Raw genomic sequence first — 72,089 nt, forward strand, 5'->3', positions numbered from 1 at the left:
AAATGCACCCTTTCCCCGGGAATGTGAATCGTTCACATTTCAACATCCATCCACCATGACTGTCCCCACACTGAGAGAAGTCTTCAAACTGAATTGAGGGAAAAATCCCCCACAGCATTTCTCACTTTCTTCATATGATTTTATTTTATTCACACACTCCCAGACTCAGCGGACAAATTAACATTTGAATAGCTCCCTATAAAAGACCGGCGATGCACACGGTTGCGTCGTTGACGACACCACGCCGGCGCTTGTGTCCAGGCCATTTTGGTTTTTGAAGGCTTAGTTTGAAGGTCACTCATGCACTTTGCTTTTCACTCTTTCCTTTGATCCGTTCGTGCAGAGAAGCGCTGAACTGCAAAGCCGTCAACTGGGTCACACATGGTCGACTGATTTAATGCGTCATCTATGACTCATGGTTAAGTCCACTTTGTGTTTCACCCAAACCATAGTACTAAACCCGAACATATGGACGAGTTTCAAGATCAGTGATGCAGCAATTCAACCAGGCTGAGATTCGGGTTGTTGTTTCTTCTTCTTTTGCTGCTCCTAATCAGACCTTGATTCCACAAAGTCGACTGTTAGTGCGCTGGAGGTCTTGATACCCCCCCCCCCCCCCCCCGCCCCCACCCCTCTTGACAACTCACTGAGGTGTCGGTGGCGCGTCGAGCTTGTTTGATCGCTGCGACGGATACGGCGTCGTGTCGAACGCCGTGATGACTACTGAACACGACTCACCCGTTTGCACAGTCAAGCTGCCCCCCACCCCCCAACACACACAGACGCACACGCACACACACGGTAGCCTACAGTACATTCTATCGCCGTGTAAACGTCTCAGAGCGCGTGAGAGCAAGAGCGGGAGAGAGAAGAGAGCAAGAGCGAAAGAGAGAGAGGGAGATTATATAAAATAGGTGACCGGAGCGAGGCAGGACGGCATTAACCCAAGAAAGTGATCGCTGCCGTTCGTGGATACACGCGATTTAAGGTAATCTTTGTGTTCAAACATTCACGTATTGCGTAATCGCGAGGGAGGCGGATTGATGTAAATTGCTGATTTTTTAATTTTTATTTTAATATGTGACGTGTACATCTACTCTGTGTTTGCTTCGTTCCCCGTCGAGCTCCCGTCATTCCAACCGCTTGACACAAAACATAGGGAAGGACGATGCTCGAATGCGAATTTAATGTATCTGATGTGGAGTTGATGCTAACTTGTTCGGCAAACTGTTGCGTCTGTCCTCTGGAGCACCGCACCCCGACTTTTTGTGGGTGCAGTGTCTGCTCAAGTGAGGCAGCAAGAGAATTGAGATGAAGGGGACTTTGTTTCATGGGAATCTCTTTGGGCTTTACAAAAAAAAAATAATAAATAAATAAATAAATACATCGGATGTGGGACGGAAGAGGCTTTTGAAAGTGCATTTTAAACATCTCTATTTCAAATCATGTTGTAAAATATTACAGAATTTATCTCCAAATGCATACAAATGGAAGAGGTCAGCCTGCAGTGATAAACCTCAGTTCATAGGCACACCTAATGCGCTTTGCAGACTGTTTTTCTTTTTCATTACATGATGTAATTTTCCTGAGTCTCAAATTGCAGAGATAGTGTCGGGGAGATACACATCATAAAACGCTGCTGCAAGTAAATGGAACATCTGCACTGAAAAATAATCCAGATTAAAAATGTTATGGAAGGTTGATGAAATCGCACCGCGTCCGTGTGTTTTCGGAATTGTGTAACAGAACGCAATCTCATGAATAAACAAAAGAACATTGAAAATAATTAGGCTGCACACGAGGAGCGAGTTTAACAAATACGATAACTGGTTTATTTACTGTACAGTCAACCTCTTGGGACCGGCCCACAAATAGCCAAAAAATTGCCTATACTATAATTGACGCCCACTGATATGCATTGGGGGGGAAAAAATCGTAACAATTAAACGCCAAAATTTCTCCCCAAAACACTGACGTTAAAAATATTCAATGCACGGAAAATGTGAGTGTGCCGGGGGGAGATGTTGCAAGACGTTGCAAGACACAAACACAAACCAAATATCAACATGCACTGTGTTTCTCATCCTCCTGGAAAATACTTTTCTTTTTGAGTATGCTCGCTAACAGTATTACGTCCTCTTTGCTTTAAATGCAGCCGCATATATTGTATTATGTGCCTTCGTGTGTGTCTCCCTCAAGGATCCTCCTGGAGTCAGTGACCACAGACCGGCATATCAAATCCCCCTGTGCCGTGACGCATCCATTGTTCCAGCAGCACCGTTGGACTGTGTGCCAACGAAGGACCGAGACTAAATGTCTGTGACACTGCCAAATGCTGCAGCTCCTGCCAAGATTATGAAGTTGTAAGTAGGTTACTAGATCTGTCATTCTCGCACCTAATCCATGAAATGGCCTTCCTCTTTGATGAGAGACTGTAACGGAAGCAGGCATGGCAGTGCTGCTCTCCAGACTGCTCTGCCCCTTGAAGCAGGCGCAAATGCTGCTGCTGTGCTTGGGCATCGCCTATCTCATGGCAGGCAGCATCCTGCTCATGCAACACTCCAACGTCCGAGTAGCCCAGCCAAGCCTCCTCGCGTTTCCTCCCTTGCTGTCGCTTGCGGCACCTCCGACCACCCTTGGGACTGCAGGCTCGGGTGTGAGGGCACGCTCCAGATGGGCCGCAGTACACTTTCCATCTGGAGCTGCCGCCAAGTCGGAGCAACACTGGCCCGCCTCCCGAGGCCTGAGAGGCCAACACCTGCATCACCACTGGTTTCATGGTACATTCACGGAGAGTCCAGAGAATGCAGGTCCTGTTCGAAAGAAGCCCACCCATAAAGGTATCCATCCATCTACTCAACCACTCAGTATCACTTAGTTCTCCACTGACCTACCGACACAGTTTTACTCTAAGAAAGTCATACTCTGAAAAAAGAGTGGTTTTGTTCCCAGTCTAAACAGAGTAAAAATGATACTTGGAAGAGTGTCAAATAAGCATCCATTTTCTGATCCATTTATCCTCACAAGGGCCGTGGGGCGTGCTGGAGCCCATCCCAGCCGTCGTCAAGCAGTAGGCAGGGTACACACTGAACTGATTGCCTGCCGATCGCAGGGAACAGATAGACGAACAAACATCCATGCTCACACTCACACATAGGGACAATTTTTTGTGTTCAATCAGCCTGCCATGCATGTCTTTGGAATGTGGGAGGAAACCGGAGTACCCGGAGAAAACCCACACAGGCACAGGGAGAACATGCAAACTCCACACAGGAAGGCCGGAGCCAGAATTGAACCTCGCACCTCTGCACTGTGAGGCCAACGCACTCACCAGTCAACCACCGGGCCGCCGAGCGTCAAATAACCAGAATAAATTTTACTCAGAGGAGTGGATTAATTATACACCAAATGATTAAGATAAACGTTTATTTGACAAGGACAAACATACTTTGCTCACCCATGTTTTCCACTGATAAGAGTAGGGGGTCGAGCTTCCGGTACTGTCAATGAAGAGATTTGCTCCCTTTTGAAGATTTTCTCCTGATGTGGTGGCCGGGGGAGGCCATTGTACTTAAATATATTTAAATACAACTCAGTTAGAGGAATAAAAACACACTGTAAAAACTACTCTCCAAATGTTACCGTGTATTCGCCTATCCACATCTGACCAAATAAACCAATCCATTTTCTACCAATCCATTATCTAGTTTTATTGAGTGTCTACTTAGCAACCAAGCAACCCAACCACTCATTTACCTCACTCTCGCTCGCTGTCGATCCAAAATGTAGCCCTATTGACGGAAAGTGCATCTCTCTTGTTTCATCAAATGTGAAAAAAATCATGCAATGAAAAGGAAGACGCATGACATTTAAATATCATTGTGCTGCTGTCTGGAGCGAGACAGTGATTTTGCTCTGAAATATTATAAGATGGTTCGTTGTATGTTCTTGTTGAAATGTGTCCGACTGTGAAGATAGCCCGAGGCTGCGGTAATACAAGGGGGCTCACAGAACACCTTCACAGCAGTCTTTATTGTTCATTCATGAGCAGATAATCATGACCTGGGAATGTTTAGGATGCTTTTCGGATGCAGAGGCTTTCGATTTTTATTTATTTATTTTAGATTGTAGTCCTCACAGTGACATTTAAAATGATCCCCTCACAAGGTTCCGCTGTCAAGAAGCTGGTACTCAGGCTGTACCGTATATGTGCGATGCGTTTCATATGGAATTGCACGCTTTTATCTGACCTTAAATGTGCATCGATGTCCAATACTAAAACAGGCGGATTTGTACTAATCCTAAATAGCCTTAAATAATAGATATAATGCTTTACTTACACAACATAACTGTAAAAAAAGTCCTGTTTTATATTTTTTTTAAAAAGTAAGTTTTTAAAATTAACCCTTTCAGGCACAGTGGTTACTGCAGTGGACAGTTTATCATGATATCAGGTTACAAGTTATTTTTGGTGCATGAAAGGGTTAATTGGCAAAGAATACATTTAGCCTACTTATTTTCTTGCATGACATATTTTCCCAATTACTGTTCAGCCCGAGCCGGCACAATTAAATACCATCTTTAATTGATCTTTAATTGAAGATTTCTTTCCCTTGTCCATCAATGCTTTGAGCATTTTAGCTGAGATGACGAATCCTATGGAATTACCTCTAGTGGAACGTTTGCTCGCCCGGCTCATTCTTAAAAGCCTCCCACCGGAGCTCTGAAACCATTTTTGTTTTCAAGAGAGCAGACAATTACTGAGTCACTGAGGAGTAATACCGATGAAAAATGCCAAGGCCTGGAAAGAAATCAGTTTTAATAACTGCCACCTGGCAAAGGTTCTTATCAAAGAAGTGTAACTCGAACACAGCCTTTAATTACACAGATACATTGTGGCTTGTAGGTGAAGTCGCCTGAGGGATAAAACACAAGCCACTCCTATCGTGATATCACTTATAAACACAGACGGCAACAAGATATTTTCATTTGCCATGGGCAGGTAGGCGAGTACTTAACCCTTTCAGAGACAGCGGTTACTATAGTGGACAGGTTATCAGGTTACAGGTTATCATTATTGGTGCATGGATGGGTTAATTTGCAGTAATCTTTTGTTGATTACTTAGCCCGGGGGTCGGCAATCCGCGGCTCAAGAACCGCATGCGTCTCTTTACCGCCCCCCAGTGGCTCCCTGGACCTTTTTCAAAAATGTTTGAAAATGTAAAAAGATTTAATATGGTTTTGATAAGAGAACAAACATGACACAAACATTATTAACGTTTTCCGATACCGTAAAAATGTGTCGAATAAATATTAAATTTCAATATTTCGTCAACGAGGATTTGCGTTGTAGCCTGTGATACATTTCTATTTGCAGGGTAGGATGTCAGTCAGGGCACTGTTGTGAACACCCCCCCCCCCCCCTCCTCCCCAGCCATTCTTGGACAATTTATCGAGGGTACTTGCAAAGAATGGGAATCTGGCCAGCCGAGAGAAGCATTTTTAAATGGTACACGTGAGCTACGATAGTTAGCACGCAACGAAAGTGCATCCCGTGCCTCGTTCATCTCAGCGGCCATATTGGCTGTTGTTCATTACGGCATGAGTGTGTAAGTGTGTGCGTATGCCTGCGTGTGCGTAAACGGGTCGATCACGGGAGGTTTGTTGATCGAAAAGTAGATCTTCCGTCAAAAAGGTTTGGGCACTCCTCCTCTACAGGATGAACTGCAGGGGAAAACACATTTAATCACGAATGCTTTTATATTTCTAGCCAACTTAGTCATGCTGATAGTAGGCTAATGTCACTAATATAGATACATACAGCATGTGTTCATGACAAGGCTTTTAATTATTTGCGATATATATATATATATATCTCCCCAATATGGCTCTTTCATCAACATTTTGGGTTGCCAACCCCTGACTTAGCCAGTCAGACATGTTAATTTGAACAGATGTGTTAAATGAAACATATTTCTCTGTGGAATAAAAAAACTTCAGTATACACGTTGTAAAACTTGAATCAGAAAAGCAATACAAGACAGTCAAAGTGCAAAACGGACAATGTTAAAATGACATTGCTTATCATAACGTCCACAATCTCGGTCGGGCTTTAATGAAATAAGCTATTTCAATTTTCTAAAATAAAGGTTTATCATCTGATGACGTGCTATTTCAGCAATTGCTATTAGATTAAGTTAGTCAGTTCTGTCTTCTTGTCAGCAAATGCCAATTGCATGGAAATCATCCTGAAATATTACATTGAATTTGCTGAATGTTTGCGTTCATTCAGAAGGAAAAGGACGTTTAATTTACCACTGAAAAAAGTTGCCTTGCGTCATCTTTAACATTTTCACCCTGTAAAACATTCTGGAAAGATGACTACATTTTCACCATGTTTATTTACAAGTATGTATTTATTTTGTAATACATTGGTAAATATTTTTTGTAGCTTGTGTTCTTTGTGAAAGAACAAAAAAAGAAGAAGGCATCATTGGGTTCCTTGTAAGTCACTTTAAAAATCAAAATTAAAAGAATGCGATTTAAAAAAAGGTCGATGAGTGCATGTGTAGGTTAAAGCCCAGTATTCAGAGAAGAGTTGGACCGGCTCTCATGCTGGGATAAGGAACTTGGTGAAGTCTCTGCTGGTTACCTAGCAACCTCAATGCATTGAGGGGAATGCAGGAAGGACAACGCTTTCAGCCAAGTCATACCCACATGACCCCGTGTTAAAATACATTGCATCCCATTTGATTCAAAAAAATTTAGAAACGGGGGATGAAAGGAGGATTAAAACATTTCAGGAGTGATGCTGGAGTTGTGATTCGATGCCATTGGAATGTGTCGTGAAAGCTGAATGACTAAAGCCATCATTCTACAACTAGCAATCTGGGAGAACCGCTTTCATGTAAAAATACTCAAGTGCATTGGCATTTGATGCACACAATGCCACGCTCAGAGTAATGATTTGTCACATATCTGAGGGTTTGGATTATGTACAGTGCAAAAGTAAAGGCATTATTTAGCATTTGCTTTTAATCAAACCTGACATCATTTTGAAGAAGGGCTTCTTTTTTAATCAAGTCAAGTCAAGTCAAGTCAACAGTATTTATAGAGCACTTTCAAAACAGCCATCGCTGCATACAAAGTGCTGTACATGGAGCGATTTAACATATACAATAAACAGTAAGACGAATCAGTAATAAGTAATAAGTAATAAGGAGGTAGAAAGCACCAAGCAGTAAAACCAATAGCAAATCTAAGTCATGCTGAGTCAAACGCCAAAGAATACAAGTGAGTTTTGAGGAGGGCTTTAAAGATGGGCAGCGAGGAGGCTTGCCGAATGTTCAGTGGGAGGTCATTCCAGAGAGATGGACCAGCAACAGAAAAGGCTCGATCCCCTCTGAGCCTCAGTTTAGTTCTTGGTACGTCTAGCAAAGACTGGTCCACAGACCTGAGGCGCCGGGCAGGGGTGTAGGGGCGTATGAGCTCAGAGAGGTAAGGTGGCGCGAGATTATTCAGAGATTTGAAAACAAAGAGGAGGATCTTAAAAATAATTCTAAAATGAATGGGGAGCCAGTGAAGGGATGCCAAAGTAGGAGTTATATGCTCCCTCTTACGAGTACCAGTCAAGAGGCGAGCAGCGGCATTCTGTACCAGCTGAAGGCGCTTGATGGAGGACTGGCTGACTCCAAAGTACAGGGCGTTGCAGTAATCGAGCCGGGATGTGACAAAGGCATGAATTACTGTCTCAAAGTGTTCATGTGAGAGGAAAGGTTTTATTTTGGCCAGCTGTCTAAGGTGAAAGAAGCTGGATTTAACAACGGCACCAATTTGCCGATCGAGTTTGAAATCACTGTCCAGTTTAAGTCCCAAATTTGAGACCGTTGATTTCAGATAAGGAGATAGGGGGCCCAAGTCTACAGGATGGAATGTACAAGGTCCACTGGGGCCAAACAATATCACCTCTGTCTTCTTTTCATTGAACTTCAAGAAATTTTGTGCCATCCAGGTTTTGATTTCTTCCAGACAGGATAGGAGTGGCCTTAATGAGAAGGTGTCTTTCTTGCTCAGTGGGACATAGATCTGGCAGTCATCTGCATAGCAGTGGAAAGGAATACCATGTTTCCTTAAGATGGAACCCAATGGGAGCAGATACAGCGAGAACAGCAGAGGCCCCAGAATTGAGTCCTGTGGAACACCACATGACAGGGGAGCAGTGCGTGATTCAGAGCAGCCAAGGCTGACACAAAAGGTCCTGTCAGCTAGATAGGACCTAAACCAATCAAGAGCACTCCCGCCAATGCCCACCAAGTGCTGCAAACGAGTCAGCAGAATACTGTGATCCACTGTATCAAATGCTGCAGTTAAGTCCAATAAAACCAGACACACGTGGTCTCCAGAGTCATTTGCCAGGAGGATGTCATTAGAAACGCGTAACAGGGCTGACTCCGTGCTATGCATCGTCTTGAAACCTGACTGGAAGACCTCCAAGATGTTATGTTCATCCAAGAAAAGTTTCAACTGCATGTGCACCACTTTTTCCAGAATTTTGGAAATGAAAGGCAGTTTGGAAATGGGTCTGTAACTTGACAGCTCATCTGGATCAAGACCAGGTTTCTTGATCAAGGGTTGGACCACAGCATGTTTAAACTGTTGGGGAACTACACCAGAAGAAAGGCTGCTGTTGATGATATCCAAGACCGATGCACCAACACTCGGGAGAACCTCCTGAAAGAAGCGTGGGGGAAGAGAGTCGCAAGGGGAGCCAGATGGCTTCGTCTGGCGAACTACATCCTCCAAAAGCGCCAAGGACACAGTATCAAAAGAATTTAGGACAGCTGAACATGGAACATGGACAGAGGGGTCAGATGCGGTATTTGGGACCGGAATCCTAGCTGTAGAGACCTTATCAATAAAGAACTGAAGGAATCTGTTGCACATCTCGGCTGAAGAATCCGAGCAAGTAGACAGAGGGGGTTTGAGTACAGAATCTATCGTTTTAAATAGTGCACGAGGGTTGTGACCGTTGGCTAGAATAAGGTCCGACAGATATTCTCTTTTGGCTTCTTTTACTGTGAGCTGGTAGATACGCCAGCTGTCTTTCCAAATTTGAGAAGAGACATGCAATTTGTCTCTTTTCCACTTGCGTTCAGCTTTGCGACACTCCTGCCTAGCTGCGCGGGTAATGTCGTTAAACCATGGCTCGGGTTTAGGCTTTGGCAGCACAATTTTTGAAGGAGCCACCAAATCCAGGATGGCCCGGCATGACGAGTCGAACCAAGAGGTGAGTTCCTCTGTGTTAGACGAGGGTACGCAAAGGTTATTAAAGGCATCAGAGAAACGACTAGCAGTGTGAGGGTTAAAAATTCGGCGTTTACAACTAGGAGCGCCAGATTTCACAGCAGCATGCGATAAGACTACGTCAAATAAAACTGCCATGTGATCAGAAATTCCATTTTCAAGGACTTCCAGATTTGACACCGTTATACCATGAGCAAGGACAAGGTCTAAAATATGTCCTTGTTCGTGTGTCGGGCTGGTCACATACTGCACAAAATTAAAAGAGTCGATAAGTCTTAAGAAGTCTTTTGCTAGCGTTTTTTCCGGACAACATACATGGATATTAAAATCCCCCATTAGGAGAATACGATCATATCTCAGCCTGATTTCCGCAAGAAAGCTTGAAAAGTCGCTTAAAAAGTCTTTGTTGTATTTAGGAGGACGGTAAATGACAGCACAAAGCACCGGGAAAACACGACCAACTTCAAAGAAGGTTGCTTCAAAGCTGTTGGCAGATGTGGTGAATGTGCACCGTTTACATTTGAAATTGTTCTTAAAAATGCTTACCGTACCTCCACCACGTCCTGATGTCCTCGGGGTATTGAGGAAATCACAGTCAGGTGGTAACAATTCAATCAAAGCTTTGTACTCACCGGTACCTGCCCAAGTCTCCGTCAGACACAAAAAATCCAAGTCATTGGAAAGAAAATACTCCCTCAGAATATGGGTCTTGTTCGTCAGCGACCGGGCGTTTAACAACGCGATCCTTGTGGAAGTAGCAATGGGAGGGCTTCCCTCTGTCAATCGCCGAGCCCGGGGGAATTCCCTCAAAAGGTTTCGCTGAATTCCTCCCCGAGAAAGGCGCGCAGGGTAGAAATGCCGTGGCACGATGGGAGAGCCAACGACTGTTAGCAAGCACGAGGCGACGGGGTCGAGGGCACACCACGCCGGAGCGATCGAAGTGTGTCTCAGATCCCGTTTCAGTTTCACGAGCTGACCACTGCGTTTGCCGCGGCGGCGCTTTCGGCGCTTTCGTGAAGGGAGCGAGCGAACGCGGAAGAGATCAGCCGGCAGGTTAGCCAAGAACGGAGGTAGCGTCTTTCCACCACCGTCTTGCCAAAACGCGGCCGAATCTCCGACGTGTTGTTGAATCAATAACAACGATCGGCGATCATAAACCAACCGAGACGCTGTTAGGGAGGTAACAAGCATTGCGAAAAGTAAAAAAACCCGAAATGGCAGGAGCGTCGCCGAACACACTGGCGCACAAGCGGCCATCTTGGATCACTTCAATCCAATATGTCAATTTAATATGTGTTTCATGTACCTTATTTTCCGCACTATAAAGAACTTCATTGTATTAGGTGTAACGTTAGTAAATGTCCTATTTTAAAACTGTTTTCAGATATGGGGTGCACCGCATTATTAGACTCATAAAATAGAAGCGACACTAGTGGATGCGGTTGTATGATGCATTCACTAGATGGAGCTATGCTAAAGAGAATACAATACAATACAGTTTTATTTAGATTGAGATTTCACAACCGCGACAGCTATAACAAAGTGGTTTTCAGAACATGTAATATACTAAATACAAGAAATCAAGCACATTGGATTATAAGGCGCACTGTCGGCTTTTGAGGAAAGTGAATGAAATTTAGGTGTGCCTTATAGAGCAGAAAATACGGCAATTGCTTTATTCCTCATCTTTACACCAGTAGACACAGTGTCAAAATAAGTACCAAAACATTTTATTTGATGGAAAAGGTACAGTATTGTTTTCTGTAGCTCTACCCACAGAAATCCAACACAATAAACGGGGCTCTATAATTTGATGCGATCAGTCAAAAATGCCTTTATGTCATCAATAAATTCACGTCACAAATAATACAGAGATGTGTGAAGGTAAAAATTATAATAATCTTTTCAAAGTTGCAGCATAGCTACGAAGCATTTGTTTTGTTTGTTGTTGTTTTTTTTTTAGCAAATATTCTCTTTTACAAAAAAAGTCAATGAGCTTCACTGGCACATGCAAATGAGATTTACTTGCTCGTAACCTGCTGGGTAATTGGAGTTTTAGGGTCTGACCCCGACCTGGTCTAACGCGGCATGTAATGAGACTCCGTCTGCTGCGGTTTGATGATTTGCATCACCGATCGCCAGAAATATTTGAAACGCGGTCAACAACAGAGAAGGGAGTTCCGCTTGGTGCATGCTCTTTTCTTTGGTCATATCGTTCGTATTTTTCATCCAATCCTGCAGGGGAGAATCATATCCAGCCATCTGTCTTAGCATTTAAGAAGGCAGCACAGTATCAGACCCAAGCACTCTCATTTTTATTCAGTCCGAGAGTTTGGGCCATTTCCCTCCATTAAGCCCAGCTGCAAATGCCTTTGGCCGCATCTTCATTTTGATTAAAGCGGCTGATGGGTGGGTTGGTGGGCTAACACTGGAACCTAAACTGATGCATCGACATGCAAAATGCTTCCTCCATCCAGTCTCTTTTTAATCCTTGAATGCAACAGTTTTTCATTGAAGAGGAGTTCTCTTGCCCCTGTTGCCAAAGTGGTTGGTCTCCTTGTCACGCTTCTCAATGAGCGAGGTACCGGGAATTCAAAAGATGAACAAACACATACAGTACCGAGGAATAGGAATCTGTTTTGGATTACTTGGCAAAAGGAATCCAAATTTCAATTTCAGACTTTCAAGAGATGTCTTGACAGTGTCCCTCCCACGATAAGCTTGGCTCCACACTTCGCAGCTAATTTAAGAGTACTTGTTGGTCATTGCCTTTGGAAGGGATGAAGATTCATTCGTCCTGTGTGCTGCAACCTTCACTCCACCATTAAAAAAAAAGACTTGAGATGTTTTATTCTGTGACTGCATGATAAAAATGAAACTGACTTGATTTTTTTCCCAAACAGTGCTAATTCTAATGGTCCCCAAGGTTAGCCCATTTATTTATTTATTTTCCCACACAAATGTTTGCCATATGTGTCTAAAAGACCTGGCGGAAAGAGTCTTGATGGAACTGAAGCAAAAAAATACGTTGTTGAAAGACATTGAAATTATTGGACAATAAACTGAAGCAATTCATTGTGTTTAATTGATAAATGGGGACATTTTTACTAACTCACTCACACACACACACACACACACACACACACACACACACACACACACACACATACACACACACACACACACACACACAAAATCACCACACAAGATATATGCTTGAAATTTTCAAGGGAGAAAAACGAATTCACCTTGAATGTTTACTTTCAATCTCTCACCTGGGGATCAATCAATCTGTACTGGACCCAAAAGACAAGGTGGGAACAGTGAAGACAAAGCAAGTGTTTCGGGTATCCTCATAAAATATTTAGATTTAAAATAAAGGCAAAGAGTAGAAAAAAATAGATGCATGACATGCTGAAGCAGCATGAATGTGATGGCCACACCCCCAAATAGATGGCCAAACTGGTAACCAAAAAAAAAAGGACAGAGGACATTTAGTGACCAAAATCATGAATAATTGGAAACTGCCACAAATGAGATAAACCTCACTGGGAAAAACGCACAAACGCACACCTGATTCGGAGACAAAAACCAGAACAAGCGGAGACATATTTGAGGAGAACAAAGGGACATGCCCCCAACACTTCTGCAATTCTCTGAGCTTGACGAGCGATCACACAGACAGAAAATGAGAGACACAGACAGACGTTGTGAGGGGCAAAAAAAATTCCAAACAAGCATTGTAAATTCAATTGTTGAGACTGTAACACATTGATATTGTGTATAATGTTCTGGAGGACAAAGCGAAAGGCAACGAAAATGATTTAAAATGACTTTCCTTCTGTTGTGTGTGTCCCTACTTCTGAAATGATGGCTGCTCACCTCGGAATGAAGTCATATAATTTTGAGCCATAATCTTCAAATTCTGAAGAGTTAGATAAGATTAGAGAAGGAAAGATGGCAGGTTCAGAACTGCAGGATCCCGGTCTGCAGACACAGAGGAAATTGCAAGAGGAGTTACGGACTGAGAAGTGGCTTGCCAATCTCATGGTGTTGGCCAGCATCGCATAGAACCGCAACATGACACCGTTTGCTGGCATAGCAGGAGTGCAGACTCTTGTCCCCCCCAAAAAAGGTTCTTTTTTTGGTTTGTTTTTTTCCCTTGCTAAATTACTGGTAAACACTGGTTACCAGTAGGGCAGCACTGTGGATGACTTGTAAGCACGTCCGCCTCGCAGTTACAGAGATCCGGCGTTCAAATCTGGGATCCGGCCTTCCTTTGTAGAGTTTGCATTTTCCCCCCTGTGCCTGCGTGGGTTTTCTCCGGGTACGCCAGTTTCTTTCGACATTCCAAAAACATGCATATCAGGTTAATGGAACACTGTAATTTGTCTGATTATGAGCACGAATGGTTTTTCGTCTATGTGGGCCATGCGATTTGCTGGCAACTAGTTTAGGGTGTCCCCTGCCGATTGGCCAAAGACAGCTGGGATAGGCTCCAGCAGGTGCGTGACCCTCGTGAGGATAATGGATGGATGGATGAGTGGACTTTTGCACTTGGTGGATCTCAATGGCTCTTGATGGAGAATCCGAATCCTGCTTTTTTGGCAAGATGAAAATTGTTCCCAAGGTGAATTGAATGAGCTGATTGTTTTGAAATTCAAATAAGAATGATTTGAATCTATGATGTTGAATGTCCCCGTTGGGAATGAATTCGGATTTTTGGTTGAACATGTTAAATTTTGGGGAATACTGGGAATTTTTGGAATAAGAAAAATACTAGCTTTGAACTGCAATGCGTGAATTCCTGGAAGTTATTGAAATTGTAATGATAAGAAACGGATGGAATGTGGAAGTCGATGCAGTTCGACTGTGCGCATAGCTGGAGTTTTCTCCAATCACTGCACTGCAGCGTGCTTTGCACCACCATTTCGGTCCCATACCTTTGGAGGTTGCTTATCTTATACAAGTGTGTTCAAAAATGGGATAACGGATGTTATTTCGGCACCCAACACAATTTCTAACAACACAAACACCCAAGTTTTGAGTGTCAAACAGTATTGCTTGGTGGAACCTGAGCTTTGAGCTCCTATTGCTCTGACTGGCTGATATTTCTCGCAAAGTGAATTCATGAATTCCGTACACTGGTGCATGGTAGGCACCACAAGATTCAAAGCTCTGCTGCTTTCTCCCCACCTTGATGCCACATGCTTTCACCCTCCATTTATCTTCACCAACACCCTGGAGTCACTCTCTGGCCCTTGGCAGCAATCTCGTTTTATGTTAGTAGTAAGAGAGAAAAATAAAAAAAAATAGAAGCTCAAACCGTCGTATCCTTCAAATGTTAAAAGCAAAAGCATCTTAGAAAAAAGTCTCTTGGGAGAGCTTCTGAAATACATTTAAATGTCAACACAGAATGCATTCCAGGCACCCCAAAGACAAAAAATCTTTTCTTCACGGCGTGTAGCTCTTGAATGAGTAAAACGTAACATATAGACTAAAAATATGACAGTGTCATCCCCAAGGGGAAAGACAATAAATTATGTCTTTTGAAGAAACTGAAGAAAACACAAACACACATTTCACGCTACACACTGTCTTGAAAGGACGACTTTTATGTATCGGCTATGGAAAAAAAAGGATACCATCAAAGGCTGAATTTGGATGACATTTTGGAAGGAGCCTTAATCTTGCCAGTGTATCGTAATAGTCTGTCAAAGCCTATTATGCATTAAACCATTCTATCTGCTGGGGTTTATTTTTTTTTGTTTTGTTGCTAAATACATTCACATTACTGCAAGTATACGAATATGTTATTTTATCATTGCATACGCGTTATACTTTACAAACACTGCGCTGGTATTGTTTGAGGTAATTATCAGTGCCAGAGTTAACCCGTGCAGGCACAGCGATTACTGCAGTGGACATCTTATCATGTTATCAGGTTACTGGGTGCATGTTGGATTTATTATTGTTTAGTAATCATACATTCACGTATTATTCGGTTGATTCTCGTGTCGTCATTTTATGCTCGCAATGAAGAATGCTTCTGCCTGTCAGTATAGTTTGATTTTGCTTGCAAAGAAGAACGCTTATGCTTGCAATCATTAGTTTGCTTTGCCTGCAATGAAGAACGCTTATGCTTTCAATAAAGATTTATCCTTTATTATTTACTCACATCTATAATCATTATATGCTCTTCATTATGTGCTCACTTTTGCTTGCTGTACCGTGTGAGAAGTTAGGGTCGCAACCACCTTTCCGAGGACGTGGCTGGGAAGAGATAACTGTTAAGACTAAACAGCGAGCAAGGCTGAACCGTGAATGGAGCCATCAACACCAGCTGCAACGGGATGTTTATGTCTATTTGCACACATGTACGTAACTTGCACTCACATACACACACATAGTCAAACAAGTTCAGAGTGTGTTCAACAGCCCCCACCCTTTAGGTTGGACACACCTATGTAGTAGCTTTTCCCAATAAATGAGGGGGTGAAGGGGGAGATCGTTAGGGTTCCGTGTGGAGAACTGAAACCGAACGCTCTCCTCGTTCCCTCCTGGTACCAGAATCGAGTCTCCTGTCTCCTCCTTTTGGTTATTCTTGAGTGTCAATTTGGACTAACCTGACAGTGCATGAAGGGGTTGAGACAAAGGCAACCAAGTCAAGCTAAAGGCGTGTGTGTCAACATGGAATTATTGGGAGTGGGAATAATTGACAGCGTGTCAGTCCGCTGTGACAAATGGATTTTAGTATTTCATATTGTAATTATCAATACTGCTGTATTTAGCATCACTCGTCATAGTAATTGGCTCCGGCTTCTCCCTCTGGTGTGGGCCACAACAGCGAAAAAGAAGTGGATGCTGATATGTGAACAGGAAACATTTGAACAGGTCTTTAGTCAATGAGTCATTGGTGACGGGCAGGCCAAAGAGCACTCTGAGGTAGCTATTTCCTGAAAGCACTTGTCTGAATGATGTAGAATTCAAACAGAGACCTGAAAATTATCAATCATAACCTCGCTCTGTGAAAGATTACAAATTCTGAAATTCATTGTTGGAAAAGCACGTTACTTTAAGGCAGGCGTGCCTAACCTTTTTTGACCAAAGATCTACTTTTTGATCAATAAACCTCACACGATCGCCTCCTTTGCTACACACACCCATGCACTTACACACGCATGCCAAAATGAGCAACGGCCATAACGGCCCCTAGATGAATGAAACCGAAAAATAAACTAGACGGAGGAGTTTGTGGGTTTGTGAAAAGGAAATCACTGCCTACCTTCGTCAAGACCTGACGAGGAGGCTCGGGACGCACTTTTGTAGCGTGCTAACAATTCTACCTCATGTGTACCGTTTTAAAATGCGTCTCTGGGTGATCCAGATTGCCATTCTTTGTCAGTACCATCTGTGAATTGTACATGAAATAAACTTTGAATGGGAATAAGAATTAAAAAAAAATAGATATATGTATAGACTGTATTGCAACAGCTCTGATGGCAAGCTTCAATTGCAGATTGCTGACCGCTAATAACTCATTCACTCCCAAAGACGTTTTTAAACGTTTTTTCAGACTTGGTCCAGAATTGGCTGGTACTGAATGAGTTAAAGGTGATTTTTTTTTCTTTATATTATTATTTATTTATATTTATATATTATATTTGAAATACATATATTTGAAAGTGAGACTGATGGGATGCTAAAGGTGCAGTGTGCGCTGACACAAAAATATATCATATTAATGACACGCACACAGACACACCAATGTTTTGGATTCGGCTTTTTTTCCCTCTCTTAACCTCTCACGATCGACTTGGTACCAGTCCGCAAGCTACCGGTCGATAGCGATCGGCGTATTGAGCAGCCCTGCTTTTAGGTATGTCTGTAACTTAACAACTATGAAATTTACTGTGGAGTCATTGCCAAGCAGGAATTGTTGACATACGTGTGCTTCAGATATATGCAGTGATACTCATTAGGAATCAAACTACTCTATTTGTAGTCATAGACTTCCCAAGAAAAAATAAATTATAGGTTCCTCAATGTGTACTCGATATGATAGTGGTTGGAGCCATTTAATTACTATTAAAAACATTTCTGATCCATATAGGGACCTACATTGGTTGCTTCCTGCACAACATCACCGAGCGAGCCCTTGGAGGAGTTATGCTTTATGACCTGCGGAAAATGACCAGCTCTCTGTGTCAAGACACCTGCTCAGAAAGGTAATGGTTTTTTTTTCATGGAGCCTCTATTGGGGGGGACCACAGAAGCCCTGCTGTTTGAGTAAATGCTCTGGCTCTCAGTCTCCTTCATGAAAGCCTCCTGTGTGTTGAGCCAGCGGAGCGCCAGGTGGCTAGATGACAGTAAAAGATGAGGCGGGGTGAAAGAAGCAAATATAAGGCCGGATCTGTTGCAAAAGTAAGAACTGGCCAGGTGTGTGTGTGCGTGTGTGTACATGCGTGTGGGTGTTTTTGAGAGCTTCATTTGATGACATCAACGGCTTGCTGCTAGAGCAGCGACACTACACGAAATCTTCGAGGAGAGCATGACTGCATTAAAAAAAAAAGAGAGAAGCAGGTGGATTTCTTCAAAGCGAAATCAAGAAAGGAATTATTCCGTTTAAGACTTTAACACCTGAGATGAATGCAGATTTGCCGCTCACTGCTCAAACAAGCAGCCAAACCTCCTTCACATAGCCCCTTGGCCCCTCTTTCACTCCTGATTCACACCGACTGAAATCCTGCTCGTTAACCGACTGGGCCAATTACTGCGACTGGCAAAAACTAAAAAGTCAAGGCAATTTACGAGGAAGCGCCAAATGCAACTATGTAAAGGTCAGGTTTGATGAGGTCTCTGTCTTTGCCTAAGAACAGAGGATAACGAGGGAAGTGGTGAGAATGAGTCGCAGCAGCCTACAGATGACAGGTGTTATAGCTCAAAAAAAGAATTTGCTAGATGAGTAAAGGCGGATGTGCTGTAACGATCACATCATGTACTATAGATTAGATGAGAGGAGATTTGACACAAGGGATGTATTGAAATAATCACAAATGTCCTGCGGAGTGTACTTAGCCTGAAGGTTATTGACTGGCTTTTCTTTGGGTGATAAATTGTAATAATTACTGGAGATATATATATATATTTTTTTTTTTGTGCGGGTGTGTGCTGTTAGTGGGTATCAGTTTGCAGGTTTGGAGTATGGCGCCGAATGTCACTGTGGGAACAGAATCAACAGCCCGCAGGTTGCCGAGGAGGATTGTAGTCTGGCATGCCGGGGTGAAAGGGGTTCTCCTTGTGGTGGCGTGGGACGTCTCTCCATTTACAAGGTGCAGGAGCAGATGCCCGGTCACCGAAAATGTGAGTCAAGTCATCCTGAGTGAAAATGAAAAGGCGTTTCTTGATTCTTTGCACACAATGAGCACATAGGAAAATAAAGTGGAATTAACCTCAGTTTAGGGAAGAAAAAATGTAAGTGGAAATTAAAGTACCTGTACAGTGGAATCTCGCGATCCATTGTGAACATTTCCATATCATTGGCACACATTTTAAATGCGTTGAAAGAAAAATGGAATGAGTGGGACTAAACCAAAAAGTAATGGCGTTGGCGCCAAAAAAATAGACATTGAAAAAATATCATCAAACTTTGAAAATATTAATGGAAAACATTCACTCTATCCCATTCCTGACTCACCAACATCTTTTTATTTGGAACTTTCTGTGTAGACCACCAACCACAACATCCATCCAACCATCCATTTTCTAATGCGCTTTATCCTCACAATGGTCGCGGGGCGGGCTGGAGCCAACCCCAGCTGTCTTCGAGCAGTAGGCGGGGGACCCCCTGAGCTGGCTGCTAGCCAATCACAAGGCACACATAGACATACAACCATTCGCGCTCACACTCATACCTTTGGAAAATTTTGAGTGTTCCATTAACCTGCCATACATGTTTTTGGAATGTGAGAGGAAACCGGTATACCCGGAGAAAACCCACGCAGGTACGGGGAGAACATGCAGTCTCCACACACAGTGCAGTGTGAGGCGGACGTTTTAACCAGTCGATCACCATGCACGCTAAGTATAGTGGCTCATCAAAGTCGCGTCTGTGACACATAAAAATAAATTAACATCATTAAAGGAAACAACACTGAAAGTACCGCAATTTAACACACATTTCACGACAGAGGGGTTTTTTCACCCCCAGTCAGATGGCATTGCAGTACCTTACATATTTGACGGTGGTATCTGTTATGCCATCTGACCTTTCCATCGGTCAGGCCGAATGCATTACAGCGCGTAATGTGCACTGAATACTCGAAATTGGACAAAGGCGTATACGTCAGTTTCAATGTTTGTGAATATTTGATACAAAGAAAATAATGTGAAAAATCAAACATATCCCAAGCAGCGCTGATATCATGCGATGCATGTACAAGACAAATTGTTTCCTGTTACAGCCATGCCATTTCCATTAACCCTTTCAGGGACAGCTGCTACTGCAGCTTATCATGTTATCAGGTTACAGGGTGCATGAAAGGGTTAAATTAGAAAATTGTCAAATATAAAAATAACTAATATCGTAATGTCAATCCAACCATGTTTGTTTTCCATCCTCTTTATGATCGCAGTGAACACAGCGGAGTCCATATGCAGCCTATCCCAGTTAACTTGAGGAGAGATACAGTATGGACAAAAAAAACCCCATCTACACTCACAATCGCACACCGACAGTTTGGAGTACTCAATTTTAATCGAATATGGATGTTTTTGAAATGCGGCGGGAAGTCAGTGTACTCGGAGAAAACTTAAGGGAGAGAAGGCTGCAGTCGAGAGTCGAACATTTTCACTCTGAGACGGACTAACCACTAAATTTTCCATATTTTCAGCGTCTTTTATCACCGCTACAACCTAAGTTGAGGCTAATGAGACAAGATCTCTGCATGCTGCTGAACAGATTGGTCTGGGTGGTGGGGGGGACACTGTCACACAGTCGCCCTACTTGAAGCACAAGTGTGCTTCTTCATCTGATGAGGAATGTTTCTATCTGGATGCACTCTCTCAAGGGCCGGCATAAAGTATGTCAACGTCAACTTGCTGACAAAGCAATTCAACAGCAGTAGCCTTGGCCTTCTCAATCCACTTGTGTCCTCAGGCCATCTTTAAATCCTTGAAAAATATGTTCCATCTCTTTTTATCCGGCCGCCATGCCCATTGAGGATTCATACAAACAAGCCTTGAGTGTTTTTCTCAGCTCGGGAAATAATTCACATCGATTTCCCACCTGGTTGGATTCAGCACTCTCTCATTTCGGTTTTAAATATTGCAAGTTGTTGAAATTTGTGCGTTTCCAAAAATAATTGTGCATGTTTACATGATGATCACAATGATTTAGCGTGTCATCCGTGTGAACTATGTAGCCAAGAGTTCAGTTCACCTTTTTTTTCCCACCATGCACCAAATAAAATCTTACAAAGGCCTCAAAGTCTATGAAAATATAGAGTTAAAACCTGAAATCTAATGGTTATATTTGTGTGGGGTTTTTTTTGTTATTCCTTGCTTTTGCCACAGTCAGGAATGCTCACCAGCGAGGCTGCTTCAAGTTGGGGAACAACACGACCAACAACTTCCCAATTCACTCAATTCAAACCAATCTAACTTCACAGTCCTGCATCGAGACTTGCACCGACCAGGTTTGAATACATTTCTTATCCCTAAAGACTTGGCCACTGTCGTGAACCTTGTTTTGCCCGTGACAGACTTACCCAGCCATAGCCCACAGTCTCTGGCATGCCCTCACAATCTATATTAAGTAAAAATAGAACATAAAATATGATCAAGGCGGCTCGGAAAGATGTGAGTCAATTGACGGAGGCCCAGAGAGGTGTGATGAAAAGGCCGATACCCGAGAGGTACATCCAGATGACCATACCTGAAGCACTCGAAACTGCCAAACAAAGGCTCCAAGCCTTGTCTAGCCGCCTAAAGAGGTGCACGAAAGAATGAGGCCAGACGAATAAACAGGCTGTTCGCAACACAACCTGCGAAAGTATATGCTCAGTGGCAGGGTCCTAACAACAGAGCTGACCCACCAAGACTGGAAACTGAAAGGGAATGGAAAGGCATATGGGAGAAGGAAGTTCCACATAACAGCAGTGCACAATGGCTGGTGACCCTGAGAGAGGAGCACAGCAACCTCCCTGAACAGAACCCAGTTACCATAACAGTGGCAGACATACAGGAAAGAGTCTCAGATATGAAGAACTGGACAGCACCAGGCCCGGACATGGTCCACACCTACTGGCTAAAGAAACTCACAGCACTCCATGAGCGCCTAGCAGCACAAATGAACCAGCTGCTGAGGGATGGGACTCACCCAGGATGGCTAACCGAAGGGCGAACGATCCTGATCATGAAGGATCCCCAAAGGTCCCATCCAACTATCGACCAATAACCTGTCTCTCCACAACATGGAAGCTCATGTCAGGCATCATTGCAGCTAAGATAAGTGGACACATGGATCAATACATGAGCGAAGCACAGAAGGGCATTGGTAGAGATACCAGTGGAGCCAAACATCAGCTCCTGGTTGACAGAACAGTCGCACAAGACTGCAGGTCCCGACGTACCAACCTGTGCACAGCCTGGATTGATTACAAGAAAGCCTATGACTCGATGCCACATACATGGATCACTGAATGCTTGGAGTTGTATAAGGTGAACAGGACCCTAAAAGCCTTCATTGCAAACTCGATGAGTATGTGGAAAACCACACTTGAAGCCAATGGCAAGCAACTTACCCAAGTGTCCATCAAATGTGGCATATACCAAGGTGATGCAATCTCCCCACTGCTGTTCTGCATAGGACTGAACCCCCTAAGCTAAGTAACACCAAGACAGGCTATGGATACTGCCTCAGAAATGGAGCTACGATCAGTCACCTCCTCTACATGGATGACATAAAGCTGTATGCTAAGAGTGAAAGGGACTTAGATTCCCTGATCCACACAACCAGGATCTACAGCAGCGACATCGGGATGTCATTCGGGCTTGAAAAAGTAGTCAGATGGTGACTAAGAGAGGAAAGGTAGTCCGCACTGAAGGGGTCTCACTCCCTGAAGGAATAATAGCAGACATCGAGGACAGCTACAAGTACCTCGGTATACCACAAGCCAATGGCAACCTCGAACTGGCAACAAGGAAAGCGGCTATGGCCAAATACCTCCAGTGAGTGAGGCAAGTCCTAAGAAGCCAGCTCAATGGCAAGAATAAGACCTGGGCAATAAACAGCTATGCCCTGCCAGTGATCAGATACCCTGCAGGAATAATAAGGTGGCCAAAGGAAGAGATTCAGACCACGGACGTTAAGAGAGAGAATGTCTCAGACAGTGAGGAAGAGAAGATTATGAGGCGCTGGTAGAAGTACCATCATGGGAGGACAAGCCCCTACACAGGAGGTAACACCGGACCATAACTGAAGTGGCTGATCTCAAGAAGTCCTATCGGTGGCTAGAGAGGGCTGGCCTGAAGGACAGCACAGAGGCACTCATCCTGGCTGCTCAGGAGCAGGCCCTGAGCACCAGAGCCATTGAGGCCCAGCTATACACACCAGACAAGACCCAAGGTGTCGGTTGTGCAAAGAGGCACCTGAGACGATCCAACACATAACTGCAGGGTGTAAGATGCTGGCAGGGAAAGCCTACATGGAATGCCATAACCAGGTGGCTGGCATAGTCTACCGAAACATCGGAGTATGGACTGGAAACCCGAAGGTCAACATGGGAAACACCTCCGAAGGTGGTGGAGAATAACAGAGCGAAGATCCTGTGGGACTTCCAGATCCAGACTGACAAGATGGTAATGGCGAACCAACCAGATATCGTGATCATAGATAAAGGGCAGAGGAAAGCCGTTGTAGTGGATGTAACGGTCCCAAATGATGGAAACATCAAAAAGAAGGAACACGAGAAACTCAAAAAATACCTAGGGCTCAGAGAGGAGCTGGAGAGAGCCTGGAAGCTAAAGGTGACAGTCGTGCCTGTGGTGGTCGGAGCACTCGGGGCAGTGACCCCCAAACTAGACGAATGGTTGCAACAGATCCCGGGAACAACATCAGACATCTCAGTCCAGAAATGTGCAGTGCTGGGAACAGCAAGGATACTGCGCAGAACCCTCAAGCTTCCTGGCCTCTGGTAGAGGACCCGAGCTGAATGAGGGACGGACACCACCTGAGGGGGGGGTGAGACGAGGATTTTTAAAAAAATATATGTATCGCAAGGAACACAATTGAGGTTAACATTTTAGGGTGGGCCTTAACAACTGTTCCAGTTGTCTCACATGTCCCGTGTCCCGTTTGGAAAATGAATGAATTACCCACCCCTGGCCTATTACATGGAGACAGCTTCTGGAATTTTGCATCGGATCAGCCTTTTTGTTCCTCTAATGAGAAAGATATAATCTCTATAGTGACATCCTGCAGGCAGCTTGGTCCCCTCCCAAAGATGGAATGGCATGTAAAAATATTTTTCATGACTGTATGGGATTAATTATCACAGTGAGTGTGTCTGTGTAATTATGCAAAACTTTTTGATAAGTTTTCCATGGAGTGTTCACCCTAGTTACTGGACACTGAAGGCTCTGTTTTTTGTAACATGCACAAGTTGGTGCACCACATTCCATAAATATCCGTTGAGTCGGGTTTGACCGGGTGTTGGTAATTTCACAGACACGCTCAAACCGGTACATTTAAAAAAATGGCAATTTGCGCCATTGTGAGCGTGAACACTTCGCAGTCCATTCGCTATCAATCAACGCAGCTCCTCCTGTTTTCTTTAAAACATGGAAAAGGAAGCAGGAAGCCGTGCATTCCCGGAGAATTTTAATTTCTTTTTGCCAGTGTGACAACTTGCAACATAAATGGCTACCTGCATTTAATATGTAAATGAGGTTCTGGCGGACCTCATGTACTGTATCTATGCCCCTACCCTTCGGATCGGTTGTCTGTTACCCTTCCAGAGATGCCTACTGATGAGTAGGATGAGTTTAAAAAACAAAGTAGAGCATTTGGTGTTACCAATGAACGTGTGAGAAAATATTAGGGAGGTGTGTTTCACCACTTGGGGTCCGAGTGATACATTGTAAATAAACCGGATGAGTCATGAAATACATGCTCATTTGTGCATCTGCCTTGTAGGAGCTCCCGCTTGCCGTGTTCAAGAAGCCCCATTGTTTCTGTACTTGGACATCCTCTCTCTTCAGTCTGGAGCAGCAGTCTGCTAGAAATCGATGTTTGGAAAACACGGATATGGACAGCATCAGTAACTCCACTCCTACAACATCGATTGGGCAGGACTACTATCAGGTCTATCACACGCCTGTTCTTGGTGAGTTATTTGTCATAAATGTTAGATATAAACCTGTGTCAGTGTATTTTTTTTTTTTTTGCATGTGGTTGTCTGTAGTTTGAAATTAAGGCCAAGCCTGATTTAGCCATTATCAAAAGGAGAGTCTACACAGGAGGAGAGATCTTCGGGACTTGATGAAGCAGCCAATCAATAGAGAATTACAATCATACAGCTCACAGACCCCCCTTTTTTTAGTGTGGGCTTTATTCAAAAGATTAACCTTAATCTCATCAGACATCATATACATTCATACCTCGGTTTTCGACCATAATCCGTTCCAGAAGGCTGTTCGAAAACCGATTTGTTCGAAAACCGAAACCACCCTCTTTTTAAAAAAAAAATCTTTATTGAACACGTCTGCTCACAATGAAACACTACACGAGGAAGCATCACTTCCTCGTCTACCCGAGGAAGCGTCACTTCCTCGTGTAAGGAAGGCGAGAGGAGTCAAGTGGCCTTGGTTTGACTGTATACATGACAATCCAAGTACCCAGGAAGTTCTGTCTGCACATCTGTCTTGGCGTAATGTGCAGTGACGTCGTTTTATGCACTTCAAAATGGCTGCTTCGAACCACAGTTGGTCTGCAACAGGAGAGCTACTGACCGTATTTTCCGCACTATAACGCGCTTTGGAGTATAAGGTGCGCCTTCAGTGAATGGCCTATTTTAAAACTGTTGTATATAACTCATATATAGGGTGCGCCGTATTATAAGGTGCATAAAAATAAAGCTACAATAGTAGCTGCGGTTGTGCTACATATCCACTAGATGGAGCTACGCTGAAGGCAACACAATACAATACAGCTTTATTTATATAGAGCAGGGGTGCTCAAACTTTTTAGATCGAATATCTACTTTTCGATCAACTAACCTCCCTAACTAACCCTCCTGCCGGTAACTACCCTTACCGGCACGCGCGCGTGCACGCACGCACACACACACAGGCACACGCACACACACTCACGCACATGCACGCCCTGATGAGAAACAGCCTGAAACTGAGGCATGCAATGGACTTTTGCAGCCTGTTAACTATCGTAGCTCACACGTACAGTTTTAAAGTGCTTCCCTGGGCCTTCCTAGATTCCTATTCTTTTCTCGTGCCCTCTGTGAATTGTACACGAAGCAAACTCTGAATGAGAATAATGACGATAACAGATAGAGCGCAACAGTTCTGATCACAAGCTGCAATTCCAGACTGCTAACAACTTCCAGTGACGTAATCACGCGCCACCGTAAATTCAAGATTTACTTGCTTTATTTTATTTTTAAATATTTTTTTGGGTGAAAATGAGACTGATAAGATGATTACGGTGCTTTATACATTAACACAAAAAATATATTATTAACATGTACAAAGACACACAAATGGTTGTTTGGTTTTTTTCTCCTCGACACTCCTCGGATCTACTTGGTTCCCAACAGATGTGGCAAATGACATATCTTTATTTTTTTCTAAATGAAACTCATCAATTCTCTTCAAATTGTTTCTTTGGCACAACTATGCCACTATATGGCACCAAAGCATGCTGTTCCTGATTTGCCCCACCACCAAAACAGTGAATAGCTTAGTTTTTAATGGGCAACCTAAAAATACGCAAAGAGGCCAATTGTCCAACGCCAATCACTAATGTGCTGAGCTTCACTTTTGTTGGAAAGTGGAACATTTGAGGAACAGTGTGGTAAGGAAATTGAGGACGTGAGTGCTCTGGCTTCCTTTGTACGCTAACTTTGCCAGGGACAGTATTTAATTCTTGAAGTAAATGCACTATGTCAGTGTAAACCAGTGTTTCTCAAATAGTGGCCAATGTTGCCAACAATCATGCCGCTTTGTGACTGTATTTTAGTTTTCAGTAAACTAAAATACAGGTACACACTGAGCAGGTGCCCAGAGTTGCTGTTTCCTGCTTCAAACCTCGCTTCGAAAAGCTGTGCATTGCAAAACGTGCTCATTGTAGCCATTAATCCAGACATCATCTTTGATTAAAAAAAACAAACAAAAACAACACAAATTATTTTATATATTTTTGTTTTGCAGGTTAAAGTTTTTTTTTTATATTGTGCTCCTGAGTTAATGTTGGCGATCAGTTTGAATGCATTATCATTGATTTGATGTCATTTTATTTTTCAGTATCGTATGGTTTGACATGGTCAGTCAAAAATGTTTACAGTTTAAATAAGGATTTAATTTTATTTTTGAATTTCAGATGCATATAATAAAGCTATTCTTTATTGTAAATTGGTCCATATTTCTTTCTTTTTTTATAGGTTTCTTATAGGTTAATAAGAATACAGTGTTATGCAGAGGTGTACTTCTAACAATTTTATAGACAAATTATACTATTTATAGTTGGTGGGGGGTGAGATGGGGGGGGGCATGATAGAAAATAATTGAGAAGCACTGGTGTAAACGGTGGGGTCTGACTATGTTGTGTTTCAGAAAATTGATGACGCACGGCAGGATTTCTTGTGTTGGTTGCGTTGAATCATCTCACTTCACAAAGCCGGACAAAAACAATGTCCTCCTTGCCAAATATATTGATCCAGCAGACCCTAATACAAATTTTATGGCACAGCAATGTATTAAAATACTTAAACTTGTACATGAAAACAAAAGTTTCTCCAGCACTAAAAAAATGCTTACCTCTCCATGGACATTAAGGGAAAAAGGCCCGAGTTCAAGATGAAAGAGGTAGGGCCACATTAATTATTTAAGAAGGGGAACACGTCAAAATTGTTCTTTCCCCCTTTGATACTGGAGGATCTTTTAAAACATCATTTCACAGATGTTGTGTAGTTAAAATGCAGTACACTAAGTATTTCCACGTTTTGTTTTGTTTTTTACACCCCCTGTAACACATGTAACACTTTCAGCTTCCTGACAAAAATAAACGCACAAAAAAAATGTTCTCCTAGACTCCAGGTGCAAGGAGAGGATGTTTCTACCACAGAGATCCAGCTCTGTCGTGGCTCTCTCCAGTTTTCCCGGTGCCGGCAACACTTGGGTCCGACACCTGATCGAGCTCATGACAGGCTACTACACTGGCAGCTTCTATTTTGATGGCACCTTATACAGCAAAGGTGGAAATGGCGTCATTTCCAGTGTGTTTTGACAACCGTTGATGGACGTATTGACTTGCAGATGATCATTTTGTTTACCTCTGCCAGGTTTCAAAGGAGAGAAGGACTTCTGGCGGAGTGGTCGTAGTATTTGTGTCAAGACTCATGAGAGTGGAAAGAAAGAGATTGAGATGTTCGACTCCGCCATTTTGCTGATTCGGAATCCTTATCGGTCCCTGATGGCTGAATTCAATCGCAAGTGTGCTGGACATTTAGGACATGCGTCGGATGCCCAATGGAAAAGCAAAGGTAGGTAACATTCTATTCTTCATACCCATATGGTCTAGTGCAGGTTGGACCTGTTCTAAGAAAATTTAAAAATAAAAAACTCACGAGTGGTGTAATATTTTGATTTCCTTGTCATGTAGAAATGTGCAATTGAAAATGGAAACACTTGGAGAAATACAGTGGTGACATTTATCTGTTTCCTATTGGTAGTTAAATGATCAAAACGGTCGGTGGGTTCACCTATGGTGGACAAATTCATTCATTCATCTTCCGTACCGCTCGATCCTCACTAGGGTCGCGGGGGGTGCTGGAGCCCATCCCAGCCATCTCCGGGCAGTAGGCGGGGGACACCCTGAATCGGTTGCCAGCCAATCGCAGGGCACACAGAGACGAACAACCATCCACGCTCACACCTAGGGACAATTTAGAGTGTTCAATCAGCCTGCCATGCATATTTTTGGAATGTGGGAGGAAACCGGAGCACCCGAAGAAAACCCACGCAGGCCCGGGGAGAACATGCAAACTCCACACAGGGAGGCCGGAGCTGGAATCGAACCCGGTACCTCCGCACTGTGAAGCCGACGTGCTAACCACTGGACTACCGGGCCGCCTGGTGGACAAATGTCACTCTTGAGCAAACTTCTCATGTCAGAAGTATTTGTCAAACCGGTAGCCTGCACTTAATCAGTACCTGAGAAGTAGCTCTCACTTTCAAAAAGGTTGATGAACCCTGGTCAAGTGGTTCAGTGTACAGCTGAGTCACTGACGGAAAAAAAAAATGCGGGCATTTCTGTGAATAATCATTAAAAAAAGAAAAAGTAATACACGGGGGTCAAAGGGTTTTGTTTTTTTTCGCTTCAGAAGTAATACTTCACTTCTCAATCGAAAGAAAAATCTTTTTTGGAGCCCAATCTCAAATGTGTTTCTGATTACATAATTACATTATCTCTCATAATTACCTTCTGTAAGAAAAATTGAACAAATCAGTCCATGAAAGTAAAATTAAACTTTATTTTTTGTAAATGTATTTTTTTACAATTACCCACAAACAAAAAGCCATTTAAAATGTTTATGATGTGTTGCTTTACTGACATTGAAGATCATTTTTGACCATAACTTCAATCATTTTTCTAAATCAGCGCAATGCATTGTGGGACATATTTGATTTTCTAATGACCACTGTTGTTCGAACAAGACCCTACTTCTACCATAAGCAAAAATCAAGAGATTTCATGCATTGTCGGAAAACAAAAAAATAGATATTCCAGAACTCATGTGCAATTGGCCATTCCTTCACATGAACCCTTCTTATCTTTATCAGAAATGTCATCGGGTTTTTTGTTGTTGTTTTGTTTTGTTTTTTTAAACACTTCTATTGGCCTCCGCCGCTTATGAAAACGATACGGTAAATGCCAAAAGAGCCTCAAAATTGATTCTGGAAGAGCGACTTTTAATGATGATAATGCAGGCATGGAAAACTGGCTGCCAACAGACTTCTTCTGGCCCACACTCTCACTCACTGTAGCCTGTGAGTCTGAGAATTCTGTTTGAATCAGATCCAACTTGTAATGATTCTAATCACTGGCAACAGGCGTTAAACACAAACACTGGAAGATTAAAAAAAAAAAAAAAACCTAGACAAGCCGGCGAGTAAAGTAAATCACATCAATAGTCTACTCTATGGGGCGATGCGCATCAACAATTCTGTGCATCAGTTGTTTGCGAGAATCAGTTTTAGTCTTACAGAGGGACTGTGCCCGTTGGATTCATTTTCTTGGCACCTGCTGAGGGCACCTGATGGCTCTTTTCCACCGTGTTTGTTCTAGTGCTCGTTCCAGGCCAATACCCAAGTTATTGAAATAAAGAAATTTGTGAAGTTATAAGCTTGTTACTTGAGTCTGACTTTTAAATTAGCCACACTGTGGCACAGGAATGTGGTGAAACTGTGTACATGCACAAATATTCTGAAGGTCTGACTTTTGATAAATGTGACGCAAACGCATATGAACAATGAATGAAATGAAAGTGGTTGCCAATCTAAGGTGAATGTCAAAATTGCGTGGGTTTTTTCCCTCTCCCTACCCAGCGTTTTTCCTTTCTGAATTCTGATTGTAATTTCCCCATTGCGGGACAAATAAAGGATATCTTAATCTTAATCTTAAAATCCCACGTTATGTTGTACCGCAGAATGGCCAGAATTCGTCTCCAGCTACGCCCCCTGGTGGTCATCCCATGCATTGAGTTGGCTGAAGTTTGGACGTCACCTCCAGGTGATCTACTATGAGGAGCTCCAGAGGGCTCTCCTCCCTCAGCTCCGACTCATCACGGCCTTCCTTAACGTCACCGCGACTGAGGAGCGACTGATCTGTGCTCAGAGCAACCAAGATGGCTACTTTAAACGACCAGGGGCCCAGCAGCCATCTTTTGACCCATTTACACCTCACATGAGGCAAATGATTAACACCTTTATTCATACTGTCGATGCAGCACTACAGAGCAGGAACTTTAGTGGACTTCCAAGAGAATACATACATAGATGATGGCATGGGAAATTCATCCAAGTAGCTGTCAATAGAGCAACACACACCACACACGCGCGCACACACACACACACAAACACACACACACACACATACTGGCCAATGTTAATTTGACCAAGAGCTTCTTTGTCAGGGCCAGATGCCCCATGAGTGGAGCCACACGGTACAAAACAAATCATCGTGCCATCTTTCAGTGAACCCTGAAGCCTGCGATAAAAGCCTGCAGGCTGGACCCACTTCTCCGTGAGCAACAAATATGATGAATGCTAAGAGAGGATTTCACAAAGATGTGTGTGGCACCACAAGTGGATTATCGAGCAAAGTGTCTGACTGCACGAAAGGATGATTGCGCAAATTGAAGATGGAAATGGTTTTCTCAACTTCTCTGGAAGATTTTTCTTTTAGCGTATACCCACATTAATACAGACGACAGCGGCTAAAGACAGATTACACAGATCTACAAATCTGCCGCTGCCACAAATTTACTACATGCTGCAGACTTTTAATGCAATGACTGGACTGAATTCCTGCTGTGAAATACATCTTTTCATTAAATCCATTTACATTGCAATTTAAGAGATGTTAAAATTGAATGAATGAATTAATTAATGAATACCAGATGCGACGCCATACTCTTGGTCTGCTGGTGGTGTGCTTGTCAGGGATCTTCTCTGCTGGCCTGAACACTTTTAGAAGCACAGAGCAACATTTAGAGCTTACATGAAATGGTATTCACTTACTTTGGATTTTCAAAAGTCTGTCACGTTCATTTTCTAGCAGGTTTTGACTGCCAGCTATGATTTCTTTTCTTCCAGTCAGACTTCACCTATATGTTACCATGTCATGGAATTTGCCGATGTTGTAAATCGTTCTCAAATCCATTCCAATCACCCCCCCCCCAAAAAAAAATAAGTTGGCAATCAATCTCTCAGCCTTTGTTAGCTCTTTCTTTGTGTCAATGTGGCCACGTTCTACGTTTCTTCATCTTACGAGCCGCTTGATCCTCACTAGGGTAGCGGGGGGTGCTGGAGCCTATCCCAGCTGTCTTCGGGCAGTAGGCGGGGGACACCCTGAATTGGTTGCCAGCCAATCACAGGGCACACAGAGACGAACAACCATCCACGCTCACACTCACACCTAGGGACAATTTTTAGAGTGTTCAATCAGCCTGCCATGCATGTTTTTGGAATGTGGGAGGAAACCGGAGCACCCGGAGAAAACCCACGCAGGCCCGGGGAGAACATGCAAACTCCACACAGGGAGGCCGGAGCTGGAATCGAACCCGGTACCTCTGCACTGTGAAGCCGATGTGCTAACCACTGGACTACCGGGCCGCCTTACGTTTCTTCACATTCTGTCAATTTTCTGGAGGTTTTCCTCCTAGTGGTGCTCCTGTTCACACAGACACGCCCACCAACCACACAACCATACAATGTGTGTGTGTGTGTGTGTGTGTGTGTGTATATATATATATATATATAGAGAGAGAGAGAGAGAGAGAGAGAGAGAGAGAGAGAGAGAGAGAGAGAGAGAGAGAGAGAGAGAGAGAGAGAGAGAGAGAGAGAGAGAGAGAGAGAGAGAGAGAGAGAGAGAGAGAGAGAGAGAGAGAGAGAGAGAGAGAGAGAGATTTGCTTCACGCCAAAGATCATAAAATCCAATCCATGGAATTGCCATGGATTGAATTTTACTTACTTATCAGTCGGTTCTGACCTTGTAAATGAAACCCCTCTGTCTTAAGACGTATGTCTTATATATCACAGGTTGGCTGCAACAGAAAATACTGTACAATTGAATGAATAATTAAGGTTGCAAGTGACAATAGGTTAATGTGTTAAAAAAAAACAAGAGTTGAGCAAAACTCAAGTTGTGGGTGGAGACCACAATAAAAGAACGACGCACAGAACCAAAACACCAACAGAATCTAATCTGTACAATAAATAAATAAAATCACTCGAGTATACAGTCACAAAAACGACAAACACACTTGTACAATGAAGCACAGATTACAAATGTGTGGACTCTTCTCAAATGTTTTTTTTTCTTTTTTTCCCAGCAAATTTGTTTTTAGTTTTGATGCTGGGGAGGTTTTGGGTCAGGGTGTGTCGTAATCTTGTCAACTGTTGCCAGCAAGGGCTACAAATAAACTTGACTATAAATGCATATTGCATATATAAAATGGCAGACAAACAGTGACTGAGCCCTCGATTGAGAACTATAAGAGCATTGAGAGAGCATTTTTTTTTTTGGTTAAAAGTAAGCATCTTTTTTCTGTTACGGTTCCGGAACAGAATCGGACTCTCAAAACAATACAATACAATACAATACAATACATGCTGATTTATATAGCGCTTTCCCCCAAAGCATGGACTCAGATGGATTTGAAGAAAAATAGTTTATTCATTCAAAAACGCAAGACCGACAAAGTACAACAAAGGGACGCTAGTTACAAAAACCAGGAACAAACAAATCTAATCAAAAAACGCGTGCAAAAGGCAAGGAGAATATTCAACCGAAATAGCTAGCCATTAAAAGACAAGAAGAGAATAAGCTGAGCCACAAAAATACTATGAAGAATGCAAAAACGAGGCGAGAAAATAAATGGCGTGAACAAGAGAGATCGAGTAGTCAACACTTGGAGACAAAGTCGTGACCACGTTGAAGAAGATTCCGACAAACGTTCGACAGCTTGACAGTCCATCACTGGCAGCAGGTGTGCACACTAAATGGATGGCCCACGATCGCCACCTGCTGGAGACACGCAAGAACAGGATCATGACATTTTCATGCGCGTGTGTGTGCGTGTATCCCGCTTCAGATCCTGTGTTGGAATCTTTAACCAAACAAAGATGCCAAGAGGCAGTTAGAAGAAGCTAAACCAGGACACTGCGTATATTCCGTATTTAGTTTTTGATCATTTCTGTCCGTATAGAATAGACATAAGAGATCCTATGTCCTGATAACAAGGCAACATAGCATCAACACGAAGCTGTTGTTTTAAGCAAAAAGTGTTTATAGCGTAAAGATGTTTATCAATAGAATACAGTCCATAAGATATTATAAAAGACACAACAAAAGAATAACAATGAATAAAATGGAATACACTTGTATTTTATTGAACAGTTTATGTTGCCCTCAAATGACACATTTAATATTATTCCATTTTCAGGACATTAGTGCTATTACACAAAAATCACCCCAAAAAAGTGGAAAAGTGAATGGCTCTGTAAGGAAGTCTGAGTGGAATTAAGTAGTGTCTTAAAGTAGAGCGATCATTTTTATTGATAGTCAGATGGGGAACAAAGTTTCATCTTTTGAAACGGGTAAGCTTGGAGGCTTATTAGAATTTTCTCAAACGTGTGTCTTATTTACAGACAGCTGGTAATTTCAGACGAAGCTTAATTGGCAAAAGCCCTACCTAAGGCCTCATGTCATCTGTCATAAAAGTGAGAGTGGATTGGCATTCCACCGCAACACATGCTGTTCAATATGTGACAATTGGAATGACTCCACTCAACGACTACATCTACTTATACATGCCAAGCATGCGCCTTTTTCTTGAAGGTGAAAGTGACTCGGGTGAAAGACAAGAGAAACTCAGAGCAAATAGGAAGGCTGCATGATGATCAAGTTAAGTGATCTTCCTCGAGCTTCTTACGTGAGCAGCACAGGTAGTAGTGAGATGAATCTGTCCGCATTGTTATCAAAGGAGGCATCACTTCACTGTTATTAAGTCTCACCACTATAAAATAATAGAGACTTGAGACTGGTTCCAAATATACTCTTTGTGCTTAACATTACTTAAGTGCAGGTTATAGTTTTTCAGTTGTGATTTCGGTGAAATTGTACTCGTGAAGCATTTACGTCATGTCATGTTTGATTGAGTCATACAGGCTAATGTTACATTAAATGTGAAAAAGGTCTTAAATTACAAATCTTGGTCTCATTTTTTACATGCCCAAACCTGACATTTTTATAAACCCTGCCTGGTGAGCATATTTATTTAGATGTTTATGTATTTTTGAGGGGGATTAATTTGTCCATGCTGTTAAAAAAAAGTCGAAAGTGACTCACTAGTTATTCAGCACTTGACTTCACTTTGTACTTACTCTTACTTAAGTAAATATTTAAAGTGCTTCTTTTTACTGTCACTTGAGACATGTTCTGAAACAACAGTACTTTGATTCCAATACAATTTTCTGACTACGCTACCCACCTCTGATTTCCTGTAAAATAAGTGTGGGATGCAACCCCCCCGCCCCCCCCCAAAAATAAAATAAACAGCGCCGCTCTGCGGTGATCTCAGGTATTTATTTTTTCATTTTCCGAGCGCCACGTAAAGGATGATATCGGGAGACAATTAATCTGGAAACCATTTGAATCGTAAAACACAATTTATGTTTATGGATGATGTATAAGAGAATGAAGAAATTATCATCTTACATGTAGTCTATCTCATGCCGTATGCGTTTTATTTGATACATCACCACAATGTTTTCCGAGAAACTTTTCGTAACGTCGTTCGACATGTTTGGTCACTAAAAATCTGATTTGGTCCCGCTAACTTTGTCTGTTTAGCGACTGAATGCCACAGCTGTGGCCAAAAGTTTTGAGAATGACACATGTATACATTTTCACAAATATTATATATATATATATATATATATATATATATATATATATATATATATATATATATATATATATATATATATATACACACACACACACACACACACACACACACACACTTGAAGCACAATGAAGCATATATATATATATATATATATATGTGTATGTAACGGCAATTTACTCTCACGTCGCGGTCCCTGTCAGGTGTTTTTGCACTTGCGAATCCTTCACCTACACAACGCTATCAACAGAATCATTTGATGATACGTAGTGACTCAAGAAGAAGAAATGTTTTAAAGAGTGATCAGATGGATTTCAATAAATTGCAAAGTCCTTCGCCGTGAAAATTTGTTTAAGACGTTCAGGGACAGTGGTTACTATTTTGTGGACAGCTATTCAAATGTTTTCTCTTCTATTAATTAATCTGAATGTCACAGTTGAGCATCAACCACTATAATGGACCTTATGTGTGTTGCCATCCACTGCCATTATTTTTTTCATCCCTAAAGGCTAATAAAACAACTTGAGAAAAAAAATATGGAGGTTATCATTGTTTGTGCATGAAAAGGTGAATTGAACCTGAAGGAGAGAGATCCAATTGCTGTGAAGAAGGCTTCAGAGGGCCCAAGAGAGTCCAGAAAACACCAGGACTGTCTTCGAAAGTTAATTCAACTGCAGGATCGGAGCACCACCAGTGGAGAATTTAGTCAGGGAATGGCAACAGGCAGGTATGAGTATAAGGCAAATACTTTTGGAGGATTGCCTGGGGTCATGAAGGACAAAAAAGAAGCCAGGAAAACTATTAGGGACAGACTAATCTGCAAAAGGACTGTGGTGAAGTCAATTTGTTAAATAAATGAAATAAATTCCCTGTTTGATTTTTTGAGGCATCAGAAAAAGAAAAAAAAACACTTGTTGGGGGAAGAAAAGCGAAGCAATACAATTGTCATGAAGGGGCAGGTTGAAGGAATATGCAACTGTAATTCAGGTGGTACAAACTTGAATAAACTCCCGTCTGCACCTCTTCAGTGTGCTAACGTTACAATACAATACTGCTCAGACAAAAAAAATATATCAGTCTTTTTTTAAAAACCCTTTTAAGGTCAGAGACTACTGCCTTTTGACAATTTATCATGTTATCGGGTTACAGGGTGCATGACAGGGATAATTTCATTTGCGTGGCCCTCAATTGCCCCCAGAAGAAAAAAAAAATCAAGTGGGCAAGATAAGAATTAGGAAGGCCCTTCCACATAAGCACGCCGACCAACCCAATTGTCTGGAAAATGCCGATCAAACCACTGACATGTGATAATGAGAATTCCATCTTATGAATCCTCTGCGCTTTATTCAAACAAACATTTGAAAAAAATAAAACGTAAAAAAAAGTTTTTTTGGGGGGGGGACTATACTGTACTTCCAACATTGTTTTCCTTTACATTTCTTTGTCCTATACTGAATTCAGTATATCAGTATAGTAACCAAATCTATTGACAAATGTTGAGACAACCATTTTAATTGTCATGCTCACAAATTCATGTTTTTTGATATGCTTTCATCGGTGAAAATAGAAAACACCTAACATTGCTGACACCATGGATAGAAACGAAATCAGAGGGCATCAGTCAGACACAGAGCATCTTATTTTTTTTCTAACAGTTGGAAAAACGTTGGCAGGGCAATTTCATTTCTGAAACAACATGCAGCGTTTCCAAATGTCAAATCTCTCTCTCTCTCTCTCCCTCTCTCTCCCCAAACTGACAACACAACCAACACCTTTGCGGTTCAATCAAAAATACAAAAGTTGACGAGTAAAACCTCTCCTTGTGTCAGTCAAATCTATTTGCCCTTTCCATTTGAATTTCATCCCACAACAAATGCTACCAGACATGCTTAAAAGGAGACGCCTAAATGGAAAATGTCACAACTTAAAGTGTCTCATTTCCCTCTCGACATGGTGTCCCCACAATTGACTTTCGGACCAAATTGAGAACAAAATATTGTTTGGAAAAAGACACACCATTCATGCTCACAACCCGACTGAGATCCAGTCTGCTTTTTCAACGAGTGTCAAACATAACATTTTGCCCGGAAAACAGGCACAGCAGAAATGTGGAGAACGTCTTGCTTCACAATATCGCCCGCCCTGCAACAGATCCAACATGGCGTGGGACAGCTCTGCACATATTGACAAACTCATCAGGGGCATTCTGCACAAATACACGGTGGGGACGGTGAAAGTGATGCGCACTTCAGGAGCACATTTGCATAAAACGACGGCACCTGGCTGCTGTGACAAGGAACGGAACGTTGTAGCCTGTCGCATTCGTGTCATCTGCTGCTAAATCTCGGTGGGTAAACAGTCATGTCAGTCGAATGACAGCATGACAGCCAGTGGAGCGTCAAGTTGTCGTCTGTAAACACAACAGTTTATGCTTTTGCTCACTTTTATCCACAGTCTTGCTTTGTTAGATTAATAACATACACATGAATGAATTTTAGCCAAATTACTATAGCTGAAACATTTGCTGCCGGGCAGCACGGTGGGCTTGTATTTTAGCACATCAACCATTCATGTCCATTGATATTAAAAATATTTCACATAAATACACAAATATAATCTCGATTGTGTTTGGAAATCATTTTTAGATGAAGAACAACTTCTCGGTGTTCCCTGCTATATTTAAAGCCCTCCAGGTATGTTGTACTCTACTCCTGACTGACATATTTGTACAATGAAATTCCTCTGATGGTGCCTGCATTTGGAAGTTTGGGGCTGGCCATGGCTTATCCTACAAGTGACTACAAAAGTACAAAAAAAGCTTTCTCATTTATTCGATGAATAAGAATCTCTCGAAAAATCGGTAAATGGTATGCTGACTTTCATTTAATTTGAGGTTGACTATGATTGGTTTCGATATTTTTCTAAAGTTAAATTCTATCAAAAATGTGTGGAAGGAAAGTGACTGTTTTTGTTGTGTGAGTGGTAAATAATATTTTTGTTTTTAGGCCTCAAGTTGGTTCTGTCCTATATTTTTTGACAACTGGGTTGCTGTCATGGTTGATTTCCATTTGGACCACTAGATGGCGTCAGAGCTCCCTTTGGTGACGAAGTTACCGCAGCTATTCCCATCCGTTCAAACGCAATTTCTGGAATGATGAGCCTATAAAGGACAAATAATTTGGTATTTTCACAAATGATGGTGGACAAGAGGAAGTATGCACGCTCGCCTAGCTGTTATGTGTGACCGAAGAATGAATATCAGAAATGCACATATTTATATGGAGGCCCCAGTGCGCTGGGGATTGCTTTGACGTCATGCAAAAACCTGAAATCTGAATGGATTGGACAGCTGTTCGGATTTTCTTATTTAATAAGTGGGTGTATCAGGTGTGTGTTAACTATCTAGTTTCATTTATTGGTTCCAAAAATAATTTTTGACTGACCACACGCGTATAAATATACATGTTAAAATAAATCTTTTGCCAACAATTTTTAGTGACACTGACAGGAGGGACGGGACATTACACAAGATGGAAGAAGTCAGAGATTGGATCAAGTTAGGCATGTGCAAATCTCAGGTCAAAACTCAGAAGTTCCAATTTGATTTTTCTTGGGCAAGTTATGTGCAGTCCGTTGATAAGTACAGTCTCAAGTCAAGTGATTATGAATGCAGTCATCTTCACAAATAGAGATGATCAAAACAGTCAAATATTGTCAGTATGGGCAAATGTATCATGTATGTTTCACCCCTCTCAAAAACAATGTACTCGAATTGAACACCATTTCAATCCAAACGTGTTTTACACTCCAAACAATTGCAGCTAAACCTATTCAACAATGACAAGAAGAAGATTGGCCATTTACAAATTGTTGCAAATCAATATCAAAAGCACCCCCGCGACCCTAGTGAGGATCAGGCGGCTCGGAAGATGAATGAATGAATGAATGAATGAATTTATATTTGAAAGAGTCTTGGTCTGGAAACATGGCCTCAAAATTCATCAGGCGCCGACAGGTATGGCAGCCTCGGTCACACGCTCCCTAGTATTATCCCTGTTTTTGTCATTTTCGTTTGTTTTTGGCGACCCTGAGCGGCTTACTTACACGAGGGAAAAGTTGCTGCTCATTGGGGAGTCTACGCTCGGTCTTTTTTCACCAGTACACGAAAATCCACAGGGTTTTTCGGAGCTAATCGCGAGCGGAGCGGCTGCGCTGTACGCAGCATGGAAACGCCGCCGGAGGGGGAAGCGAGCCGGCGTGCTCGTCAAGCTCCGGCAGCGTGGATTTCGAACCCCGCTCCCATCGATCCATCTTGCTAATCTACGATCTCTGCCAAACAAGATGGATGAACTTCTTCTCCTCACAAAGACCAACAAAACATTTGCACGTTCTGCTGCGCTCTGCTTCACCGAAACCTGGCTCAGTGACCGCCATCCAGATCCCGCGCTACATCTACCCGGCTTCCGCCTTCTCCGAGCCGACCGCGACACGGAGCTATCAGGGAAATCGAAAGGTGGTGGGATTTGCTTCTATATCAACGAAGAATGGTGCACTGATGTCACGAAGCTCGACGCACACTGCAGCCCGGACCTGGAGTCGCTGTCTTTAAACTGCAAGCCATTCTACTCGCCACGTGAGTTCACCTCCTTTTTACTAGTCGGTGTTTACATTGCGCCACAAGCTAACGCTAACACGGCGATACAAACGCTAGCCGAACAAGTAAACAAACTCGAGCTAAAATACCCAGAGTCACCCCTGATCATTTTGGGCGATTTTAATAGAGCACATCTTAACCGTGAACTTCCCAGATATAAGCAGCACATCGACTGTTTCACCAGAGAAGGCAACATTCTAGACCACTGCTATACAACAATCAAAAATGCATACCGATCGGTCGCCCGTGCAGCATTGGGTCTTTCTGACCACAATTTAATCCACTTAATACCTACATACAGACAGAAACTCAAATGTGTTAAACCGGTTGTTAAGACTGTGAAAAAATGGACAGATGAAGCAAAGCTAGCTCTACAAGAATGCTTAGACTGCACTGATTGGGGCGTCTTTGAAACTTCAACGGGCACACTGGATGAATACACAGACACTGTAACATCATACATCAGTTTCTGTGAGGACATGTGTGTACCAACGAAGTCCTTCCGCTCGTTTAACAATAACAAGCCATGGTTTACTCCCAAACTCAGGCAACTCAGGAAAGAGAAAGAGGCCGCATTTAGAAGTGGAGATCGGGCACTGTACAAACATGCCCGAAACCAATTGACGAAGGAAATTAACATCGCAAAGAGAAGCTATGCAGAGAGGCTGAAAAACCAGTTCTCTGCTAACGACTCTGCATCTGTATGGAATGGCCTGAAAGCAATCACTAACTATAGAATGCCATCCCCCCAAACAGTGAACAATAAGGGTCTTGCTGATGAACTAAACATGTTTTTCTGCCGATTTGAAAAGGACACCCCCATTTCCCACACACACCCACCTCTACCAGAAACCACTCTACCTACCCCCCCACCCTCTTTTTCTCCACTACAGATCCACGAACAGGACGTGAGACGGCTCTTCAAGCAGCAAAAGATCAAGAAAGCTCCGGGGCCCGACAAAGTGTCCCCCTCCTGCCTGAAAGTCTGCGCTGACCAGCTGGCTCCGGTCTTCACACAGATCTTCAACAGATCCCTGGAGCTGTGTGAGGTCCCATCCTGCTTCAAACAGTCTACCATCATCCCAGTTCCCAAGAAATCGGCAACATCGGAACTGAACGACTATAGGCCTGTCGCCCTGACGTCTGTGGTCATGAAGTCCTTTGAACGCCTTGTGCTGAACCACCTAAAGAACGTCACTGGACCCCTGCTGGACCCTCTCCAGTTTGCCTACCGGGCAAACAGGTCTGTGGAAGACGCAGTCAACATAGGTCTGCACTACATCCTCAAGCACCTCGACAGCACAGGGACCTACGCAAGGATTCTCTTTGTGGATTTCAGCTCTGCGTTCAACACCATCATCCCGGAACTCCTCACCCCCAAACTACTCCACCTCGGTGTGTCTCCTGCGATCTGCCAGTGGATCCTCAGCTTCCTGACGGGACGGACACAACAGGTGAGACTGGGAGCAACAACATCATCAATACGCACCACCAGCACTGGAGCCCCACAGGGATGTGTCCTCTCGCCACTGCTCTTCTCTCTCTACACAAACGATTGCACCTCAACAGATCCAGCTGTCAAACTCATAAAGTTCGCAGACGACACCACGGTCATCGGTCTCATCAAAGACGGCGACGAGTCTGCGTACCGCCAACAAGTGGAGCAGCTGGAGCTCTGGTGCGGCCGACACAACCTCGGGCTGAACACGCTCAAGACTGTAGAGATGATCGTAGACTTCAGGAAACATTCTTCTCCTCAGTTGCCCCTCACACTATCCAACTGCCCTGTGTCAACCGTCGAGACCTTCAAGTTCCTGGGAATCACAGTCTCCCAGGACATGAAGTGGGAAGTCAACACCATCTCCATCCTGAAAAGGGCCCGGCAGCGAATGTACTTCCTGAGGCTGCTGAGGAAGCATGGCTTGCCACAGGAGGTGCTACGACAGTTCTACACGGCAGTCATCGAATCAATCCTGTGTTCTTCCATCACGGTTTGGTTTGGGGCCGCCACAAAAAAGGACAAAATCCGACTTCAACGGACAGTTAGGACGGCAGAAAAAATCGTTGGCATCGCCCTACCCACTCTTGAGGACTTGCACACTGCAAGAATCAAGACAAGGGCACGGAAAATCCTCCTGGATCCCCCGCACCCTGCCCACCACCTTTTTCAGCCACTCCCCTCAGGCAGACGCTACAGATCTATGCGTACCAAATCCAGTAGACACTTAAACAGCTTCTTCCCTCTAGCCATTAACTCCTTAAACAGTCACTGACATAGTCACTCTTCTTGCACCACAAAATGGTATTACAAAACTACTGGTATACTCTAAAATGGTTCAATGATTTTGTTGTTTACGATGATACTAGTGCAGCGTGTTATACCGGAGACAAATTCCTTGTGTGTTCTACATACTTGGCCAATAAAGATGATTCTGATTCTGATTCTGATTCTGAAATGATTTGTCATTGATCCTCATATTGCAACTGAGGAGAAATGTTTTTTGGATGACTTTTGAAATAGAGTTTTTATAAATTAATTTTATGAATTCCTAAAACAACATATTTAGATGGCAGTTTTTTTTAACCTTTACTCTTGCACTGTGTGTAAAGGACATTTCCATCAATATAAGTCCTATTTTTTCCATGTACCACACTGTTTTTGGCTGAAATATGACTTTACAAACTCTAATATATTAGTAACTCGATTGTTCATTGAGCATTTCAAAGCATATTTACGATTAGCTTAAGAATCAACGCACTGTACAGTCAAAGTCAGCAACAATGACCTTGGTATCAAATCAAGCTACCTTAGCTAACTAACTGTTAGCTAGCTAACTTCTACTGTACGAATTTGAGAACAAGCTAAGTAATTATTAATGTAGATATATATACTGGGCAGAGTAGGTATTCAAATGTGATAAAAGTGTGTTGCAGTCTTGCTGTTCACTGTTTCCCAGCAAACTCATAGTTTGCATAGCTGTAAAACTGCCTCAGACAAACATCTCCCTCACTATGGTGATGCAGTCAAATCTATGACCCATCAGAATTTGTGATCCTCGGCCTGTGTTTGAAAGTTCCACAGCAAAAGTGAAAAAAAAGAATATGTACTGTACATCAATACATACGTTAAAAGTGTCGATTAGCTTTCATCTGAATTTGTATAGATCATGCTCCTGACAGCTTTTGGCGAAACATTATTCTGAAGTGACACCGAGTGGAAGGAAAAGATATCTTGTCACAAAGCCCCACTCATGCCTTTGATTCAATTAAATCATAATTTTTGAAGTCGACCATACTGTACATCTACTTAATAGATTGTACATCGACTTCCAAAATGTATCTTGATCCACCGGATTTTGTGCAACCACTTGAAGAAAGAAACCTGGGTAAATTCTGCACTTTTTAGTGAACAGGTATCGGCCCTGACACGAGCAATATACTAACAGTTGACCCTAAGTTTGCAGGTTTGTTACTCAGCTTTTTAGTGTCTTTTGTTTTTTTAAATAAATGAATACGGTACTATGCAAGTAAAAATTGCTCAAAACTCTTGTGAAACTTGCACAAAAAAAATCTGTTTGCTTGTAAGTAAATAGCTTTCCAAATTCTTTTTCAGTGTGCGATAGATGGAGTAAACCTTGGATCAAAATCTCTTCACTCAGCATACATGAGGCTCAATGTAAAATATAATTTAAGCTTATATCAAATAAAAGTTGATTTTAATAATTTGGAGTACTAATAATCCACGAGTTGACTAACATTTACTTATATTCTACTCTCTCCGAGTGTAAATTTTACTCAGTTTAGACAGGGACCAAATAGAGTCTTTTGAGAGTAAAATGTAGTCTATTGACAAGAAATTGACTGTGTGGCTTCTGATGACCTTTTTTCATCAAGATGCATATACCAGATGATCAGCTGTTCTGTGTCAGGTTCGAAATGAACCAAATAATATTTAGGACCCTAGAAACATAGACACAAAAAATAAATAAATAAAAACCCTCCGTAACAAATTTTTTTTTTTTTTTACAAAAACCCAAGCGCACTGACAAAGTATGAACAGAAATCGCGGGTCAAATGAGAACCAGGGAACAAAAGCAATACAACAACAAAAAGCGCTTGCAAAAGGCAACTAAATACTTAGAGAAAAACAATGAAATGTCAAGAAGCCAATTCACCCGTAAGACAAAAACAAAGTCGAATGACAAAACAAAAACTGAGGTTACAAAATAGGGTACTAAGGGAACAGAACGACTATGACAATAGCAAGCGGTCTAGAAAACAATCACTTGAGCAAGAGCAGCAACGAGCTCAACAAAAATCTGACAAACTCCAGGCTGTTTTTTAGTCCATAAAAACAAGGCTAATGATAATTGGCAGCAGGTGTGTACGCCGAAGGAAAGGCACTCGTCTACCACCTGCTGGAGATCCAAGAGAACAGGATCATGATATTCTGCAAGTGGCCCGTAAAGTCACCCATCCTAAGACTTTGTGACTCCTCAGCTTGGGCTTCAGGGATATGAAGAGAAATGCTTTATCTACTCAATATTTCGTGCAACCCTGCATTAAGCTAAAAAAATGGAGTAGTGGCGCAAAATGCATGACCACTCCCGACATGCTGAAGGCGGTCTGGACAGAGCTTGACAATTAGATCGATGTTTCCAGAGTGACGAGAGGGGCGCACACTGAGTGTCTTCTCATGTCACCCTTAACAACATGTGTCAAAATCAAGGCCCGGGGGCCAGATCCAGCCCGCCACGTCATTTTATGTGGTCCGCGAAAGCAAATCATGTGTGTTAACTGGCATGATCCTTGCCAAAATTTGGACCAAAAAGTCAAAATGTCATGTGTACTAGATAATATTGAGATTTTGCAATCATTTTGTTACCCTGTTTAGAGTCACTTGAACAATAACTGAATGATTATTGTTGACTGATTTACCAAAACTAGTAATCAATTCATTTGTTTTGGAGGAGTAATAATGTGATGAGACAATTGAAACGTTTTTGTTTGTTTTTGAAACGTCATAACGGCCTTCCGAGGGAAGACGTAATTCCAAAGTGGCTTATGACAAAATTAAGCCTGACACCCTTGCTCTATAACATGAAACTCTGAAAACATACAACACTAGCTACAAACTGTGAAGTAATTTTTTGCTAGATTCTGTGATGAGCAGTGTATTGGTCCATAAAAGAAATACTTTAAACAGATATTTGGCACAAGATTGTTTTTCTTGTTTATTTATTTTTTTGCTGTCAGATTTAGATCTTGGAGCTATTAACCCTTTCAGGGACAGCGGTTACTACAGTGGGCAGCTTATCATGTAATCAAATTCCAGGGTGCGTGAAAGGGTTAAAGTCTGGTCTGGGCAGTTAATAAAATCATGATAGACGAAAATCTTTTTAATCAAACAATCATTCCAACCAAAAAACAAACAAACTGCTAGTACATATTCAGCAACATCAATTATTTTCTTTGTGTCCCAAAACTACATCATTATCATAAATATGATCCTCGACATACACACTGATCGAATTGTGAGCCGTTCAGAATTTCTTTCTTCACGTCAAATAGTCTGTCAGCCAACACAGTAGCAGGCACGACTTGCATTTTAATGCCTCTTGCGGGCCGCAACGGAAAATTATTTCTCCAAACACGTCACTGCCTTTTCATTGATGAAATCTTCTTCTCATTCGAATTCTTCTCATTCGATGAACACTTCACGAGAGTACCGTGTTTTGACTAAGCGCTGACACATAGAATGTATTCTTGGACATAAAGAAAACATGGATTAATTCCCTACTGAAATTGTAACACTGCAACATAATGGTGAGGAGGCGGCTCGTCCTTGACCAAATCTATTGTGTATTATCTAAATAAATGAAATCTGCCCTTTCATGCAAAATGATTCTGAAAATTGTTGACATTTGGACTGAGCTCATGGTCAGGAGGAGTGTGAGCTGATTTTGGCACGAAAAAAAGAAACCTCAGATCAACCTTGTTCCGCTGGCAATGTTATTATACGCCGAGAAATGATGCTCAGGGTTGCGTTTTAACTTACCGAGTTTCAAACAAAGCATTTTTCTATGTAAAAAATACAGGAAATGTTGGACCCAAAAGGTTCCTCTTTACATTGGGTGTTTATTCAAGGTTCATTAAACAAACTGCCAAGTGGTTATTAATTACTCTGCCAACATTTTCCTTAGACTTGCAAAAAAGCTACGCGACGACAAAGAAGGCCACGTTTTGCTCTATTATTTTCCGTTTTTGCTCGTAACTGAGGTGAAATATCACTATATATTTCTTACATTTTACAGTAACCGTCCATTTTCCTTTTTTTGTAAAGGGTACTCATGGAATATGTAGCAAAATAAGGTGCAAACAACAACTGCGCTGGAGTGATCTCAATACCTCTTGGAAAGTCTCGACAATTATTCGTTTTTTTTTTTTAATAGAGATGTTGATTTGGATCACTTGTGCAGGTGCACCATAAAACAAACAATCAAAACATTTTACAGTATCTATTTTCATGTGTTTAAGTTTTACACTGGACAATGAAGACTTATTCAAATCATTGAATTAATGTGACTTTGGGTTTGTCAACTATACAAAACCCCCCCAAAAAATTCCAATCAACTCCCAATTTAGAATGGGTATAAATAACATATTCCTTCATATGTCTTGGCGGCCCCACGTGGCATATTTACTGACGATTTGATGCACGCTGCAGTTTATATGAAGCTTAAAGCTCGGACACAAAAAGAACCCTCGGAATGTTCCCGGATTCAACACAAAAGCTATACAAACGTTGAACAATAGCTTGAAGAACAATTTGTCATGGCGAGGCAGAAAGTATGTAATCCAGTTATAGTGGCTGTCACAACATACCCCCCTACCCCCCATTTAATGTGATTTAAGGAATTATGCAGTGATGTCACCACACTTGTGCAGTTTGGTATCGGCGGCGTTTAGGTTGGAACAAACTAGACTGCTTCTCCCCATCTCATGCTATTTGGCCGACAGGGCTCACAGCGGGGGTGGCCAGACTGAGTTCTCTTTCGACTGTGATCCCGCATCATGGGGTTAATGGCTCTGCGTACTGGTGAGGCTACGAGGGGAGGAGCGCTGCAGGTTTTGTAAAGCTTTCTGTGACGGAACATTTGAATGCGGCGTCTGTTTGTTGGAGGTGGGGAGGTGCCTGCCACTTTCCCAGCAGCCCTTGGGCCGCTGACAGGGAGATGGATGATATCTGCAGCCTGGCCGCATTGCCTCCCTCATTGCACACGTACACACACACGCGCGCACGCACAAGCGCACGCGCACACACAGAAAATATGAGTTCTTGTTTTATATGGTTCATGCCGCCTGTGGCAACAAAGCCAATATCTTACATATCGAGGGGAATGAAAGACTCACTCATGAAAAAAAAGAGGAAATTGCAGGATTCCTGCTTTGTTTGTTTGTTTTAACGCTAACATTTGGCGTGTACACAAAGAAAAAGAGAAAACGTGATCTTTTGCGAGCCGTTTATTGAGAGTACAAACCTCTGCAAGAAGAAATACATCGAAGTGACGTTTTTAAAATGGCACCGGTGCGTCCTACCTGACTCAGCACATCATAAAAAAAATTAATAATAATACAGATATTCTTACACGTTCTTTTACTAACTTTATTGGACTATTTAACATGGACTGGCAGCAACATTCTTACCACTTGCTAGGTCGAATGAGATCAAATAAAAGAACTGTGTAAAAAAGATCTATCTTTATACCGTCTTGATTTACTCTGTAAATAAAAAAAAACAATTACAGTACCACTGTTTTGTGTAATTTTAATTACAGCTTTTTACCATGAAAGGGTCAACATATAACAAACACATGTCAGTTAGTACACTTTGAAATTGAACTGAGATAGACTATTTATTTATATAGAGTGATCCAATAATTTGCCATGCATGTTTTTTTTTTTTTGGAATGTGGGAGGAAACCAGAGTACCTGGAGAAAATCCACTCAGGCAAGGGGGAGAACATGGAACCTCCACACAGGAAGGCCGGAGCCGGAATCGAACCTTGCCACCTCTGCACTGTGAGGCGGAGGTGCTAACCTGTCGAGTACCGTGCCGCAAAGTCTAAAAAAGTTCAAATTTGGAAAAAGGGCACGTTAAAGATGTTCCTGAAATTCAACAAAGATCAGCAGTAAAATGCATAAGCAAATGTATGAGCCGCTATACAAAGTGACATTGGAGAACTCATGACGGTAGAAATTTAGCAAGATTTGTTTGCTTAACTCCTTTGTACCTTTTCGGGGAATTCAGTGTCCAGCTGTCGGTTAATATCGAAAAATTCAACTGACTATTACAGTGGTACCTCTACTTACGAAATTTATTGGTTCTGGAAGAAATTTCTTAACGAGAACATTTTGTAAGTAGAGACGCGTTTTCCGTGTAAATGCCCTAATTCGTTCCAAGCCCCCCATCGTCCCAAATTCAGACGAAAAATGTTTCCTAAAGCATAAAAATGCTTCAAAATATGGAACAAATACACCTTATAATTAGATCATGGCGCAATAAATGACAGTTGTGCATAATGTAAAAAACAAAGAATCAAGTAAAGAATAAAAATGATGGTCATTTAACTTTTGTGTCCTCATTGTTTTTTTTGCCCTCTTTAGTTGATGTTCTCTCCCAGAAGTGTTTTTTTGCCTGGCGTTTAGTAAAGAACTGATCCAAGAACTTTTGCTTTTGTTGGCTTTTAACAATCCTTTGAAAATTTCCAAAGCAAACAACAGCATAGTGAGAGCTTGCCTGACTGGTGAACACTTTTTCTGGGTGATTCACATTTACTTACGTAAAACTATCTGGACGCCTCATGGCCCGAGGGGCGAATGACAAGGACTCTGCATAGACACATATCTATCTACACATCTTGACATATTCTGTGGAGGTCCCTCTTAACCAATGGGATGCCAGGATGATGCTCAGTAGTAGCCAATGGCAGAGTAGCTCTAAGTATTTGTTGCGTTCAGGAAACTCGGAGCTGCGAGTAGCAAGACAGACTGCATTTTTACCTTTCGTATCTTGAAATTTCTTTCGTTACAAGAGGCAGTATTTTCCTGTTGAGACGTTGAAAATGTCACATGAAGAGACGTTCATAAGTAGAGGTACCACTGCATTATATTTGTAAAGCAAGATATTTTTGCGCTGATATCATCAGACAGTGGTCACAAAATGGCGGCCGGGTAATGTACACAGGACAGCGTATATAGCGACCGTTCAGGAAAGCGTATCGATGCTTTTCCTCTTCTCCCCTCCGGTCTGTCACCCCACCCGCTCTGTCATTGTCCTTACCTGCTACCCCATTCTCCATTGCACTATTGATGTTTCTGCAGTTAGGCCCCCATCCAGCGGTTCTATCACCTTAGCAACAGCCACTGCATACTGATTTGAAGCTTGGGGGTTTTGAGGCGCGGGTGGCGGCGGACTGTCTCCTCCACTTCACTTCAAATCTGCCCGGCTTTCTCTTGCATCTTCCTCCTCCTCATTCTGGAAGGATGGAAAGAAAGCAAGGCTGTTTCATGCGCCACAGAGGAGAGGGGGGAAATACGGAGGATGGTGCCGTCGGAGGAAGCGGGGTGGCGGTTGGGGGTGTCGAAGGGAACATCTATCACTGTTTTAAGTGACTGCTGTGGGACAGAGTGGGGCAAGAGGGTCATCTGGTCTCTACGTGTACGCAGTGGGACACCTGAGCACCTTCCAAAGGACTCGGACCGAATTATCTCATGCAGACTTATAGCAGACTGACTTTTATTCATTTATCTCCAGCCAAGTACTTCGAAAATCAACAGGATCCTCCATCTAACACTGCCAGCCAGATGTGTCTTACCTGTGACCAGAAAAGAAGGACAAGCACCTCATCTCCTATAGGCGGAAAAACATAATGAAAACAATTTAGCCGGTGTGAAAAAAATATATACAGTATATATCAAATATAGAAGTGCATTGCATCTACTTTTACAACTAAAATGTCCCTCGCTAAACAGCAGATCCATGACAAAAATGCTCTTTTAAATATGGACAAAATACGCGCATCCATTCAAAATATGTGCTCTTAGTATTTTTTCTTTTTGAAAACAGATTTCTCAACGTCTAAAAGATCAATTTTAATAACACAACAGCAAAGGGTTTGAAGTAAAGAACAAAATAAAATAAAAAAATTCTCCCTCCGGTGCAAAGATCTCCCTTGCATAAAATTGACCTTTCGTGGACGACACAAAACCAACAATAAGTGAAAAGAACTCAGGTTGTACTTTTTTTCCCACAAACATCAACTCAAATTACAACTTTAGGAATGTGCAACGTTTAAGTTGGATATCACACCATAGCCGCAAAAAAAAAAAAGGCCTACTCACACTGTAGCAGTGGTTCTTAACCTGGGTTCGATCGAACCCTAGGGGGTTTGGTGAATCGGTCTCAGGGTTTCGACGGAGCCTCCGCCATGGACGGAAAGACACACCCAACTCAACATGTCAGTTAGTTATGACACGCCCGCTTGGCCGTCACTGGCTGATTCATTTTGTGCACAATTTTTAAAAAAACCCTGAATATTGATGTCTTGAAATTTTATTTCATTTTTTTCTGTTTTTAATAAATGTGTTTTTTATGTCTTGAATTTGTAAAAAAACAAAAAAAAACATTTTTCACACATGAAGGGTTCGATGAATGTGCATATTAACTGGTTGGGATCGGTTCCTCTAACAAGGTTAAGAACCAATGCGCTTTAGTATAAGGTGGTATAATATCCAGTGGAAGCGCAAGTAAGAATTTTCTGCCATCTAGCGGTGAATGGTGATATTACAACATACGACTACAGTTGACCCCTGCATATATGCAGATTATTATTTTTCTTCTTTTTTTTTAAATTAAAGGGCTCTTAAGGGCATGGTCGCATGCCCCGAAAAACTATCAACAGTGTCAAATCTAATCCAACTAGTTTGAGGGATCAGGATCCAACTACGTAATTAAAATTTGTCTTTTTCTGTCTATAAATGCATTGACAGATAAACATATAGTAAATAGGCAACGGAAATGACTGAAAACACCTCTGTAAGATTTTATTTCCAATGAGGCATTACATCTGAAATATATGTTGTGTTCTTCCAAGTCTGTCTGGTAGTATAAAATCTGCGAAAATTCAATTTTTGTATTCGCTGTAGTTAACCTCTTTATTTTCCTTCTTCAATTTCATAGATATTGCTGTAGGTCATGTCGTGTATTTCGTTTTCTTTGTATACACACAAAAAAATAGTTTTCTTTTTTTTTTTTCAACACACTCGCTGGGCAGCTGTGGATCTTCAGAAGATTGGCTTGAAATTTGAATCTCAAGCTAGTTCCTATTTTGGACAGCGTTTTGTTGTATTCTGAAGTCAATTTGAACTCTGTCATGCACATATAATGATCAACTGTAACCCGACAACTTGATAAGGTGTCCGCTGTAGTAACTGCTGTGCCTGAAAGGGTTAATGGAAGATTATCTTCGAAAATGTTTGTGGCAGCTTGATGGCTCTGTGGGCATGGGGATCAGGGTTCAAATTCCAGTCAACCAGAAATGCTGGGTAGCAATAGCCCAGCATTTGCTCGGACCCTTTTTGGACTCGGTGCTGGATTCGCTACCCAGTAATTCACTCCATTTTTTTAAGAGTGTGTTTCACGTTAAGAGTCACTTACTCTAAGATTTCCACCTCTTCTGTACACTTTATAGAAATGGATCATCACGACCACAGGTGTCATGATTTTATTACATCATACATGTCAAAAGGTTATTGACCAAGAATTTCTCTTCTTGATTATACATTAATTTGGTCACAGCACAACACAGGAAGTGTTTTATGGTCATGACCTGGTCCAGATGGGAAAACAAAATGTCTGTTCATGTTTGTGTATAATTCCAACTGAACTTATGAAATACTATTAATGAGAGTAATTCAATTCCAACGTGTACGCTGACTATGAATGTGTCTGAAATGAAAAACGTGATGAATATCCGGTGCCAACATGTGAAAAGATTTTACCTGTGGCAAACTCGAAGTCACAATCGAGTCTCAAAGCCAACCTAGAAGACAGAGGGCAATTATCCCAGCCCGTTACAGTTCAATAAGTCCATCAAGGCGCAAGCCTGAGACCGCGTTTCCCTGGCAACGCCTCTCAGGTAAATCACAGATGGGGTATGATGAGAAAAGGGGAGCTAACGTGAGACAAGGGGAGGCAGGCAGCAGGGCCCGCAGGACCGAGGCGGAATGCGCCCTCAACAAATCTGCTTTGAGAGCATCTTGGCTAAGACAAGTAGCTCATAACGTGCAGGGTCTTCTCCACTTTGTCATGGTTCCTTGCCTGCCAATCAACATCTTCATCGTGAGAGTCCTCAAATCTTAGCGCATCTCTCGTTTGTCCTTTCGGGTTGACAACCTCGCTTTAAACATCACTTACTGTGATCTAAGAACGCTAATTAAGTTGATCGTTTGTCCCATCCATCCTCACCCCGAAGAAAACTTTGCCCTGGAATGCACGAGCCAACACAATTACTGGCGGCACGATGATTTGTAATCGTTAGCGGATTGTAAACAACGTTGAATCGGCTTCAATGCAGAGCTTAAGAGGCAGAGCGTAGAAAGAGATGCGTGTCCGCATATTGTCGTACAGGTGCACGTGAGCGCCGTCATCATCAGCGTGCGTGTGTTTAGGTGACTGTCTGGCCTCCTGCCGCAGTGTCTGGAAATTCAGACACTCCCCCGCCCCCCCAAAAAACCCTCCGCCCCCTCTTCTTCTTCGATGCCGCGCTGCTACTCAGCATACCTGACGTCCCGCTTCTTTTCTTTCTCCTCCTTTTTTTCATCCCACCCCGCTGTGATAAGAGATCCACTAAATACAAGCAAATTTACCAAACAACAAGATGTGAAAATCGATGCAAAAAAAAAAAAAGGGAGAACCCTGCAAAAAAAAAGATAAAAAAATACTCCTCATTCACAGATCAGCCCTAAATCTTAACGCAGTGGATACAACATTAATCTGCCCTGACAACTTTTAGCAGCGAGCAATGTGGCGACGCATTTTCGAACACGACCACCTCGGAACAATGCAGTCCAGTCATCTTCAGCACACACTCGGGATTCATCAACGCTAGGCTTTTGGTTTATCGCACCTATTCAAGAACTGGACTAAGTCGACTTCCTTTTTCGTACTTCTGTTCAACATTTCGCAGGCCCTTTCATGTTTGTGTATTTTTTATCATTAAAATGCAACATTACTGTTACAGTGATTCCTCGCTATTTCGCGGTTCGTTTATTGCGGATTCGGTGCGCCGCGGATTTTTTCAAAAATATTCGTAATATAACATGAACAAAAAATCCATATACATGGAGTATAGTACTGTATATGTTGTTCTATGTGACTCACTGTTGTTTTGCAGCTTCTCCCGGACTGTTTGCGGACTTAAAAAAAAAAATTACCTGCATATGTTAATTGGTCGTTACTTCGCGGATTTTCATATATCACGGGTGGTTTTGGTCCCGGTTAACCGCGATAAACGAGGGATTACTGTATTATTAAAATGTAAATGAAGGAATCCGTTAATAATACATAAACTGATTAATGATTTTTATATCGAATTTTGAGATGTTTAACCCTTTCATGTACCTTGTAAACTGATAACATGATGAGCTGTCCACTGTAGTGACCGATGTCCCTGAAAGGGATATTTTACACTGTCCATAAACAAGGGCACTTTTGTGATATATTGCAGCCTTTATATATCATCAGCTATTTATATAGTATCCAAAAATATGTTTTTTTGGGGGGGGCGTTTCCCCTATTTCAACACATGTATTATCAATTTAATTAATGGAGAAGAAAACAAACAAAAAAAATGCAAACAAATGCGAATGAATTAACCTTGAGAGCCTTCGCCCAATTCATTAATCATTCATCGCCCCCCCACCCCCCCTCCCCGACCCCACTTCCCGCGCCACCGATGGAACGTTGCTTTCATGGGACGCAAGACGTAAATGTACCATTTGTTCAATGCGAATTAGTTTGACTTTCCTCTAAGTTGTCATCGCCGGCGTGTCGTATTTACAAACTAGCTGAGGACCAATTTTTAATAATTTTTTTACAAGGTGATATTTATTGGCAGATTTCACCCAGCTCACTGCTTTTTTTTTTTTTACCGTTGAGGGAGCCGCTGATGATTTCATCAGAGGGCTGGGTGCTGCCAGACTTGACTGCGTGTCAGACAGAGCCTAATAAAACTGTCTGGCTGTTTTGTGGGCACCAGCTCCGCTTTGGCTGCGGCGCATCTGACTGCTCAGCACTTGTCGCACTGTGCGTGGCTGTTTGGTATTCATGGGGCATGGCGTCCCTTCAGCTGTTGCTGGGGGGGGTTAGGGGTGGAGGGGGGGGCTATGTAGCATAGACACTGTCTGATGATTTGGCATCGGCGAGTCTCGCTCGGAATGAAACCAAATGGGAAACGGAGGAAGAAAAAAAAACATAATTAGACGGCGTAAGATTGGAGACAAAGTGATTGAAAGAAGGGTACGAACAATGTTTGGCGCTACATAATGTGGATTTAAAAAAAAAAAAAGGGCAGTCAGCCCGAGGAGTCGTCAAATGAGGTCAAGCTATAAATGACGATTTGCCTCACACCTTTGAACAGCGGTGAGATTTTTTCTTTTTACCCATTACAGCTAATTTATTGTAATGACACGCCTATGGTCATGTCCGTAAGAGGCCAATTCCATGTTCTCATTTGCCTGTTAATATCCAACCTCATTTTCTAACCAGGCCTTCCTGATCAAGTCATATTAACAGCCCCAGTTTGAATGTGGATTGACAAAAAACGACTAACTTGGTTTTGACATGAGGTGGCAACGAATCATTCGGACCTTAATTGTCAAATGAAGAGAGAAAAAGAATTCCAGCTTTGCTTCCTACGCTCTGCAGTTTAACAACATGATATACACAAATACCATTTGCTGACGAATGTCTTCAATTCTTTTACCGTTTCTGTCTTAGTTTGCCGCTTGGTTAACATTATACATGAGGATTTATTTTTTTTTAATTATACAAAAAAGACATTGCTTTCTTGTGGCGAAAAGAGCAGCAGATGTTTGGTTATAGTGTCAAAATGAAGGTGGAGGGAACACTTGGGAGGAGTTGCCTCAGTCCAGATCGCAGCTATTGGCTGTGTCTCAGCATTTCTATGCTGTGGTGTCAGGACTTTATCAGCATGAGTCTGGGGTGTGGTGCTGTCCTTCCTCTCCTAATCTTCATGACATTTTCCTTGCACGCCAATGTTGCAAAACATTCCGAGCGATGTGTAAACTGGTTGGCTGGCGACCGGTTCAGTGTGTGCCACCTTTGCCTCTCACCCAAAGTAAGCTTCGATGGATGCCAGTGCCTCCGCGATTGTCGTGAGGATAAAGGGTAAAAAAAAAAAAACGGATGGATGGATTTCATGGTGGATTTTTCACATAATAAAAACACAACGCCAATCCACAGAGACATGCACATTCCATTCATGTGATCACAGCCATCCCGCTAACATGTGATGTCCTTTCCTGGAGCGAAATCATAATTCTTTTGTCTATTTCAGCCAGCACCTGAAAGTCGATTGTGCCCTCCGCCCGCATCCCAAGAGCCTAACCCGTGATTTTTTATCAAGAGAGCTCACAAGTTAGGGTCTCAGGGAGCAGGTGAAGTACGACAGAGTCTAACTGAGGGGCTGCAGTCTGCTGCGAGACACCATTGTTCTTCTCGACTTATATTCATACACTTTCTTACCATTGTGACTTAAAAAGGAGTCTATTTATGCCCATTGCAAAATATTTGCACATTTTATCCACTCAGCATAACTCGACCAGGGGGCTCAGTGTGATTCTTCATAATGACAGACATACGAATGCTTCCTCATACAAAATATAACAAAAGAAAAAGCAGCATCAACAGCAAAGAAACACTAGCGGGTTCGATTTGTCGCAGACGACATGATGACAAAATGATTTTCCCAATTGCGCCAGGACCGAAGCAGAGGCTCAGACAAACACACAAGCCCGTGGCTCTGCAACTCGCCTTTTGTGTTTGAAAAAGGAAAAGCCCCTGGCAGCCAAGCAGCCTTTGTGTCCTCGAGCATCGGCCGCTCAACAGTCGACACATCTCCCCGCGAGGACGGCACGACCCGGACCTGTCTGACAGACGGTCCGCTCACCTTGACTAATAGATGCCGAGTCTCGTAAAGTGAAAACCCCGAGTGTGTTTGATACGTTTCATTGTAAAAATCACAATTCAGTATTTCTGGGACAATACTGAAGCTGCTCTTAAAAAAAACTGAATTAAAAACAAACCCAAAAAAATTATCTAGTCAAGACTAAGTGGCGAGTTCAAACTATAACAGCTCACCAGAAAACTGTCTCGCCATCAAGAGGAAAGCATGGCAGGTATTCACTTGGCATCAATCGGCATCTTAAACAGTAACTCGAAAAACTAAACACGCACTCCGGGTATAACCTACCAACCCATAAATGGATGTCATGAAATTTGCAATTGCTCGAAATATTAGCGGATAAATAATGAAGACATAGTATCATGTACTCAAACGCATCAGACACCCCCCCCCCTTCCTCTTTTCACCCCATCTCATCCAGACTCCCTCCCGCCACCCGTCGCTAGCCACCTGGCTCCTCCCCCTCAGAGAACAAAACAAAATAAATAAATAAATTAATCACATAGACGTCTGACTGTCTCCTTTTCTCTGGGGAAGGCCAAGCAAAGTGCAAGCTTCCGGAAATGAACGCTCTGCGGCGCCCCAGAACGTATTGCCTCGCGCGCTCACTCTTCTGCCTGCCACCGACTTCGGCTTTTTGCGAATCCTCCTTTGAGCTCTGGATGACGAAGTACAGGGGGGCAGGGGGTGGGGGGTGCGGCAGTAGAAGAAGGTGCCAAGGGTAGAAAGACAGAGTTAGATGAAGAAGGAGGGTGACGCTGAAGTGTCTGTGGGGGGAAGTGGCCACCAGATGCAGGTCAGCGAGGTTGGAAGTTCCCTTGCCCGGCAAGCCCCCCCCACCCCTCCCTCTGCCGCATCACTCCATCGTAGTTGTTGATTCACCGGCTCCATCTCAGCACCTTCACCGACACTACAACCACCGCTCCCCGCCTCCCTGCTCCAGACATTTGGGGCAGCAGACATGTCATGACACTCATCGGCACTCGTCCCCTCCGCCCCCACCCACACTTTCATATTTCCACCTCTTCCCACTTCCTTCAGCATCCGACACGACGACAAGCTCCCGTCACAGATTAAAAAAAAAAACAAACAAAAAAACATTTGCTTCCTCCAGCTGCTTCTGCCTGCCGCCGCATCCTGCGACCTCGCAATCCCCCAACCGCCTCACCCATCCCCCATTTGACCTCTGCTCCCTGACCCCGAACTCTCCAGCATCCACTGCCCTCCACCTCTCACCCCATCCCATTATTACACCAGGTCTGTACCTGTCTGCTTGCCTCTGCTATCTGTTACTCCCTGTCTGCAGCTGCTTGCCCAAAGTGAGCTACTGCAGCAGGAGTCTGCAGCGACAGCCCTTGCACTTTCTCTCCCTCCCCCTCTCACTCTCTCTCTCTCTCTCTTACACACAAACACACACCCTCCATCCAGCCTTAGCTGGTGAACAAGTTCCACCCTATGCTGATCAATTTCTTCTCTTTTCTCAGACAAACACAGACTGCAGCAAAACTGTCTGCCTGTGGAATCGGCGGGAGGGGAGGTGGGGTGGGGGTGGGTGTGGGGGGTTGCACATTTAGGGATTGCTCATTCTGAAAGCACGGGGGCCTTATCTGTCACGCGTAAATAACTATTGAGCAGATATTGCTTCGAATTAAGCGCAAACTGTCGTCTGAGAAAACGCACACAGGAATAAAAGGGGCGCGCGCAACAGACAGAAGTCGCAGCTCATGCTCGAGCAAGAGCAGACGCGAGTGAATCCAATAAAGAAAGCCCAGAAGCAGCTCGAGAGCTCAGCGATCAGCAATAGAGCATTGTGGACAGAGCAAGTCTCCAGATAACAATGTAGTCGAACAAACACAAGGTGATGATACTGTAAATATACACGCATAGAGGCTAAAATACAATAAGTTGAAAATAAAAAAAGTCACTGTTCACGTTTGAAATGACATCTGAGCTTGACAGCTTGTTTCAGACTTTAATTGCTTTCAATACCCTTGATAGATTTGGGCTATGACCCCCACTGTGACATCGAGGGGGCAGGGAGTGAGATCTGCAAGTATTATCATTGATTGATTATGCCCTTTAATAAGAGCGGAAAACCACAGCGTCCTTAGATGCCGCTGCGGCTATTTTGCGGTCGAATTGGAAAATGGCGGACATTTTCTGTATTCGTCTACCGAAAAAGAGCCAGCCGAGTGCAGAAGACGTGTGCGAGTAAATCCTGCAGCCAATGTCAAAACCGTGGCCAGGTTGAAGTCTATGGTGGTGATGGTGTGTGTTGGGGGGGAGGGAGGGGGAGTTGCCTTCGCAGATTGGCTTGGTGATAGCGGCGGTGGCGCAGAGGCGGGGGTTACGAATCGCTCTCTACTGAAGCCGGCGGGGGCCAGCAGGCGACCGTATAGGTGATCAATCAGCTCCATTACAGCAGTGACACTGCAGAGTCTGGAGCTTGGCTGCGTCCCGCCCATCACCCCTCTAAGTATACACACATACATACACATACACACACACACACACACACACATGCACACCCACACATATATTAGCCGCTTCTTGTCTAGTCTAGACTGGAAATAGAAAGCATTTGAGTGGTGGAAATGGGCCACCAGAGCCAATACCGTGCAGTGACAGATAAGCAATCCAGTCGCTGTTTCACGCACGAGACAATTTTAGATCCATTTTTGAACTGCACTGAGATGGAGTATTTCAAAGCATCCAAAAATAGGACATGCTGTTTTGTAATTCTCGCACCTACAATGAACCCAGATTACACAAGCCGACTTGCACATTTTGTTTTTTTTTGCCTAACGAATCACGCTTATGAATACTGCATGTGCACAGATTGAAGACAGACAATGGAACTATCGGATTATGATTTTCTTAAATGAATCAGTGCAAGTGACAGCGAAATAGGGAGGCAAAAGTAGGAGGGATGAAGGGGGTGAGCAGAGGAGGAGAGTGCGTGGTGCAAGATGGAAGGGGGGGCGGGGGGAGTAGGACGCAGGGAATATGTGTTGCACAACGCCTTTCCAGCCAGCCAGCCAGTCAGTGCACCAGCGGGACATTAATGACGATCATGTCTTGTCACACAAGCTGTCGGTCCCAGTCAGCAGATCTTGCCCTTGTCCCTGCCCTTCTTCAATCAATGCCATTGATTTGTCCCAGGGGTCAAGGGGCAAGAGCGTATCAATAGGAGAGGAGTGGCTGATGCAGCATTCAGAGAGGGGGCTGACTTCAGACAGATCGATGACCCGACCCCCCCCGTCTGCCATTGGTGTGTTATGTTTATTCATTTGCCATTTATGCCAGCGCATGTAAGGAATACATTTCATTGAACAGCGGCACAGCTGACATCTTTCATTTATTTTGGGAGAGTCATTTTAATCAGAGAGTTTATACGGCAGCAGAGCTAGTGAACCCACTTTTCTTGTGTCGGGCAATTTGTTCCGAGGGTTTCTGCCTGTCCGTGACGTCAACGACTTTGAACCAATCCCCGTGAACAGTGCGTCTCAAAGATGAAGGCAACTATCCTCTGAAATGGAGCCATCCAACTCAAAGTTCGCAGGCTAAATCTGACCACTCTGTATCATTTTACGTGGCCCGTAATTTTTCATTGCCTTCTCTTTGAAACTATTTGCATTGTTCTCCCTTGAGAAGTGCATTTATTTCAATTTAATTTTGTTAATTGTGAGGCACAATATCAATATTAAAGGGGACAAATGGGTATGTGGACTGGAGTGGTAGCAAAGCATTGTCACCGTTTGTTGTACAAGACGTTGTGTCCATCGGCGTCAGGCAGCGAAAATTTATTCTGTTAACATTTGCGCCGTTCAGACAATGTTGCATCATTCATTAATACAACATTAATACAACACGATGACACAGTTGCACCTTGTTTAACATGTACAGTGAGTGGTACCTCGACTTACGAACGTCTCTTCATCCGAAATACCTCAACAGGAAAATATTGCCTCTTGTTACGAAAGAAATTTCAAGATACGAAAGGTAAAAATACAGTAAGGGTTGCTACTCGCAGCTCTGAGTTTCCTGAATATAACATACTTATTATAGCTGCTCTGCCATTGGCTACTACCGAGCAACATCCTGGGTATCCCATTGGCGAAGAGGTATTTCTGTCGAATGTGTCTATATTTGGAGATGCGTCCAGGTCATTCGCCCCTCAGGCCATGACGTGTTCCGATCGTTTTATGTAAATGTGAATCACCCAGAAAAAGTGTTCACCAGTCGGACGATCGCTCACAATGCTGATGAAGGATTGTTAAAAGCCGACAAAAGCAAATGTCCTTGGATCAGTTCTTTCCAAAACGCCGGGCAAAAACCACTTCTGAGAGAGAACATGAACTAAAGAAGACAACAAACGATGAGAGAGGACGCAGTTAAAAGTTTAATGACCATCATTTTTTGTCTTTATTCTTTGGTTTTTTTACATGATGCACAGCTCCCATTGCGCAATAAACTAATTTTAACATACATTTGACGTATTTTGATGCTTTTCTTTCACATTAGGAAACATTTATGTCTGATTTTTGGGAGGACTTGGAACAAATTAGGGCATTTACATCGAAAACGAATCTCTACTTCCTCGTTAAGAAATTTATTCCAGAACAAATTAATTTCATCAGGAGAGGTACCACTGTATGTGGTTCCAACCATCATACCCGCGTCCCTGAGGACAACCACTACTGGGAAGAGACGCCGCTTGGAAATTGAAAGAATAAATTTTTTCCTTTTTTTGGGGGGGTGGGTGGCATGATATGAAATCACTGCAATCCAGCAAATGCAGTCATTTTTAAATGGGATGTTTTAAATAACGAAAGAACCTTGAGGCTCTCGGCTTGCGGACTTCTCAAAGGGGCTATTATGACAGCGAATAGAGAGGAAAAAAATGCCCATCTTGAACCACCTCTATCTAATCCCATAATTTATTTGTTTAACCATCCCAGAAATGAAGGCCCAGATGGAACCAATGACGTATTGATGTGCTGCTTGAGCATTTGGACCACAAAATGCTGAGGCAGCATGATACTAAGCAGAGATACTTTGCTCCACACATTTGGATCGAAAACTGTGGTTCAGACGTCACAAAGACAAAAGCGTGTATGAAAGTGTCCTTGGGTGTCTTGAAAGGCGCTTATAAATAAAATGTATTATTATTATTATTATTACTTGGCTTAGGGGGTTCAGTCCTATGCAGAAAATTGCCATTGGCTTCAAGTGTGGTTTTCCACATCCTCATCGAGTTCGCAACGAAGGCTTTTAGGGTCCTGTTCACCTTGTACAACTCCAAGCATTCAGTGATCCATGTATGTGGCATCGAATCATAGGCTTTCTTGTAATCAATCCAGGCTGTGCACAGGTTGGTATGTCGGGACCTGCAGTCACCAAGACAGGCGATGGATACCGCCTCAGAAATTGAGCTACGATCAGTCACCTCCTCTACATGGATGACATAAAGCTGTATCCTAAGAGCGAAAGGGACATAGACTCCCTGATCCACACAACCAGGATCTCCAGCAGCGACATCGGGATGTCATTCGGGCTTGAGAAATGTAGTCGGATGGTGACTAAGAGAGGAAAGGTAGTCCGCACTGAGGGGGTCTCACTCCCTGAAGGAACAATAGCAGACATTGAGGACAGCTACAAGTACTTCGGTATACCACAAGCCAATGGCAACCTCGAACTGGCAACAAGGAAAGCGGCTACGGCCAAATACCTCCAGCGAGTGAGGCAAGTCCTAAGAAGCCAGCTCAATGGCAAGAATAAGACCCGGGCAATAAACAGCTATGCCCTGCCAGTGATCAGATACCCTGCAGGAATAATTAGGTGGCCAAAGGAAGAGATTCAGACCACGGACGTTAAGACCAGAAAGCTCCTAACCATGCATGGAGGGTTCCATCCCAAATCCAGCACCCTGAGACTGTACGCAAGCCGAAAGGAAGGAGGCCGAGGACTAGTGAGTGTGAGAGCCACTGTCCAGGATGAAACATCCTAGCTCCAACGGATGACGTACTCAGAGAATGTCTCAGACAATGGGGAACAGAGGATGAGGTGCTGGAAGGGGGACCATCATGGGAGGACAAGCCCCTACACGGGATGTACCACCGGACCATAACTGAAGTGGCCGATCTCAAGAAGTCCTATCAGTGGCTAGAGAGGGCTGGCCTGAAGGACAGCACAGAGGCACTCATCCTGGCTGCTCAGGAGCAGACCCTGAGCACCAGAGCCATTGAGGCCCAGATATACCACACCAGACAAGACCCAAGGTGTAGGTTGTGCAAAGAGGCACCTGAGACGATCCAACACATAACTGCAGGGTGTAAGATGCTGGCAGAGAAAGCCTACATGGAACGCCATAACCAGGTGGCTGGCATAGTCTACCGAAACATCTGTGCGGAGTATGCACTGGAAACCCCAAGGTCAAAATGGGAAACACCTCCGAAGGTGGTGGAGAATGAGGCACAAGATCCTGTGGGACTTCCAGATCCAGACTGACAAGATGGTAATGGCGAACCAACCAGATATCGTGATCATAGATAAAAGGCAGAGGAAAGCCGTTGTAGTGGATGTAGCGATCCCAAGTGAGGGAAGCATCAAAAAGAAGGAACACGAGAAACTCGAGAAATACCAAGGGCTCAGAGAGGAGCTGGAGAGAGCCTGGAAGGTAAAGGTGACAGCCGTGCCTGTGGTGGTCAGAGCACTCGGGGCAGTGACCCCCAAACTAGATGAGTGGTTGCAACCGATCCCGGGAACAACATCGGACATCTCAGTCCAGAAGTGTGCAGTGCTGGGAACAGCAAGGATACTGCGCAGAACCCTCAAGCTTCCTGGCCTCTGGTAGAGGACCCGAGCTGAATGAGGGACGGACACCACCCGAGGGGTGAGATGAGGATTTTATATATATTAATTTAATTTATTTTGCAGGGGGGTTGTTTGTTTTTATGTACATTTTTAAAGTAGTACCATAAGCAAATTGTGTTGACAAAACAAAAAACTAAATTGGTTTGGCCTTTGGTTGGTTCTGGCTGTGCCATTCTGTCTCCAGTCTGTATCGATGTTGATTGTTGTCGTGTGAGTATTGTTGAATGTATTGTATGATGACACACAAAAGTAGAATGTACTGTCGTCCCAAGGTAACTGAAAATTAAATACAATTTGAAGACAAAAAACAAAAACAAAAAAACCCGTCAAACTCAAGATGTACAGATGAATGCGCTCAGTGTAGTGTGAATACTCTGACTAGCTACTATCCACGACGTTGGAAAATACTTGCTATCGACCATGACTAAAGATCAACTGTAAAGTGACAACACAAATCTTATAGGAAGGCGTTGAAGTTTGTATAGTGCAGCCCTGTATCACGAGTACAGTACTGCAAAATTGTGTACATTCTGTAGTCATACGTGTACTCCAAGGAAAGCTAGAAGGTTGTACAGTTAACTCCCAGGGTGTAATTCTAAACCATACAACCTACTACCTCAACCCGGATGCACACATTTTCTTTTGAGATTCGTAAATGTCCCATTTCATATTTCACGTCACGTCACCGTGCCACAAATCTGAGTCGGGCGTTGCTCGTCATTTGATGTACTGCAGTATGAATGTACCACTCGAGCAATCTAGCATTGCAGCAAAAAAAAAAGAAGAAAAAAATTGTTTAAATATGATGTTCACACCACAATGACAAAGACCCACAGAGGCGAGCTTGTGCTGTCAGATTTGCCACAAGATCGGATCTACGGGTTTGCGCCACATGGTTATAGAGCCAAAGTATCAAAACAATTTCGGAAAATAGAATCGGCACGAATGGATGAACGACGGATTCATGCAGAGATTCAAAGTGACAGCAACAACAGCAAGAAAAATGTTGGAATTGTCATCCCAGATATGATCAGTGGTGGACTCAAAGGTGAGACAAAAGCGTAAAACCTACCCTTCGTGGATGTGTTCCTCAATCGACTGTTTTTCTGGCCGGGGTCATTTTCGAGTTCAAGTCCCTAAAAACAAGAGAAAAATACCCTGTTTTTATTTATTCTTTTTTTTTTTTTTTTACTATTCCACAATCGTGTGTCTTTGCCGTCTGCCACAACACATTTTTGTTTTTTTATTATCAACATGAGAAAAAAAGGGGGAAAAAAGAACATTGGTTTTTCAAGAAAAAAAACAAAACGGACGAAAACAAATCGCTGGTGCTAACTCGTGTGTGTTGTGGAAGAGGATCGCGCCAAAGCATTTCCCACAAATCCATTGTTCTAACAGTAATTACTGTAATGGACTTACAATCCCAACCAAGGCCACGGAGCTGCTCGACTCGTCTCCTTTCTGGCCAGCATGAATGTTACTGTGGTGTGAGCGGTTTTTTCAACTTCGCCAAAACCGCAGAGAGTCGAGCGCGGAGACATAGAGAGAGAGATGCCAGTGTAATCAAGCATGCCACGGTCAGCTACCATTAACTGTGCCAGTGCCAGAGAGCCAACAGCAATGGAATATTCCTGCGGTCGCAGTGCGACAACACAAGAAGTGAGCAGACAATGAAATCGCCGTCGCGAGGTCATCTGATTGATCATCTGCATTTTTTTTTTCCGATTCAAAAGAGCAGCGTGAATACACAAGCGTCTTTTTGTTGTTGTTGTTTTTTTTTTTTACTCAAAGCCTTCTAAAATGAGCACCCCCGTGCGGAGAATGTACAGACTCAGCTCCGCAGGGGTGGTGTCCGCCATTTTCTAAGTAACAAACCCAAAACAGGAGAAGAGAAAAGCTGCAACTCTACTTTTGCTACAATCGTTAACTCCGAATCCGACCCTGTACACGGCTCCCGTATTCGTGCTGGCACAATAATGATAAAATCCTGGCAAGAGAGATATCATGAGTTCCTACCGGAGAGCCCTGCGCGGTATTCAGCTTACAATGTGAAGACATCCTTTGTCTGAATCAAAATATTAGCCCCAGTGTGCCCCCTCCCAAAATCTGCCACTTTCTTTTCAGGAGTCATGGCAACCCCCTTACATGGCACGCCGCCCAGTACCCTGAGGAGGGTCGAGGTAGAGGCTAATGTGGTGTTGAGCAGGAATGTTTGATGCCTTCCAAAGTCAACTCGAGTAGAAACCTGCTGGTTACTTCAGACTTCAGGTGCAACGCTTAATGTGTGTTCTTCAGCACAAAACGCGTTGAAGAAAAACTCACCCCTGATTATAAATATTTGGTGATGGTGATGATGATGGAAATGCTTTGAAGGCACTGTAAGCATATGAAATGTTTTTATGTGAAATTTACCGCATGGATTAATATTCGTGAGTTGAAATATCATTTGTCACGACAAAAAAGGTTATGCCATGAATCGCAAAGGCAACTTCAGCTCAACTCATGTTAGTTCCAAATAGTACGAATAATTTACGGAATGCTTCATTCGAAAACAGACCTGCTTAGCAACGACAACAACAGATGAGGAAAAAAAGGACAGCGTTTACTTCTAGGGGAGTGGACAGTAGCTTTAAAGAAAAGAAAAGCAAAAACGGAGGCACATGATACCGAAATAAATGTGAAAATAAACTTCCATTCTATCTTATGCGTGCATGTACTCAAGATTGTAAGTAAGTTTATTTTGGTCATTTCTAGCAAAGTATATATTTAAATGTAACAAATGACTTGGTTATTATCAATCTTTTTTTTTCTTTGATGTCCGTGATGTAATGTAAACAATTCCCAATTAATTCATATATTTTAACCTCGGCCAGGGTGGTCTGCTGGTTTGCGCGTTGGCCTCACAGTGTAGATGCGCAGGGTTCCATTCCGGCTCCGGCTTTCCTGTGTGGAGTTTGCATGTTCTCCCTGTGCCTGCGTGGGTTTTCTCTGGGTACTGCGGTTTACCCCCACATTCTAAAAACACACGTGACAGGCTAATTGCGCACTCTACATTGTCCCTAGGTGTGAGTGTGAGCGCGGACGGTTGTTCGTCTGTGTGTGCAACCGGTTCAGGGTGTCCCCCGCCTACTGCCCGACGACAGCTAGGATAGGCTCCAGCGCACCCCCACGACCCTGGTGAGGATGAAGCGGTTTCATACACCAATAATGATAACCTGTAACCTGATAACATGTCTACTGTCGTGACCGCTGTCCTTTTGATACTGATTTGCGTGCGATGAGAGAGTAGCAGACCTGAAAATTTCCCTCATTAATTAATAGCCAGTGATTCTCAAAATATGGTCCACTAACCTCTCGTGCTGGGTGAAAGAATCATTGCCTAAGGACAGTTCTGCAATACAGGCATACACAATTCATTAAACACACACACAAACTCACACGCACACGCACACACACACGCACACGATTGCATTGAACTTATAAGATGAATACATTTGCATTTAATCTTTAGTAACAATTTGGTGGTAGTTGGAGAGTTAAGTTCACATTTTTGGTGGTTCTTGGTTTAAAATATTTGAAAACCACGGCTTTAACAGTGATGCAATTTATGCCAATAATTTCTATATCTACAATTGACACACCACCGTTGACTTTTTGCAGTGATCTGAGAGATTCATTGGCAAATGTTACATTTTGACGTACGGATCGCATCAATTTTTGTTTTACATAAAAAATAGTGGACATAAAGTTATATGCAGTTTATTTTAAAGGTAAAAAAGACGTATAGGAAAAGAAAAAAAGAAAAACCTCTGGATCGTGAGGTTCCAATTAATTCCCAGCCCTCGAATTTGGCAGGGTTAGAATGCTAGCTTCTCCGGTAAATAGTACCAGGTAGTGCCAGAGTTTGCCAACGGAACGTGCATCATTTCCTTTTATTCTGCAATTGGCTAGTGACCAGTCCAGGTTGTACAAATATCACACTTTCCCTCATCATATTTAATCTTGATCATAAAGCTCTTTGACTGTACATTTAAAAATAAAGAATCACAGATAAAATAGTAAGCATGTTCTCTCATGTCATTAGCCTTCCTCGAGTCATTTGTAGCTGACTGTTTTCCAAATACAAAAAAAATAAATGTGTTCTTTTCTAAAGTGTGTGTGTGGTTTTTTTGGTGGGGGAATGTTGAAATGACTTGAAAAAACGATGCAATTAGGCAAATGATGATCATGTCTGCAGTTCGGTCACAACTGCGGCCAAAACAAATTCGTGTTTTTGCTACAATTCAATTCATGGACCCATGTCTCATTGAAGAGCAACATAACCAACTGGGAAGGAATCAAGGTCTGTCCCTGGAGCCTCACATATGTTGGCTTTTCCACTCAATTTAACACCATTTTTTTTTCATCACACTTGTAAATGATCCAATAGATCCGAGTAGAGCATGGACATTCGCCAAGGAATAACTTTTAACAGTTGTGTGTGTGTGTTTTTAAAATCACAATATAAATTAAGACATATTTTTGTTTGTCTCACATCGGCGCAAACAGCCTTATCTGGTATTAAAAAAAAGTACAAAGCAATGCATAACTTTGATTTAACTCACACATTTGCAAAAACAGTGAGAGAAGATAAATATAAACACAAAGGCTAAGTTAACTCAAATCGGGATTGATACTGTCGATCTAAATAGTGTAAGCACTTTCATGCTTTAACTGGAAAATAAGACTATGTTCACACTGCAGGTCAATTACAATTTTTTCTTCGCATATGCAACATGTATCAGATTTTTTTTTTCATGCAGTGTGAACGGTACAAGGCAACAATTCCACCAGGGCCTCTTTCGAATGTGAATCCAACCACCCGTCCATTTTCTAATCGCGTATCCAAACGAGGTTCACGGGTGTGCAACATAGACAAACAACCATTTGTGCTCACACAATGTGTGTGTGTGTGTGGGGCGGGGGGACGGAGTACCCGGAGAAAACCCACGAAGGCACGGGGAAAACATGCAAACTCCACACAGGAAGGCCGGGGCCGTAATTGAACCCTGCACCTCTGCACTGTGAGGCGGACATGCGAACCAGTTGTTCACCGTCCCGCCTTCATATGCGGATAAAAATTGAAAATGTATGCGATCCATCTGCAGTACGCTTACCCACACACATCCAATCTATAGGTCATCATGCTTGGTTCATATCAAACTTCTTTGTTGTTACAATAAACATCATTCGTACTCTATGGTGCTTTGAACAAGTCCTGATAGATCATTTGAAACAAGTGATTGGACTAAACCGATCCATTATTGGTAATGGATGCAAATTAAGGTCTGAGGTCTTTGTTAACGAGGTAGGAACCATTTTGTGGACAATAAAACACTACACTAGTGTAGATGCAAAGATCAGGATTCAATCCAAAAAGTGTTGCACTGGTGTAAAAATAAACAAACAATTATAAACATAAATAAATAAACAAGATTCTCACAGCTACTCCTGGAATCAAAGAATAAAAGAACACCAATATACATACAAGCCAAGATGCTAGCTATCACCCAGCCTTTTTTTGTTCTGCGTTACAAGCACGACATGGCGTCGGCAAACTAAAGAATAAGCAGCAGTTTGGCAGAGAGTGGACAATTCTTCCCCAAAAAGAGGCCAAGTGGCTGTGTGTAGTCAATCCTAGATTGTAGTTTCAAACTAAACATTAGACAAAAAGAATTACAAGTCTTACGAAACTCTGCTAGCTTAATGCTAATACACAATGAAAATGCCAGATGGGCTCACCAAACTAGCATCTATGTCGCAATATAAATCTTTAAACTTATATTTAAACATAAGGTATCACAACTCATTTAGTGATATGTACACAGTTTGAACGAGCAAAAGAGCCTTTCAACAAAAAAGAATTAAAAAAAATAAAAAAAGATCCAAAACAGTCTCCCTTGGGGGGAATGTGGGTCATTTCATATCCTGAAAGGCAGCAGACCAGGGTCAGAGTTCAAATTAGAGTAGGGGAGCAGAGGTTAGAAGACCCCCTTTGAGATGGGATCAACCATTGCCAACAAGACAGGGGTGAAAAAATTTGACACATTTCCCAACCTAGTCAGACATAATGTGATAGATCTGTGGGGGAGGGAGAAATATGCTACACACACACACACACACACACACACACACACACACGCACACACACACACACACACACACACACACACGCACACACACACACACACATTTGATTACACTTGCTTCAACATCTCCAGCCATTTAAACTGTCATTTAAAAAAAAACTGTCAAAAAATTACAGTATATGCGAACCCCTCCCAAAAATCATCCACGCAACACTTGAAATGGAACAAAATCTGTGACACACATCTGCTTTCTTAACCAAGTTCATCATGCTGGCAGCTAAACAGGCAATTTGTGTTTTGTTATTCTCAACAGGCGCACAAGGTATTTTCGGCCCGGCTCTTAGCTCCATTAAATTAATGTTGCCTCAAGCCATCACAGTAAAAAAAAAAAAATAAAAAATTAAAGAACATTCAACAGGTTTATCTCAGTCCAAATTTGTATAGTTTGCCTCAATGAGATCTCACATCACATTGCTGAAGATAGCACCATGCTGAAATGTCATATTGCACTCAGAACATTTGATGTGATTCAAATTTGTGTCCGCCGTTTATATAAACCACATTCAGCAATGAGAAGCCACCTTCCCCTTAAAAAGTGGCCTCATTGCACGCTGCGCATTATTAAACCGATGCCCCTTCTGATCTTTTTTCCATATTATCATATTCGGTGACAGTGACAGTCAATTTGGGGAGCAATATTGCTTTTAAAAAAAGCGAAAACAATTTATTGTGAAGAAAGCCCGGGGGGGCGGGGGGTTGATGACTTTGCCTGGCCCACCTGTCTGTCGATCCCGCTGCCTAGCACCAGACGAAAACTCTGAGACGATTTTTACCAAGCGTGATTGGCTGCAACCGACTAATCAGCAGCCAATCAGAATGCGCATGTGTGAGTCAGCCTGGGCGAGGTAAAGGGAGACGGAGATGCCGCGCTCAAACAACCAAAGCTTACTCCGCTCACTACAAAGAGGGGAAAAGAGAATGAGTCAACGGTGGAAAAATTCTTCAAGAGCAAAATCGTCTCGTCATTTTCTGGCGCCTCTTGAGCGTGACTATTCCTTGATAATCAGTCACTCGCTCAGAGACGTATATTTGCAATCTTACCAAAGCCAGAACAGAACTGAAAGACATGTTTCCGAAAGGCGCTCAATTGATTAGCTGACGTCGGGCGAAGCTGTTGCCGGACTGTACTTTCTTTTTTGGACGAGTGAAAAAGCAAATCAATAGCTAATGAATTCCAAACGGCCGGATTAAAGACACATAAATGTATCCCACACATGGGTGCGTCAAGTAACCAGAAGCGATCAATGAACGCCTTACAAAGCGAGAGGAATGGATCTTCTTATTCGACAACAAATTCAATCAAACAGAAATTAAAATGGATTAAAAAATACAGGATATTGCAATTGAATCCTGAAGTCTTCGGGATTGTTTTGTTGTAAATTTTCCATCGTTATTGCGCACTCATTATCAGGCAACTGGAGCAATATCGAGCCAGCTCAAGGCAAATCGGGAGAAAATGGAGCGAAATAAACAGGAAACAATAATTACCTTTTCGGCTTGTTTGTTTTCTTTCTGCTTTGGGGCTTTTGCTTCTCTTGCAAAAGGTACTGGTTTAAGATCATGGCTTGGAAAAAAAAACAACACTGATCTTTTTTTTTTCTTTTTGGAAATGCATCAGCCATAACTCGAAACCGCAATGTTTTACTGCTGTTGCTTGTTCTCACAAGTTGAGAGTTTTTTTGTTTTTTTTGTTTTTACAAATCAGTGAGAAATTTAAAACGAATGTGCTATACCACAGGTGTCAAAAGTCAAGGTCCGGGGGCCAGATCTGGCCCGCCATGTTATTTTATTTGGCCCGCCAAAGAAATTTGTGTGCGTCAACTTGCATGATCCTTGCTAAAATCTGTACTAAATGTAAAATTATCATATATAATAAATCACGTTGAGATTCTGCAATCCTTTTCCTACCCTGTAACTGAACAAACTATAACAATTGACTGATTTCAAAACTAGTTAATTTGTTGTTGTGTAATTTTTTTGTGGTTTCATAGCAGCCATCCGAGGGAACACATAACTCCAACGTGTTTCGTGACAAAAAATAAGTTTGACACCCCTGCAGTATACGCACATTTTTTGAGTACGTTTGAGTGTGTTTTTTTCCCATCAGTTTATCAACTACATCCTCAAATTATATGAGATGGTTGTCAGTTCTTAAAAGTGCACAGATATATTTTTGCATGTTTGGTTGATAGCCTCGGGTGTTATAAATTTTTTTTTGATTGAACATATAAACAGATAATAGAAATTTGGCAGGATGTAAAGCGAAGTAAAAAAAAAAAAAAGAAAATTTTAATCATTTAGCACAATTTCCATGTTCAAAGGAAGTAGAAAAAGAAGTAAAAAATAACTTTTCTCGCCCCACCCCTTGTTCTTTGTAAGTTTGAACTTGTTTGATTTTCATGTAGTACTATTCATTTTGTGGATGAAAAGAAAAGGGCAAAAATGTCTACATGTAGACCTACTCAAGTGTACAAATGCATTAACACTTTTGCGTACTGTCATACACAACATCTTTCGGTTTGTTTAAGGGACGACAGAAGCACCACACTGGTACATTTATATCTCACTTTTCTCATATCCTCATACACGATTATGATGGCAGATTCCAACAAAACTGCTCAATACTGTGCACCGTCGGTTCGGTCTGCCATTTGAAATAGTATCGATTAGATTTTTAAGGACGGAAACTTGGATAACTACAGCAGTCGTAGGAGGATGGGGAAAGGAAGACCAGAAATTCAGTGAATATGCGTGAAAAAGGAGAGAAGACCCACATAATTGGGTGATAGCAGCTAGCGCGCTAAAATTCAGGAGCAGGGGTGAGAGAAGGAGGAATATTTGATGATTTTGAAATGGTAATTTGCACTCCACCACC

General features: G+C 42.6%; 1 protein-coding gene across 1 annotated transcript; it reads left to right on the top strand.

The window, feature by feature from the left end:
- Window positions 1-699: 699 nt before the first annotated feature.
- wscd1b (WSC domain containing 1b) lies at window positions 700-31,529 on the top strand. The gene is made up of 9 exons (XM_052046256.1): window positions 700-988; window positions 2,200-2,840; window positions 17,417-17,531; window positions 18,482-18,666; window positions 20,878-20,999; window positions 24,500-24,689; window positions 27,627-27,791; window positions 27,879-28,079; window positions 30,246-31,529. Exons 2-9 carry the CDS (start codon window positions 2,450-2,452, stop codon window positions 30,596-30,598), a joined length of 1,722 nt encoding a protein of 573 aa, XP_051902216.1. The 5' UTR covers window positions 700-988; window positions 2,200-2,449; the 3' UTR covers window positions 30,599-31,529.
- Window positions 31,530-72,089: the final 40,560 nt, after the last annotated feature.

This window comes from Hippocampus zosterae, chromosome 16 (genome assembly GCF_025434085.1).
Source record: "Hippocampus zosterae strain Florida chromosome 16, ASM2543408v3, whole genome shotgun sequence".
Lineage (NCBI taxonomy): Eukaryota > Metazoa > Chordata > Actinopteri > Syngnathiformes > Syngnathidae > Hippocampus > Hippocampus zosterae.

Excerpts from the sequence above, each read along its gene's own strand:
- wscd1b (XM_052046256.1), top strand. The coding sequence starts at position 2,450 with ATGGCAGTGCTGCTCTCCAGACTGCTCTGCCCCTTGAAGCAGGCGCAA. Across the intron at positions 24,690-27,626 it reads CTATCACACGCCTGTTCTTG|ACTCCAGGTGCAAGGAGAGG; the intron begins GTGAGTTATTTG and ends ATGTTCTCCTAG. Across the intron at positions 27,792-27,878 it reads TGGCACCTTATACAGCAAAG|GTTTCAAAGGAGAGAAGGAC; the intron begins GTGGAAATGGCG and ends TACCTCTGCCAG.